At 41.0% G+C, this 72,089-nt stretch overlaps 3 protein-coding genes and 1 pseudogene across 4 annotated transcripts; 1 reads left to right on the forward strand and 3 right to left on the reverse strand.

The window, feature by feature from the left end:
- Positions 1-4,650: 4,650 nt before the first annotated feature.
- On the reverse strand, positions 4,651-5,401 carry LOC148103413 (butyrophilin subfamily 1 member A1-like; the record flags this gene model as incomplete). Its single annotated transcript, XM_087838882.1, has 2 exons — positions 4,651-4,805; positions 5,044-5,401. Coding segments are annotated over 2 exons (513 nt in total), but the record flags the coding sequence as incomplete, so codon positions are not given.
- A 15,811-nt stretch (positions 5,402-21,212) lies between these two features.
- On the reverse strand, positions 21,213-23,620 carry LOC148103414 (uncharacterized). Its single transcript, XM_087838713.1, has one exon. It carries the CDS (start codon positions 23,021-23,023, stop codon positions 21,620-21,622), a length of 1,404 nt encoding a protein of 467 aa, XP_087694839.1. The 5' UTR covers positions 23,024-23,620; the 3' UTR covers positions 21,213-21,619.
- Positions 23,621-42,595: 18,975 nt separating this feature from the next.
- LOC148103415 (nuclear factor 7, ovary-like) lies at positions 42,596-44,002 on the forward strand. 2 transcript variants are annotated; one of them, XM_087838749.1, is made up of 3 exons: positions 42,608-42,844; positions 43,031-43,297; positions 43,331-44,002. In XM_087838749.1, exons 1-3 carry the CDS (start codon positions 42,608-42,610, stop codon positions 44,000-44,002), a joined length of 1,176 nt encoding a protein of 391 aa, XP_087694875.1. The 2 variants fall into 2 exon arrangements, with proteins under 2 accessions (XP_087694876.1, XP_087694875.1); XM_087838750.1 differs by having other exon boundaries at positions 42,596-44,002.
- A 10,310-nt stretch (positions 44,003-54,312) lies between these two features.
- On the reverse strand, positions 54,313-58,144 carry LOC148103416 (uncharacterized; annotated as a pseudogene).
- Positions 58,145-72,089: the final 13,945 nt, after the last annotated feature.

The raw sequence follows: 72,089 nt of genomic DNA on the forward strand, positions 1-72,089 counted from the left end.
AAGTTTTATTGTCATGTACAGATAAAGAGTGTAGTCACATTTACCCATTATGAAGTTATTTGGCTCGTGCTCCTAATAAATGTGTTTATTTATTAGATCTACTAATACAGCCAAAACATATAGTCACGTCTGATGAGGCAGACGGCGTGAGGAGATTCTGGACCCAAATGCAGGCACAGCGGCAAGAGCAGATTAATAACAAATGGAGAGCCTTTATTTTGGAGGCTTAACAAAACATAAATAGAAGGCAAGGAACAGGAAGGAACTAACAAAACATAAACTGGGAAAAGAAACATGAGGAATATGTAAAACGAATTCAAAATCAAATTCAGATTTTATTTGTCACATACACAGTCATACACAGTACGATATGCAGTGAAATGCTTACACGACTGCTCGTGACCTAAAGAAAAAAAAGGCTATGAATAAGATAGGAAATAAATATGAAAATTAAAAGGGGTCAATTTAATTTAATAAATAAATAAATTTAACTAGGAAGGAATAAAATAAAATATATAAATTAAAGTTGGAAAAAAAACCTGTACAACAAAATACACAATACACAAATACACAGTATAGAAATATATAAGAATGTATGAAGAAATATAAATATATATGTACAATAACAGCAGCTGTACAGTATTAAGTGGAAATGAAGAAATATAATGTCCAGTGTTGTGGGGTCATTACACACAGGCTAGAAGTGCAGCTCACTCTTTACTGACACATTGTAAATACGTTTAATGCTGGATTGTTGACGTTTTTGTACAATGGTTTAGCCACAAGCATAATTTCCACTTCTGGATAAAGATCACTCTATCTTCATGCTTCTTAACAAATTAAGAGTGTAATGTCTTTATTAAGTTGTTATTTATTAATGCATACATAATAATGTGCTCAGTGACATAAAGGTCCCCTTTCAAGAGTTTGTGCTACGTAGTTTTTTTCCTTTGTTTTAGTTGTTTTGTTTTTCCATCTTCACAACCCAGTGTTTAAAATGTTAATAATCTTAGGACCAACCCTCCAGCTTGTTATGAATCGCCCAGACTTTTTCTAAAGTTTGTGATTCAAAGTGGCCTTAATACTTTATACAGGCTAAATATTTCCAGAATAATGTTTCTCAATGTAAAACTGTAAAGAATCTTTACAGGATACATCATTTTGTAAACAGCCACCTCAGAACCTGTTGAGCCTCTCCTGTACTGTTAGATGGATGTAAGTCCAGATCTTCATAAAACGTCCTCATTACTCCATTAAGTAACCAAACAAATACATTTACTCTTGCAAATTATAAACAGTCCAATTGTTCCTTCCAAAAGTAACAAAAACAAAGAACAACAAATGACTCAGCAATGATAAGCAGAGCTAGACTGGAGTCCAGTTTGTTTCTATCCTTCATTAGTTGTTAGTGTCAGCAGCAGCATTTGATAAGTATGTCTAAAATATAAATATAAAATCTCTATAAAAGGATCGACTCCTTAAACCTATGCAGCAGTAATATTTAAGATGCTTATTTAATAATGTTCTACAAAGAGGTCAATGTGTTTGGGATCTTATTAGATCTCTCAGAAAAGCTGTCAGAGCAAAACTTTTTTCTTTCATAATAACACGTTTAATGTTAAACCACTGAGTCCATCTAAAACATGTTTGTGCACATCAGGACCGACCTGATAGAGTTCTGCTGGAGGATGTTGCTGATTGAGCTTTTTGGTTGTTCAGAACTCACTCAGCCTTTGGAGTTCGTTTTTAGGACATCCTGATAATAATGAATTACATTAGTCCAGCCTCGAAGCCTAGATGAAAATGATGCAAACTGCTGACCTGTCAAACCAGCTGGAGTGTGAGCTGGAGTCAGTCACACAAACAGGTTGAACAGGATGTGCTCTGTGCAGCACCTGCATGTAAAACAGAAGCAAAGCTGTTCCTGTGAAATGAAACTGAAAGCCTCTCTGAGCGTCTCCCTGTAGAAAATGGAGGCTGAGCTCAGTCAGATCACTCAGCCTGCAGACAAATGGAGGAGTGTTTGAGACGTGCAGATAAACAGTCACAGCTTTGTGTCGGCCTCTGAGGGCTCAGGGCCGTCCTGTTGTCATGGTATCAAGTGCATGACGGCTCTCTGCACACACTTTGAGTCCTTATTCACATTTTCTTTAAGTCCTCATCTCTGTGGACCTGAGGGATTACCCACAGTTCATAGTGCTGTCATGGTCAAAACATTAAGAACAAGGATGGAAATAAATAAATAACCAAACCAAAAGTTTAGAGGAATGTAGCTCATCAAAAATGCTTCATGATGAAGTTTTCACAATGATGAATAATTTGATTATTTTACAGTTTCTTCCTGTAAAGTTAGAGTCTGACAACAGACCAAATCAAACAGTAAATGTCAGATCACATGACGAGGTCTGAGGGACAGTTAACATCACAGCAGAGGTGACAAAGTGCTTTCTGTGGTCTGTTTATCTTCAATTCTTTGAATTTAATTAGACATTAATTTCATTAATGCGAATTAATTTCAGTACATTAAACATTAGCAGAAGGATGGAGAGCGTGCTATATGTATTTCTTGCACTTGCACAAACACAAACAGCAGCTCTTCTTTTTTTTGCCACTCAATCTAGAACAGAATTTAGATCAAGAAATTTCCATGATCATTATGATTTTATTGTATTTTATAGGAAATGCAGTTTGACATGTTTCCAATACTGAGGATGAGGATACACTATAAACATTTAAAGCTACTGTTAGTTTTCCTGTCTTGTAAAAAATAAAGTTTGTGTTCAGCACAGAAAATGAATATTTTTCAGATTTCAATGGACTTCCTGTCATTTTTGTTTTGTTTTGTTGGGGTTAAAACGATGCCAGCTTAAAAGGAAACTGAAAAATAAATAAATATATCGATCGTGAAAAAAGATTAATTGACACTGTAAATATTGACATTAAAAAAAGAAAGAAGTTTTCACACTTACATCTTTTTTTTTTTGCTTACAGTTTTTTTTTCAGTTTCAATTTGCTGTTTTGGCGTCTGGGGGCACGATTGTTAATAACAAACGCACAAATATTACATCTTTTGAATCTGTGATGACATGTGAAATGATGATGACGTTCACATGATGTAGCTTCTCTGCCAACAACACAAATGAAAGAATAAATAATTGAAACCAAAGTAACGAGCGACTGAGACTGAGTTTATTGTTCAAATACAGACACACTCTTCACACTGACCTTTGTTCTCTGTCCTTCATACAAACATTTGGAGCTCACAGACTCTGTGAACACTGAGTTTTCAGGCTTTTCTAATGCTGTGTGAGCAGCAGGAAAATACAATCAGAGCATAAACACACATACATACAAGGTCAAACACGAGTGGCTACACTTTTTAAACACAATAACTGATCACTGATGTGAAGTCAGCGAGTACCGAGGTAAACTTTTCTTATCTTTGAGATCTATTGAAACAACTATCAATGACATCAAATGACAACAATACCGTTATTTAAGGTTAGAGGGTTACCTAGGCAACCAGGGATGTGCATAACCATCTGTCAGCTACAAATTGATGCATGAACGATGGGATCAGTTCATACTTGGATGTAATTTTAGTGAAACAGCTGATCGAGGATTAGTGTTGTTGAGGTTTTGTGGTGCAAAGCTCACACTCACATAATGAGGTCATATTTGATCTTATAAACAAAAACACTGATCCCAGGTCTGTAACACTGTTCATGGATACTGAGGGTAAACAAACCACACAGCTCACAAAGATAAAGAGAAAACTGAAATCAGATCTTGATGATTGAAACATTCAGGTGTGAAAAACTTCATAAATATGTCATCTGAGCTCAAAATGATGTAACTACAGTCAGTGGAAACAAAACCATCAAAGTGAAAAATGTTCAAGTGTTGACTTCATTTGTTTGAAGAGTTAAAAGTAGGCGTGCACAACAAAACCACAGTAATGTCTCAGTGGGCTGTGTCACACTCAAAGTCAGAGCTTTCTGTGTCAGAAAGAGGCTAAATCACCATGGTAACTGATGATGAAAGAAGCCACTGAATGAAGCTAAACTGCACATCACACTGTTACAGGAATGTACCTGTATTCATGTAGTGGAGACATTAGTGAAGTTATCAATGAGTAACGTCTCTGATTGGACTGGGTGGCGCTCACAGGGATCATTTTGTGTAGAAGAAAAGTCACATGATACATGAAACGCTCCTTTTCATCTGAGCGTGCTCAGAGCCTGAAGCAGAGAGCCAGGGTAACAGAGAAAGGTGATAATCACCATGGTGATACCTGCTGCCTCTAACTGCAGTTTCAGGTTTAGTTGAGTCAGCTAACACAAAGAAAGCCTGACTGTGTTGAAGTTGATTTGTAGTCACAGCCCTCTGGATGTTCCAGTGAACTACAGAGCAGAAATGTAAAGACTGTTTTTAAAGATGAAACTCGTCCACTGAGATGAGCTGTGAGCAAAAACAGAAGCAGCCATTAAAGATAAAACTGAAATAAAGCTACAGTGCTGTGGGCCTGCTGTCTGTGCTCAGTTCATCTGTTTCTGCAGGATTTTAAACACTGACAACACCCAGAACTCTGAACAGCAGCAGCAGACTCAAAGCTGCAAAAACCTCTGAGACATTTTAAACCTGCTGCACTTAAACAGGAGGCTGGTTTGTTTCCTCACTCTGCTGTTGTCTACGTTTGTAGACCAAAACAACAACAACAGCAACAACAACAAGAAGCAGAAGAAGAACTGACAGACCAACTTTCAGTGCAACAGATCCATCCTCTGTGTGTCCTCCTGTCTGACCTGCAGGTGAGAAACAGGTGTGAGGTGTCAGCTGTCAGGTAGGTGATGAGTGAAGAACAGAACAGAATCCATTTCCTCTTCAAACTGCTGTCAGACATTATCTACTGCACTCTGATCACATCACTCAGACCAGCTGCTTTCTACAAAGTCTCATCAACAACATCTTTAGAAACAAACATCAACAACCAGGAAGCAGCTTCACCTCTGATCACACACACACTCAACTCTACTCACTCACCTGGAGGAACAACATGAAGGTAGATGATGCAGATGTGATCCAATGAGCTTGTTCCTCTCATGAAGACACCACACTCGTATGTTCCATTATCATTAATCGTCACATCCTTCAGAATCAAAGACATGTCTCCATCCTTCATCTGTCTGTCCTGCAGATCCACCCGGTTCTTAAAAGATGGATGCTGGTCGTCTGGTTCAAACATCCCATCCCGGTACAAAAGCACATATTCATCTCTCAGGTCAGCTCTGCTCCACTTTACAACTATGATGTTGTTGTTTGCAGCTCGACATGTCAGAGTGACGTCCTGTCCAGACTCAGCTGTGATGGTTTTCTGGTCTGAAAGAGGAAACAACACAGAGCAGAGAGGTTAAAGGTCAAAGTACAACTGTTCACTTCTACAGCAGCCAATCAGAAACACACAATAAAAGACAGTCTTCTGTTATTAGATGATGATCTTTGATTGTGTTTCTTCTTGTGTCCCTTCAGGCGTCACCACAGCGAGTCTTCTGCCTCCTCCTCACCTGATCCCGAGCGTCTTCATCAGGGCTGATTTGTGACAGAAGGACAGCAGCAAGAGTGAAAGGGAAGGTTTAAAGATGGCAGTGAGCTGCTGTCATGTTTGCTTTGGAGACTCTGACACAAAGACAGGAGGCCGAGCTGAACGTGTTCAGATTTTCATTGAGAGCAGAATGGACGAGATTATGAACGAGTTCATCAGAGGGAAGCTCGGGCTGAGACGTTTGGAGACAAAGTTCATGAGCAAAGACTGAGATGGATGAAAAACATCATCTGAAACCATTTTCTGAACAAATAAAAACAAATCTTTAGTTTTAGAATCTGTTAGTTTGATAAAATGTTGTTGATGGACGAGTTCATTGAGACTCTGGATGTCTGTCAGACTGAGTCACTGCTTTTTATTGTAACAGCTGTACTGATGCTCCTAAATCTGGCCTCTGACACAAACCTCCAAACAGTAAGAATGAAAAAAGAACAAAACGATTAAAAACTCTTCAAGCAATAAATAATCAAACCTGAAAAAGAAGAAAATCATCTGGAAACTAAACTGAACGAAACACAAAAAGTCCAAATGGAGTAAAAACTCAAACTACTGAGAAAAAACTACAATAACTCTGTTCCACAAACAACAACATGTGCTGATAATAAGTGAACATAATGTGTGAGAGAAAGCAGCCTCTCATTATAAGACACTGTGAGTCTCTGCTGCCTTTATGGAGCTACAGCTGTTTGTATACACTGAACTAAAAGCTTTGTAGCTGCATACTGACTCCTGACACTACAACACATCACACTGACACACACATTACACTTCTTTGTCTCTGTGCTGCAAACTGCACCAACACACAGACTCCACCCAGCTTTGTGTCGATCGCAACACTGAATGAATGTGGCTGAACTGACCTCTGTGCCAAACAGCTGAACCAACTGACTCTTGTTTCACTTTGCTGTCCTGTTTAACAGGTAAAACAAGGTGTCACAGTTACAGGAAATGAAAATGTTTCCAATGCAACAGGTAGACGTGTAGAGACAAGCTCCACTCTGTCTGTCAGTGAATTGAAACGAACTTGTCCTAATGAATAAAAAGTCAAAAGTCAGTTGTGTTGGAGCCACAGAGAGCAAATCTTTGTTCTTTATGGAGAACCAGTGAGTTCTACTTCCTGTGTCTAGTTTTACTTCGTCTGTCTCGTCCTCTGTGATTGGCCCAGCTGTGCTCCCACATGTTATACTGTGTGTACATGTTGTCTTTGTCTTCTCTTACTCGTTGTTATTCTCCCTCACAGCTGTGTCCCATGAAGGTTATAGTTTCAGATGGTGATGAGTAGATGACACATGGAGTGTGTGGCACATTCACTTTGCTGTGTTGACACTGTGTTGGTGTGACACTGAAGGGCGATTAATTAATAATTGCCGAGTGTGAGACTAAACTTGGGTCATTCATTCTGACAGCTCTGTACTGTACTGTGTTACATGAGCGCTGATGGCTCATGTAACGTCTGCTTGTAGATCAGCTGATCACAGCCTGGAAACAGCTGGAGCTCACAAAACAAATGATTCCGACTTATTTCTTTATCCCTGCTGCACTCAGTCGTAGAGTTCCTCTACCTGCCACATCCACTTTAACCCCAGACGACCTTTTACTGAGTACTACTGTAGGACCTGAGTACTTTCCAGAGCCTGTAGTTTTCACTTTTACTTCAGTAAAGAAGTTTAATGAGTACTTCAGCTATTACCGGAGTATTTGTACAGCTTGAGTATCTGTACTTCTTAACTACAGATTTTTTTTTACTTTTGTCCCTCTGAAAGTGCCTGATTATCAGTAATAATCTATAATTTACTGAATAATATGGAGAATATAAAGCAGAAGCTGTGGGATGACTTACTGTAGTCAGGAGTTCAGGAGAATCCTCAGAGTTTCTGCTCCTCATCATGATGGAAACATGAAAACATGTTGATGCTCTTTGAGCTGGAATCAGTCCAAAGCAGCCGTGAGTGTGAACCAACAGACATCATTATAATAACTCTGACATGAATCCTGATAGAAATCCTGCTCACTGACCTCTCTAACTGCAACTCTGTCACTGACACATCTGCCAACATCTGTTCCTGTAACAGCTCAGAGGAGTTCAGCACGTTCTGATTATTATCAGAAAAATCTGAACAGGAGGAGCGTTTTTGTAAATGTGGCTGAAAGCAGCAAGGCAAGTTTATTTATATAGCACAATTCAACAACAAGGTGATTCAGATAAAAGTAGATAAAATCAGTAGTTAAAATATAAGTTTTGAAATTTAAGCTTAAAAGTGTGGATTTGGTGCTTTATTCAAATGCAGCTGAGAACAGGTGAGTCTTCAACCTGGATTTAAATAAACTGAGTGTTTCAGCTGATCTGAGGCTTTCTGGGAGTTTGTTCCAGATATAAGGAGCATAAAAGCTGAATGCAGCTTCTCCATGTCTGGTTCTGACTCTGGGGACTGATAAAAGACCGGATCCAGATGACCTGAGGGATCTGGAAGGTTCACACTGGGTCAGGAGGTCACTGATGTATTTTGGTCCTAAACAGAGGTGGGTCGAGTATCCAAAAATTGTACTCAAGTAAGAGTAGCATTACTTTAAAATATTATTAATCAAGTAAAAGTGAAAAGTAGTCTTCAAAAAAGTTACTCGAGTAAGAGTAAAAAAGTACTTGGTGAAAAGACTACTCAAGTAGCGAGTAACTGTTTGAAATGTCCGATTTATTTTTAAAATAAATGCTGTCAAACAAACAAAAATAAATAAATATACAAATTTTAGTATTTTCAAATAGAATATATGTAAAAAGATCAACAAAATAAGGCACAACTATTATAATTTCCAGATTTCAAACAAGCTTTTTTCACCAATACCTGCAGTAAATAATATAAATATATAAACAGTGCAAACAATTTCCAGTAACAAGATATGCTGTAAACTTTATATTCATTTTTGCTCCAAATGGCACAGCAGCCTCAGAGAAAACAGAACGAGGCATCTTCAACATATGTTCATACAAGGCAGCTCAGTTTACCATAAGTTGTATGAGTGTGCATTTATTGTTGCATATTTAGCAAAAATGTGCCATTTCTTCACTCAGTGAGGTGATGGTTAAGCTTCAGCAGCAGTTTGCTCTCAAGGTTCTTTCTGTGAAGCTGTGACTGTTTAGCAGTGAACAGGAGTCCTGCATGACTTAGAAGTCCTTCACAAGCTCCAGATGAAGGAAGAGCTGTATTGACTTTGATCGACAGCTTCTTGATGTGAGGAACGCCATGCAATAGATCCACACCTCCAGTGAATGGACATGAAAGGTACCTCTCCAGCCCTGCTTCTGGCTTTCCTGACCCCATGGATCCATCATCTTCGTCGGTTAGGCTGCTGTTTGTGCTGACCTCATCCAGCTCTGTGTCTAGGTGAAGTCTGATGAAGTTGAGACCTGTGGAAAGATGTATGGTTTTCAAAAGAATTAGGTCTGGTCATTAAGCCTAATATGATTCACTATATGAAGTAGGCCACATCTTATGCAAATCTTTTATAAGTTTTTTCTAGGAATTTCATTGCTCCTCCAGAGTTTCTTCATCAGGTCTCTGCACTCTACATATTAGCATCTGATGCCTCTTGGGTGTTACTGGTCCATTCGTGTCCATTCCCTCCTCAACCTCTCTCCTCTCAAGATCAACATTAGAAGCATCAGTTCAGAGTAGGTTAATTAGATAGGTATAACTCAAGTGATTTGATTATGTGATCATAATTATTAGTAAAAACTTGTGTATTCCTATTGCATCACTCAAAGTGTTCTTACTCTATCCTTTAAATTATCCTTGGGGCCGATTTTTCCAGGGCACTAAATTTAACCTAGTTCAATTCAATTCAATTCAATTTTATTTATATAGCGCCAAATCACAACAAATGTCGCCTCAAGGCGCTTCATAGATACAGAGAAAAGCCCAACAATCATATGACCCCCTATGAGCAAGCACTTTGGCGACAGTGGGAAGGAAAAACTCCCTTTTAACAGGAAGAAACCTCCGGCAGAACCAGGCTCAGGGAGGGGCGGCCATCTGCTGCGACCGGTTGGGGTGAGAGAAGGAAGACAGGATAAAGACATGCTGTGGAAGAGAGACAGAGATTAATAACAGATACGATTCAATACAGAGAGGTCTGTTAATACATAGTGAGTGAGAAAGGTGACTGGAAAGGAAAAACTCAATGCATCATGGGAATCCCCCGGCAGCCTACATCTATTGCAGCATAACTAAGGGAGGATTCAGGGTCACCTGGTCCAGCCCTAACTATATGCTTTAGCAAAAAGGAAAGTTTTAAGCCTAATCTTAAAAGTAGAGATAGTGTCTGTCTCCCGAATCCAAACTGGAAGCTGGTTCCACAGAAGAGGGGCCTGAAAACTGAAGGCTCTCCCTCCCATTCTACTTTTAAATACTCTAGGAACAACAAGTAGGCCTGCAGAGCGAGAGCGAAGTGCTCTAATAGGGTGATATGGTACTACAAGGTCATTAAGATAAGATGGGGCCTGATTATTTAAGACCTTGTATGTGAGGAGCAGGATTTTGAATTCAATTCTGGATTTAACAGGAAGCCAATGAAGGGAAGCCAAAACAGGAGAAATATGCTCTCTCTTTCTAGTCCCTGTCAGTACTCTTGCTGCAGCATTTTGGATTAACTGAAGGCTTTTCAGTGAGTTTTTTGGACATCCTGATAATAATGAATTGCAGTAGTCCAGCCTGGAAGTAATAAATGCATGAACTAGTTTTTCAGCGTCACTCTGAGACAGGATATTTCTAATTTTAGAGATGTTGCGCAAATGGAAGAACGCAGTCTTACATATTTGTTTAATATGTGCGTTGAAGGACATATCCTGGTCAAAAATGACTCCAAGGTTCCTCACAGTGTTACTGGAGGCCAAGGTAATGCCATCCAGAATAAGAATCTGGTTAGATACCAAATTTCTAAGCTTTTCAGCGCCGAGTACAATGACCTCAGTTTTATCTGAGTTGAGAAGCAGAAAGTTAGTGGCCATCCAAGTCTTTATGTCTTTAAGACATTCCTGCAGTTTAACTAATTGGTGTGTGTTATCTGGCTTCATGGACAGATAGAGCTGGGTGTCATCTGCATAGCAGTGAAAATGTATGCTATGTCTTCTAATGATGCTGCCTAGGGGAAGCATGTATAATGTAAACAGAATTGGTCCTAGCACTGAACCCTGTGGAACTCCATAATTAACCTCAGTGTGTGAAGAGGACTCTCCATTTACATGCACAAATTGGAGTCTATTAGATAGATATGATACAAACCACTGCAGTGCAATACCTGTAATACCTACAGCATGTTCTAATCGCTCTAATAGAATATTATGGTCAACAGTATCGAATGCTGCACTAAGGTCAAGAAGGACAAGCACAGAGATGAGTCCACTGTCAGAGGCCATAAGAAGATCATTTGTAACCTTCACTAAAGCTGTTTCTGTGCTGTGATGAGCTCTGAAACCCGACTGAAACTCTTCAAATAAACCATTCCTCTGCAGATGATCTGTTAGCTGTTTGACAACTACTCTTTCAAGGATTTTTGATATGAAAGGAAGGTTGGAGATTGGCCTATAATTAGCTAAGACTGCTGGGTCTAGAGATGGCTTTTTGAGTAAAGGTTTAACTGCAGCCACCTTGAAGGCCTGTGGTACATAGCCGATTACTAGAGATAGGTTGATCATATATAAGATCGAAGAATTAATCAATGGCAGAACTTCTTTGAGCAGTTTTGTAGGAATGGGGTCTAAAAGACACGTTGATGGTTTGGAGGAAGTAATTATTGACGTTAACTCAGAAAGATCGATTGGAAAAAAAGAGTCTAACTTAACATCAATGGAACTACAAGTAGCTGTAGATAATATTACATCTGTGGGATGATTATTGGTAATTTTTTCTCTAATGATAAAAATTTTATTTGTGAAGAAGTTCATGAAGTCATCACTAGTTAACGTTAAAGGGATGGTTGGCTCAAAAGAGCTCTGGCTTTTTGTCAGCCTGGCTACAGTGCTGAAGAGAAACCTGGGGTTGTTCTTATTTTCTTCAATCAGTGACGAATAGTAAGCTGTTCTGGCTTTGCGGAGGGCTTTCTTATAAAGCAACAAACTATTTCTCCAGGCTAAATGATGATCCTCTAAATTTGTGACACGCCATTTCCTCTCCAGATTACGAGTCGTCTGCTTGAGGGTACGTGTTTGAGAATTATACCACGGGGTCATGTACTTCTGATTAGAGACCTTAGTTTTCACTGGAGCTACAGTATCCAGAGTCGTACGTAGTGAGGAGGTGAAATTATTAACAAGATAATCGACCTCTGTTGGGGTAGCGTTCAGATAGCTGCTCTGCTCTGTGTTGGTACAGGGCATTGACGATGATAACAGTGGCTGGATTATATTCTTAAACTTAGTTACAGCGCTTTCAGAAAGACATCTACTTTGATAAAGTCCACTCTCCACTGCTGCGTAATCAATTATTGTAAATGTAAATTTTATCAAGAAATGATCAGACAGGAGAGGGTTTTCAGGAAACACTGTTAAATGTTCAGTTTCTATGCCATATGTTAAAACCAGATCTAGAGTGTGATTAAAGTGGTGGGTGGGTTCTTTTACATTTTGAGAGAAACCAATTGAGTCTAACAACAGATTAAATGCCATGTTGAGGCTGTCATTTTTAGCATCTACATGGATGTTAAAATCACCCACAATAATTATTTTATCTGAGCTCAGAACTAAATCAGATATAAAGTCTGAGAAATCAGACAGAAACTCTGTGTAAGGCCCAGGTGGACGATAGATGATAACAAGTAAGACTGGTTTCTGAGTTTCACAGCTGGGGTGGACAATGTTAAGCATCAGGCTTTCAAATGAATTAAAAGTCTGTCTTGGTCTTTCATTAATTAATAGACTGGTGTGAAAAATTGCTGCCACACCGCCCCCTCGACCTGTGCTTCGAGATTTCTGGTAGTTAGAATGACTCGGGGGTGTTGATTCATTTAAGCTAACATAATCATCCTGCTGCAACCAGGTTTCTGTAAGGCAGAGTAAATCAATTTGTTGATCATTTATTAAGTCATGTACTAACAGAGACTTGGAAGAGAGAGACCTAATATTTAATAATCCACATTTCACTGTTTTACTCTTTGGTTCAGATGTGGATACTGTATTGTTCTTTCTTTGTAAATGTTTAAGTTGTTTGTTGCTGGTTTTTAGTTTGTTTTTTGTCTTTTTGGAAGCAGACACAGTCTCTATGGAGATGGGTTTTTGGGGGGGTAGCAGGAGGAGAGAAGCTGCAGAGAGGCGTGTAAGACTGCAACTCTGCTTCCTGGTCCCAACTCTGGATAGTCATGTTTTGAGGGGTTTAATAAATTTGTCCATATTTCTAGAAATGAGAGCTGCTCCATCCAAAGTGGGATGGATGCCATCTCTCCTAACAAGACCAGGTTTCCTCCAGAAGGTTTGCCAATTATCTATGAAGCCCACATCGTTTCTGGGACACCACTCAGACAGCCAGCAATTTAAGGAGAACATGCGGCTAAACATTTCACTCCTGGTCTGATTGGGGAGGGGACCAGAGAAAACTACAGAGTCCGACATTGTTTTGGCAAAGTTGCACACCGATTCAATATTGATTTTAGTGACCTCCGATTGGCGTAACCGGGTGTCATTACTGCCGACGTGAATTATGATTTTATTGAATTTACGTTTACCCTTAGCCAGCAGTTTTAAATTTCCTTCAATGTCGCCTGCTCTGGCCCCTGGAAGACAATTGACTATGGTTGCCGGTGTCTCTAGCTTCACATGTCTGAGAACAGAATCACCAATTACCAGAGTTTGACCCCCAGCGGGTGTGTCACCGAGTGGGGAAAAACGGTTAGACACATGAACGGGTTGGTGGTGTACCTGGGGCTTCTGTTTAGGACTACGCTTCCTCCTCACCGTTACCCAGCCTTTCCCCAGCTGCTTGGGGTCTGCCGGGGAACAGCTAGCGGGGCCTACGCTATCTTCGGCTGCACCAGCTACAGGGGCCTGGCTAGCTAAGGGTGAGTGCAAGGTGCGAAGCCGAGTCTCCAGATCAGTAATCCTGGCCTCCAGAGCTGCAAATATGCTACATTTGTTACAGATATCATTACCGCTAAAGGAGGCCGAGGAGTAACTAAACATCTGACACAATGAGCAAGAAAGTGCAGAAGGGACAGGTGAAGTAGCCATGGTGCTAACGGGTCGGCTACGAGCTAAGCTAGCGAAACAGTACAGAGACAGTGAGTGACAGTGAGTGAATACTTTGGCTATAAATTAGGTAGTGAGTACACAGAAAGTGTGCTTCGGATGAAGCACGTGAAGATTATACTGTGAAAAAAAAGAATGTATTTAGAAGTTGTTAATTAAACTGCTAAGCAAATAAGCTACTCAGAAACACCACTGTGTTTGAGCAGGAACAGGAAGTGATACTATACCACAGAGCGAGCGAACACCAAGTCTACCAGGAAGAAACCTGCTGCGAGAGCCAAGAAGGCAACAAAGAAGGTAACAAAGAAGGTAACAACGAAGGCAACAACGAAGGTAGTTAGTTGCTAGTTAGTTACAAATTGTACAGATTTGGAGGTGAACTGCTAATAACAGGTGTGACTGAGGGGAGGGCTTGACCAGAGGACCACCCTGGCAAGCACACCTTTAGGCTGAGCGGGATCAACATCTGGAGGACTAAGAAGCACTAAGAGCATGGGTCTCCAACTGCAGTCCTCAAGGGCCGGTGTCCTGAAACTTTTGAATGCGTCCCTGCTGCAGCACACCTGAATAAAATGATTAGGTCATTAGCAAAACTCTATAGAACGTGACTGCATGCTGAGGTGTCAAATCACCCTTTTGATTCATGTTACAGCAGCTCATGAGTGAATGAACTAAATAAAAGTATTTTTAGAAGTACATTTTTCCAAACACTTCCATTGACTTACATTTATTCAAATTTACTTGAGTAGGGTTAGGGGTTCCACCTCTGCATGCAGTCAAGTTCTACCCATATGGAAAAGATATATATAAATCTGATAAAGTTTGTATCTGTCTTGTGTGAAACTTGTATGAAAAGCATACAAGAGTGAAAACAGATATAAGATCTCTTGAAAAATTATATAATGAAACTTGAATGTTTTGGATACTTATTAAAACAATACATGAAAGTAATGAGAAAGTGGCCACTTTCATGAGTAAATCATGTAAGCCTTATATGATTTACTTATATGTAGTCTATGTTGTGGTTCTACTGGTGTTACTGGTTCTGCTGGTGAGATGATGTGTTCACAGGAAACTTGAAGGTTTGTACATATTCATTCTTATTCATTGTGGTATTTTGTTTCCATTCTGTCATCATAATTTGGTCCATTTAGATTCTTAAATCATAAAAGTGTTTACTTTAACTCATTTCAGCAGATGGAGAAGATGACATCACCAGTGACATCACATACAGTGTTGTGAAATCATCAAATCATCAACAACCTCCAGTCAAAGAAACCAGAGATGGAGGTTTGTGTGTTCACCCAGGTGTCATCCACATACCTGAACCAATGACTTGGTGGTGTTTCAGGGTAGGATAGCAAAGCCCTCTTTTCCACGTCTTCCATATACACGTTACCCACAATGGGTGAAACTGGGGAGCCCACGGCACACCCATGTTCCTGCCTGTAGAACTGACCCTTGTATGTGAAACAGGTGGAATTAAGACACAGTTTCAAAAGCAAACACACCTGGTCCAACAGCCTTGTCTTGTTCTAACTACTTCAGACAGTCTGTCACCCTCGTCCTGTGACCACTTCCTGGGTCTCTTTCAGTCTTCAAATATAAAGTTTTTACAGCTTATAGATTTTAAGTTCTGCTCCAATCATTTGGGTAAAGAAAAGAAACACTTTGATGGCCTATAAGTGAAAGTGAAAACTTGATAAAAGAATAATATAATTAATAAATAATAAATAATTATATTTTTTTGATAAGTGAAGTTCACTGAACTGAAAGGAAAATTTGGTTTGATGATGGTTGACATGTTTTCCAAATAGAAGTTTTTCCTCTAGTAAGGAGATACAGGTGCAGCAGAGCATTGCTGGAAGAAATGATCCCAAGGGTGGAATCTCCTGAGAAATCTTCAGAGACCCAGCGAGAAGTAGGGACCATAGCTGACAGCCCAGGCAGGGGTTGAGGTCAAAGGTCATGCTGTTTGGGGACCTACTGGTCATCATGAGAAGATTCTGGAACCACAGCAATGACCATAAAGCTGCATTGGATGGAGAGCTGTGCCACGGGGCTTTCCAGAGGTAATCACGAGGAGATTGTGGACAACAGATGGAGATCTGAAGGATGAGGGGAGCGTTCCAAGCTCCAATCGACCGTGCAGAGAGGAAGTTCAAGGATGGCATCATTATTCTGTGAACAGAAACCAGAAGCTATGGTGGTGACGGGGAATGACTGACAGCAATTTCCTATGAACATCACCTAATGCTGTGTCACTGTGCTATGCATACTTTGACACTCTGAAGAGGGTCTTCCTTTGTGTCATTGTTGTTGTCATTTGCATCATGAACAAGACTGCTGAAGTGACTCAACAGGTGGGGTTATAACAGCAGTAAAAGAATTGAATCCAATACCCTTTCCAAAAAAGGTTTTCTGCAGAGACGAAAGGACAATAGAGGAGTCATAAGTATCCCCCCACAGGAAGAATGCATGAAATGAGGTGATGAGGGTTGATAGAGGCCATAAAACAGGAGTGCTGACAAAGGCCTGCAGCCTTGAAGATAACTGAAAGCCACATTGACAAACAGCAAAACTAACTGGTATGTTTGTTATACCCATGTCTGCATACATTTGGACTCTGGTCATATGGACAGTGATAGAAACAACTGGAAGAGACATTTATGAAGCTCTGAGGAACTCAAACCACTCTGCATGTGTGATTTACACACCTGGAGGAGATGCACCACAAAGCTGGAATGATTTTGCAAATGTTAATTTCTATGTTTGACTATTAACATTCATTTGCTTACTTGGAGGGAACGATGCTCGTCACAGTTCTCTCCCTCATGCACGAGCAACACAAAGAGCTCTGGTGACTTGCGTCTTGTTTTTGTCATTGTAGTAGAATTGTCTTGGCGTTCCAGCAATAGGTCTGTGCTAGATGAACGTATCAGCAACCTTCAAACACGTGTGGAGAATTCATTATTTCTTTGAAAGGTTTTTGACTAAATAACAGAAAAAAGAAAGTAAGAGAAAGAGATGTCAGAGATGAGTGTCAGTAACACAAAAGTAACACTCAGTGTCATGCAGTGACTTTTACACAAGCAGATCAGATGAACCAACTCACACTAAAACATGCATTTTGCTGCACTCTTTACACTTATTTCTTTTCTTTCTGCTCTTTTATATATTTTGTAAAACCGCAAAAAATATTTTATATCAGCAGCAATTTCTCTCAAACTGCTGCATCACAGCTTTCATGCTCTGACCTGCATGTGAAATGAGAGAAAAGCTCTTTATTAGTAACTTTTACAACTTCTGGCAGGTTAATGTCTGAACTTTGGAGTGAAACACACCCTTAGTTACAAGAAATAACGCCACTGTCTGTAACTAAGTGAATCCACCTTAACACCACCTGTGTGTGTGTGACTGCATTACACTCCCACTGCTGGGAACCTGAACAAGAAGCAGAACAAAGTCTGAAATAGAAGCTGACAAACAGCTGCACCACCGAGTGACACTTTATTTTATAAACTTCACAACAGGTTTCATGTTGTGACCTGTGGAGGTGAAAAGACACAAAACCTGTTTGACAGTTTTTGAGCTGCAGGCAGGATTGAAACACACCTTAGTTAAAAATCAAACAGCAACATTTGTCTCCTCCCCTCACGTCACTCAAATGTGACAAACCAGGAAACAGGAAGTTCTTCGTCCTCAGTAAAGAGAGACGCACAGACGATCAGACTGAGCTCAGACCAAACTAGCAGCTTCCTCTGAGTGAGTCCAGCTACAGGAGAGAAAAGTGGAAAACTCCAACACTGCTGCTTCAAGCTGCTGACGCTCCACACACTGAATGTGAGTTTGAGCAAAAACACGACTCAAAGGAAGTTTCAGTGAAGGTGGTAGAGGAGGGAGGGGAGCCAGGACTGACTGTACTTCCTGTCTGCTGTTTTCAGCTTCACTCACAGACTCAATGGATCTCTGCAGTCTGCACTCTGAGAAACTCAAACTCTTCTGTCTGGACCATCAGCAGCCAGTGTGTCTCGTCTGCTGTGCCTCAGAAAAACACACCAATCACAGAATCAGACCCATCGATGAAGCTGCACAACAACACAAGAAGGAACTTCAGGAAACTCTGGAGCCCTTAAAGAAGAAGTTAAAGGTTTGTGAAGAAGTTCAAGTGAAGTTTGATCAAACAGCAGAACACATTAAGGTCCAGGCCCGACACACAGAGAGGCAGATTAAGGAGCAGTTTAAGAAGCTTCACCAGTTTCTAGCAGAGGAAGAGGAGGCCAGGCTGGCTGCACTGAGGGAGGAAGAGGAGCAGAAGAGTGGGATGATGAAGGAGAAGATGGAGGCTCTGAGCAGAGAGATAGCAGCTCTTTCAGACACAGTCAGAGCCACAGAGGAGGAGCTGAGAGCTGAAGACGTCTCATTCCTGCACAACTACAAGGCTGCAGTGGAAAGAGTCCAGCGCTGCCCCCTGCTGGATGATCCACAGCTGCCCTCAGGAGCTCTGATAGACCAGGCCAAACACCTGGGCAACCTGACCTTCAACATCTGGAACAACATGAAGGACATGGTCTCCTACACTCCTCTCATTCTGGACCCAAACACTGCAAATCCACAACTCATCCAGTCTGAAGATCTGACCAGTGTGAGACGAGGAGGAGAGAAGCAGCAGCTTCCTGATAATCCAGAGAGGTTTGATGATTACTTCTCTGTCCTGGGCTCTGAGGGCTTTAACTCAGGGACTCACAGCTGGGATGTTGATGTTGGAGACAGTACACGGTGGGCACTGGGTGTGTTAGCAGAGTCTGTGCAGAGGAAGGGAGACAAACTGTCTGGATTATGGACAATACGGTTCTTTCACGGTAAATACTACACACTCTCACCATCAGCTGGTTTCACTGATCTCTCAGTCCAGAAGAATCTCCAGAGGATCAGAGTGAATCTGGACTGGAACAGAGGAAAGCTGTCGTTCTCTGATCCTGATACTAACACACACATACACACCTTCACACACACTTTCACTCACAGGATGTTTCCATACATTAACACTGGTGGTAAAGTGAAGGTGTGTCCGTTGAAGGTGTCAGTGTCAGTGCAGCAGATGAGTTGAGGATGATGATATTTCTAATGTTGTTTCCTGTCAGTGAATTGAAGCTGTTAAACTGCAGCTGTCCTCCTGCTGCCTCGTTGTTCCAAAGCTCTTTGTTTCTCTTTTAGTTCTCACTGTTTCTTTCTGTTTCTGCTGTCCACCTTTTCACATGGAAAATCATTTCACTGTTTCTCACTGAATGACTCCCCAAACTAGATTTGAAATTCTATCAAGTTTCTAATCATTACAAGTGATTCATGTTTCTATTTGATGTGTAAATGGAGATGATTTAGTTTGCTGGGATATGGACTGACATGTGTTGAATGGGAGGAGCAGTTTGTTGTTGTCTTCTTGTCTGTTTATGACAACAATAAATCTTTTGTTGAAACAATGATTCATGTTTAACTCCATATATGAAATGTTTCTGATCTTTGAATTCTGTTTGATTAAAGACTTTCTTCATGACACAAATGAGATTTCAGTGTATTAATAGAACTAAATAAGCTCAGAGTTGAAAGGCTGGAGTATTATGTACGTGCTTCACTGTCAGGATCTTCAGGGGGATTCAAAGGGAAACATCAAACTGCTGTAATGAGATCAACTAGTTGTGCTGAACACACTTATCTGTAGTTTGTCTCCATCCAGGATCATCAGAATATAATGAACATGTGTGAAGAGCCAAAAAATGCTGCTGCCCTCTCAGCATGATGAGCTCCAGCCTTTGTTAACAGGAAAACAGGAAACATGAGACAACTTTCAGAGACAGTAACCAACTGTGGCCACAAGATGGCAGCAGCTGATCTGAGATCCTTTATTGGACAGAACGACTCTGCTCTGTGACGTCATCAGAGAGACGGCCTTCACTTTGATAGATCTGACGTCACGTCTGCACTGCGATGATGAAAGCTGATAAACACATTGTTATTTATCCATGAAATCACCTCTGTCCTCTCAAGTGTAGCTGTTTACAGAGCTAAAGAAGTCCTTCATCATCAAAACAGACAAACATGTATTTTCTGTATGAAGTGACGTCATCCTCACTCTAACCTCTTACATACATTCTGTTCAGTTTTCCTGCTGTAAGAAATAAACTGTGTGAAAATATAAATGCAGGGAAACATCCATTAATCACAGGTGAGCCGTTTGTTTCTGACTCACATTAAATGAGGCTTCAGGTGTAAATACCTCAGAAGTGTTTGTGAGTTCAGTAGAAGCAGACCCAGTCAACCATCATGGCATCCACAGCACTACACAATGCAACAGAAAGGCCTTCATCATCTGCTGAACCACCTCTGAACCACGACGCTCTCCCTGCATCTAAAAGCTGTTAGTCAGGATGAGATGCTGCTGTGATCGCTCACAATTTACCTGTGAGATCTTTGTAAATATCGTCTTTGTTTCTGAAGGAAACACCTTTAGTCTGTTTGTATTTGGAGTGCAGATCTGGGCGTCCATCACTTTAACCTGCACACGTTTAGTTATTGAGTATAGTTGATGTTTGGCAGCATTTTATAAGTGACAGTTCATGAACGGTGAAGGAACAGAGGACGCCTGACCATCCTACCTGTGTCAGTGAGAAAACTTTAATCTTCTGCAAAATACAGTAAATAAAGACCAATGTTGAGCAATTAATTATATAGTTACCTCTTCAAAAAAGTAGCTGAGCTTGGCAAACAACAAAGTTTTTTGCAGCTATTTTTTTTAAATGCAGCCAAAGCGTTTTTTTAAACAAACATTTCAAACTATTTACAGAACAATCAGCTGTTCTGCATCAAATCTGATGCCACACAAATTATTTGTGCCACTCCAGAAAATAATTTCTGTCCATTATGAGATAAAGGAGAACAACAGCCTGATACCTGCAGGCCTGACAACAGGAGATGTATCACTGCTGTAACACCTGTAACAGTCAGCAGTCGCCTCATTGTTCTGACACACACAACAAAACTATTGACTACACAAGATTTGCACTAAACGTCTCAAATCTCTCACATCTCAAAACACCGCCGTCACTCCTAAAACTTCCCCCCGTTTCTTAACAGCTAGATGCCATGTTGCCATATCATTTTTTGATTGGTCGACATGGTACTTATTTCAACCAATAGGAAAGGGTGGGGTTTTTGGTTTTTTGGTTTTGTTTTTGCTCACAGGCTTTCGAGCGTTTTCCTTATAAAATGCAGTTTTTACCGTTTCTTCCCGCAGTAAATATAAACAATGATAGTATTCAGGAAGGAAACCAAACGTTGCAGAACTTCTCCTTGATGTAATCCAATATACGCTCAGAGGTCTTATTCTGAGTATTCACGGCAGCCGTAAGCTTCTCCAAGATCTTAACCATGCTGCACTCAGTGAGCCCATTCTGAGAAGTCGTGCCTCGTTCCATCGTTTCAATCCCAGCGGGCAGCCTTGGGGGAGTTTGAAAGTTCCACTTTCTTAATTCTCCGATAAGCCAGGGCCAAGCCAGCTCCAATCAGCAAGAACCCTGTTATCATGGTTCCGAATAGGTAGATATCTTCAGCGTCCTTGATCGACAGTCCCGCCAGGCACACGATCCTCCATGTCTGCCACCCGTCCATCATGTATCCGGCAGGGAAAGTCCCTCCAGGGCACTCGGGCTCTCCCGAGCCCGGACTTCTCGTTGAGAAAAGGGTGTCAATAGCATTCAGAGACCAGTTCAGTCATCAGCCAGGGTTTCAGGTTAACTCATTGTAAAACCTGGCCCCACCCTATCATGTGATTTCCTGAGGTCAGATGGCCCACGATGTGAGTGGGCGTTAAGGCGTCTGGGAAGGGATCTCAAAACTGGATTATAGATGGCAGACAGTTGGTGTCGTAAACCACCGCCTCTGTTCAAAGATGGTCGCTCACAGTGGATGTAAATGGATTCTTTCACTCCTCTTTCAAACCATCTGTCCTCTCTGTCCAAAATGTGAACATTGGCATCCTCAAAACAGTTTCCTTTGTTCTTTAGATGCAGATGGACAGCTGAGTCTTGTCCTGTGGAGGTGGCTCTTCTATGTTGTGCCATGCGCTTGTGAAGTGGCTGTTTGGTCTCTCCAATGTAGAGGTCTGGGCATTCCTCGCTGCGCTGTACAGCATACACCACATTGTTAAGTCTGTGTTTTGGAGTTTTGTCTTTTGGGTGAACCAGTTTCTGTCTGAGTGTGTTGCTGGGCCTGAAGTACACTGGGATGTCGTGCTTGGAGAAAACTTTGAGTTTCTCTGATACACCGGCTACATAGGGGATGACAATGTTGTTGCATCTGTCTTTCTCATCCTCCCTCGCTGGTGTCTGATCTTCTTTTCTGTGCATCTTTGCTGACTTTATAAACACCCATTTAGGATAGCCGCGTGTTTTGAGTGCTTCCTTTACATGTGTGTGTTCCTTCGTTTTCCCTTCAGACTTAGAGGGAACATGTTCTGCCCGGTGGTGTAGGGTCCTGATTACCCCAAGTTTGTGTTCCAGAGGGTGATGGGAGTCAAAGAGGAGGTACTGGTCCCTGTGTGGGGGCTTCTGGTAAACTTCAATGTTGAGGTTGCCATTCTCTTCAATGTGCACAGCACAGTCCAGGAAAGGCAAACAGTTGTCCTTTGTGTCTTCCCTAGTGAACTTGAGGTTTTTAACCATGGCGTTAATGTGCGCTTTGAAGGATTCCACTTCTTGTCTTTTGATTTTGTCCCAGGTGTCGTCTACATATCTGTACCAGTGGTTGGGTACTCTCTCTTTAAAAGAGAGAGCCTTTCTTTCCACTTCCTCCATGTAAAGGTTGGCTACAATAGGTGGCACGGGGGAGCCCATGGCACAACCATGTTTTTGTCTGTAGAGACCCTCGTTGTATTTGAAATATGTAGTGGTGAGGCAGAGGTCTAACAGTGTGCAAATCTCATCAGGTGTGAAGTTGGTCCGTTCTTCCAAGGAGCTGTCTTCTTGTAGTCGTTTTCTGACAGTCTCCACTGCCTCCATGGTGGGTATGCAAGTGAAGAGGGAGACTACATCAAAGGACACCATGGTTTCATCTGGGTCCAGGGTAAATTTCTGGACCTTGTTGGTGAAGTCGGTGGAGTTCTTGATGTGATGTGGGGTGTTCCCCACATGACACATTACTAAGTATTATTAAGTCTGTAATTAGGCACCATAATTATTACTTCACAGAGCTTTTGTTCAATCGCGGAACGCTCTCTGTTGAGGAGGAAAGCATGAATTTGTTTGTATACGGAGGTATCCATTGTTTAAATGTCCCGGTGTTCGAAAAGGAGGCAGAGTGGTTGAGAAATGCTAGGAGCTAACTGGGCGCTAACCGTATCATTCAAATATATTGAATGCCGCAATGTTGGCAAAGAGAGGAAGTGACGTGAGATTTGCGCATGCGGGGTACCAATCGGGATTCCGGTACGGATCGGGTAGCAACACTTGGTACAGCTAAATATCCCAGAATGCATTTCATCCAAAACCCAAACGATGGAAGAGTGCGGCTAAAAACTTTTAAATATTACTCTGAGTCACAAAATAGACTTTTAAGTTATTTTCAAGGAAGAATGTAGCTGTGTAAGCTTCAAATATCTGCTCGATTTATCAAGATATCATATATTTCCAAACGTGCTCTGAAGTTTTCTGAGACGTCTTTTACCCACCAGCTCCATTGCAGATTGGGAGGTCAATGATGATTAGACCTGGCGAGAACAGCGGACTCCCGACACATCAGTTAGACATGATAAATAATTCTCTTAGTTAATGTTTGGTTTATTTCAGTGTTTTATTTGTTCCAGAGTAAATCGGTTTGGCTGAGATATATTTCAGTCCAGGAGGAAACTGTCAGAGTAAATTGTTACATGTTGTCATTCTTGTACTCAAATTTGTAATATATTTTATTTTGCTTCTAAAATTAAACACAACATGCTTATACAGATTCAATTTTGAACAATTACTACAGTTGGCATTCGTGAACTTATAAGCATGAAGAAAAGAAAAAGAAGGAGAGAGAGAAAAAAAATTATAACAATATTAACTAAATAAAAAATAAAATAAGAACATTCACGCGGAGTGTGAGGCATGAGTTATGATCAATTAGTTTTTAAGAATTCTAGAAATGGCTGCCAAATCATACAAAAACTACAAAAACTTGTACAAAAACTCACCAGTTTCCCTTTTCTGTTCCTCTTTCTGTCTGTTCCACCCCGGCCACAGACACCATCTCATTAAGCCACCTTTTAAAACACGGGTCCGAAGAACCGTACGTTTCCTTGCATACCCACTGTAATTATCTGTTTTTGTGAAGAGGAAAAGGATTTGATTGATGCAAATGATCCAAGTATAGCCAATGTACCATAAAGTGCTGCTTTTTTCCTAAATTGGTTTGAAAACCACGGAAAAATCTGGCTCCAAAAAGGTTTCAAGACAGTGCAATGCCAAAATAGACGTGCGAGGGAACCTTCACTGACATTACATCTAAGGGGGATGCAGAATTATAAATCTGGTTAAGTTTAAGTTTAGAAAAATGTAATCTGTGAATGACTTACATATAGCAACAAACACTGTAAGTAAATGTGTCCTGGAGTTTATGCAGGTGCTGCTGCTGTAAGTAAGCCTAACAGCTTCCAGATCACTTATTTTGGAAAGATGGTAAGAAGGGCATTACTGCTCATTTCTCCCAGATCTTGGAATACAATGCCTTTGTCCCATGAAACCACTTCACAGTACAAGGAGTCCACTAAAACATATAAATGAAGAGTGATCCTGGAAGAAATGGGGCACACACTAGTGACCTCAACAATTGCAAGACAGCCTTTTTCCCCAATGCTCAGATGGGGGAATCAAAAGGAAGTTTCATGAAAACATTAGGACTTTATCACCGTTTTATGTGAAAAGTTACTGGTAATATGCAAAATGCACTGCTGTAACTGGAGCCTCGTCGTCTCGTCTCTATATACTGGACTGTATGTAGCGGAGACGACAATAAAGTTTACTTTGACTTCAGCAGCGAGCAGGCGCACCGAGGGCTCTCGCGCTCACTTTTCGTGTATAGAATTTCGGAAAAAAAACATCGGTGCAAATTATAAGTCTGTATCATGATGTCTGGTGTTTTCGTGTTTGTTGGTTTGTTTTTGTTTTGTTTTATTTTGCGTTATTAGATGCTGCTCCAGCCAGCCAGAGAATCCCCCGCCGCCCCGCCCTCTCCTTCCTGTACCGCAAGCAGCAGGCGCACCTCGCAAACAGAGGGCGCCCTTACTCCCAGCAAATGGGCGATAGAAAACTGAGTGCCTCTGCCATTCCCAATATGCGCTGGCTGTTGTCGGGGGACCATGAGTACGAGCAATTTTTTATTTTTTTTTTGCCGATGCCCGTGATGCTGCCCCCCACCACAATGCCGCCCCAGGCAACCGCCCATGTCGCCCGTATCTAAAACCGCTACTGCATCCAGAGGAAATATCTGGCTGTGCATCATGTTTGGTTGTTGAGATTTTTACAGTAACCTCAGTTTTCTGTGAATTCCTTCCTTTTCTTTTGGACGTTCCCTTTACTGGTCTCCATAGTGACTCGTCAGCCTCCATCCCTGCATCCTCCTCCTTCTAACCAACCCTCTGTTGTATTTCTCTTTTCCTCCTGCCTGCAGCTCCATCTTCACCACCCTTTGTCCAGGATATCCACTCTCCCTCCTCTGCACACGTCCAAACCATCATAACCTCTCCTCTCTAACTAAAGTCATCCAGGCTTTTACATCTTTAAGATGTGGCTGTAGTTTAGCTAGCTTGATGTTTTTCTATTAGTATGTTGACATGGGTGGACAGTTCCAACCTGCACTGAACTCTGTTGTAATTGTGATGGTTTTATAATTTAATTTTCTTAAATTTCACACATGGCATCACATCTGAGTAGTGTTTACCTGCCTCGTCCATCTTTGTCACAGCTGCAAAATGAAATTACCATGACAACATCTCAGTACAGCCAGATAAACACCTGATACAGGGGCTTCATTTAAGAGGTAACAAAGTACAGGTTAGGTGTCAAAGGTTACTTATTAAAAACTAAAATGCGTTTTCGACCCCACTGTTGTGCAGTTTTCTCTCAGTGGGAAAAGTAAAGAATGCAATGATCTGCACATCTCATAAATTTGCTTACAGTTAAACATGTAAAACAAATCTTTAAACTGAGATTCCTTTTGTGTTTCATATAATAATTCAGCTTATTCTGAATTGATGGTACCAACATGTCGGGAGCTGTGGTTCCAACATCCAGGCAGGAAGTGGTCTAAAAAGGGCAAGCAGCATAATAAGTAAATAAACAGGCCTTTTGTGAACCACTAAAACATGTATGAAGGGCCATGTGGGCGTATGTGCTGCCCTCTAGCTGCCGAGACTATTTCAGAGCCGCCACCTTTGGCGTTATTAATTTGCAGTTCTTTTCTACTTTGTAATTCGTGTTCTCTTTATCGGTAAACTGACACAGCACTTGACTCTGTAATTCTTACCTGGATGATAACTGGAACCTGTACGACTTAATAAGAAGAGGTGGACGTCCACTTAGTGTGACACTTTTTACTGTGGAAACAAAAACAAACAAGCAAAGAATAAAGAAATAAAAGTTAATAAACACTGAATCTGAACTCTTCATGTGATGTCAGGCTCTCTGAAAACACTGAACATAAAATGTTAAAAATATAACGATGTTTATTCCTTCTTATTTAAACTTGCAGACTTTTGTGTGACCTGCATGAAACCTCAGTTCACAAAATCACCAACAGGGGGCAACGATGAGCTGACCTCATGGGCCAAAAGGTCACATTGATTATGAAATCGCTCCAATGCAACATTTTTCCATCTGTTCAGATGCAAAATAACTTGTCAGTGTTGTGTAACGATTCTTCCTCCCCAGAAGACGAGAGAAACGCTGTAACAAGAAGGTTTTACCGTCTGTGTCAGTTTCACTTCCTCCTTCCTGTGACGGTGTGAGGCCTGCATCAGCACCACACTGCAGCAGCAATGACTGATAACACAAACACTCAGACAAACATCCTCAGGAGCCTGATAACACAATGTGAAACTACCCACAACTGTGAAACAATCAGTTTTTCTTCCTTATTGTTTCATAAAACCACAGAAAGATTATGAAACAACCTCCGTCTGAGGAGTGACACACCGAGACCCGAAACATCAGAGCTGTGAAATGTAGAGAAAGGGAATTCCCGACATTCACTGAAGGGGTTAAATCTGTAGATGGTGCAGGAGGAGAAGCTGGAGATGACTGATATGTAGCCGACACAGCGATGAAACAGACCTCCTGTGATACTGTGGAGAAAGACTACGAGCAGCAGCTGTGAGGAGCGTCACCTGCAGGTGTAGATGAGCTGATCTCAGTGCTGACACACTGTATGTTACTGTGTGGGAACGATTGTAGTCAGTTCTCTGTGTGTGCTGACCTCTTCATGGTCTGATAGAGGCCAGGGTACGTAACTGGTTCCTGACCAGCTTCAGCTGTGTCCACCAACAAAATATGTTAGTACAATATTTGAGCGTTGATGGCCCAGTGCTCCTCTGCAGACTCAGACACACATTTTCTACACTTATAAAACATTTGAAACAGAAAGAATAAAAAGCAAACAGCACTCAAAGGTCAAATATATTTAAACCAAGAGTTTAATACACAAAATCTGATGACCGTGACAACAAAATATGAAAGATTTTGTTGTCATTGTACCAATGTAAATATCTTGGGGTCATTCTAGACCCAACCTTATCCTTCAAGAGTCACATAAATAAAGTGTCCCAGGTACTTAAATTTAATAATCGAAATTTTAATCATATACGTTATGCTGCCCTCACGACACGTGACCATGTGAAGCTAGACAGCTAGCGAACAAAATAGACGAGATCTTCCACACAAGGCTTGCTTTTCTTGCTTTTAATGAAGATCCTTTAAAGCCTTATCCTCTCTCAAGGCTTCTCCTTGCTATTTCTTATTTGTAACTGAAACATACAGAAAGTGAAAATAAACTGCTAGCTAATACACATCTTAATGACAAACTTAAAGATTAGCCTAGCTTAACACGTGCGTTACATTACCATCACAGTTAACTCCAGGTAAACACATATAAAAGTTGTTTCTGAACATATTAATACTCACAAAGACGAACGTTTCCCAAGGTACAAGCGTGTAGGGCACTTTTAGCGTGTACATGAACTCGTTCACTCTTTTAATACTGCCGAAGCACTTTTACAGCATCAACGGAGAAAATACGTCAAAGATAGGTTAATGATCAGAGCGCTCCCTCGCTCCCATTCCCCCACATACAATACAAAGATCGCTTGTGATTACGATGTCTCACTCCGAGCAAATTTCGAACCCACACATTTTAACTTTTTTTTTAGCATGAATTACTTATAATATTTCTTAACTCTGAACTTATTTATCACTTTGCTTATGTAACTTAATCAGACTATGCACTAACTACTGACTTCTGACCAAAAGGCATAACATACGTAATAATTTAAATATAAATGTTGCAAAAAATTATTTTTACTCAATGATCATCTCTCATATCGACTATTGTTTGACGTCCGGGTCACTTGCTTGTCCAACAACACTTAAAACTATTGAAAACATTTATAAAAGAAGTTTAAAACTACTTGACAAAAAAACCCGACTTCCCACCACCACTGTCATGTGTTAAAAAACACAAATTACTGAACTTCAATAACTTAGTGAAACTTAAGAGTGTGTTTAATATATAAAGTCTTACACTCCCTTGCTCCACCACCACTAAAGCAATTTGTTTAAGGCACAGGTTAAAAACTGGTTATGGACAAATCAAGTGTGTGATCATGTATCAGTTGTATAGTTTTAATGTTTTATTTGGGAATAGAATAGTGTGTATGTGTGAGTTTGGTGATGGAGTTTTTATTATGAATTATTATGAATTATTATGTCTATTTTTTATGTTTTATGGACAAAAGATGGAAATTAGCCCTTGGCTATAATCTGGTATGTTTATATTCATGTATTTTATTTACATTTATGTTCATTAACATGCACTGTCCTAAATAAATTAAAATAAAATAACAATGTCCAACATCTCCCTCTAGTGGTCATATATAAACCATGTGTGAGGATGGTGTTCATTATATTCCAGCTACCACAGGTTAACAGGCTGGATAAACTCAGCACGTCTCCTATCAGTCTTGTGTCTAACACAGACACACAAACATTCACATCTACGACCAACTTAGACTCACAGGTTAATCTAACTGCCTGACTGTGGGCTGTGGGAGAAGCAGAGTGCCCAGAAACAACCATGCAGACCCCACACAGAAAGATGGAGGCTGGATTCAAACCCAGCACCTTCTTCCAGTCAGACAACAGCATCACCATGCTGCCCCAGGGGGCCGTCCACTAAATGGTTATACTGGTTATAGTTTGTTTCATTAACTAAGCTGCAACACTGACAGCAGACTGAAGTAGAGTCGACGTTTTAAATGATATTTTTAATTGATTTGTTGTGAATGAAGTCATAAATGTCAGGATGTGCTTTATCGATTATCACAGAGAAACTCAAATATCATGTAATCATCTCAGTTAACCTCAAATTATGTCAAAACAACGTTGCTGGTTTCTTAACTTTTGAAAGCACAAAAGGTTTTATGTGTTTCTGTGTGTTACACTTAAAAAAACAACTTAATTTTAAATGTTTTGCAACAAAAGAGGAACTACAGAGTGTCTAAGTTCATATTCTGGAATAAATTTATCACATAAATCATTAAGAGGTTAGAAATCCACCAATAACTCTGTACAAATAGAGGAAGAAACAGACTCAGAGGAAGAGGGCGGGCTTTACTTGGTGTCAGTGACAGAAATGAAAAAAAGCTCAAATGAGTGAGAAGGACGATGAAGGAAACATCTGTGCTGTGTCTGCTCTGTAAGTAGAATCTCTGTGTTTGTTTGAATTCTTGTACTTTGACTGTCTGCTCTCCTGATAACTGATGATGGAGGAGAAGACATGAAAAACAAATCAGGCTGAATTCAAGTTCAAAACACCACGAGGACCAACTGCAGGTCTGAAGTTTCACAGAGTTACTGATGAATTTATGAGTGAAAAGTTGAAATAAAATGTTGATGTTTGTGTGAACAGAGCAGAGGACAGACCTTAGTTTAGTGCTAGTCTTTTGTATTTACCAATGTTGGGTAAGTTAGTTTAAAATAGTAACTTAGTTACATTACTAGTTACTTCTATCAAAAGTAACTCAGTTACTTCAAGTTACTCGTTACTTTCAAAGTAACTAGTTACTAGGGAAAGTAACTTTGGTTTTACTCAGAATTCTCTTGTTAATGTGTTGCTTCCATAACTTTGCCAGTCTTCTAGCTTGCTTACTTGCCACAAGTGCACTGTGCCACCTACCAATAGAAAGGAAAAGATAATGTGCATATTTCCACGAGAGAAATCCCACGCCTGGACCGTCATTGACTGCTGCCATGATTCTAGCCTACGTCACAGCGTCATGTGCACCTTTTACATCCAACACAAAAACTGCAGTCGTGGTGCTTTGATTGTACTCAGAACTCGGAAATTCTGCCTTCTGAATAGGAAGATGTAGGTAACACCAGACTGCAGATGAGCTGCATACAGGGCTGGACTGGGACAAAAAATCGTCCCAGGCGTTTTGATTAGAGACTGGCCCACCATTATAGGAAAAATCATAAAGCCTTTGAATGAAAACAAACGCTGTTGTGACAGTGATGTACACTGTTTTGATGGTATATATGCATCAATCTATCAATCGTTTGTTGTAAGATTCAGATAATTATTTTTTAAAAGCTAGACATTTTAAATGAGAATAAGAAAGAAAAGTATTTCTTTGTGCCCCCCTCTCCCTGTTAATGCCCTACCTGCCCCCCTGGCAAAACTTTGCTAGATCCGCACCTGCACAGTTACCAGCTGTCAGCTACCTAAAAAAGGATCCTGGGGTTATCTGTCTCTCAGAAACAGTTCATAACTTCCCTTCAACTCATTCATGTCACCTAAAAGGTAAACCTGTTTCTCCATCACCTGTTCAGCTCTGATGATTCAGTAAGGACGTCTCCTGGTTTCATCTTCATGTTTCCCTCTCACCACATATCCAAACCATCATGACCAGCAGCTTTTTTGCAGCTGTGGCTCCAGCAAACATCAGCTGATACTAGAAATTAATATTAAATAAATTCTAACAACAGCTGATCAAGCTTAAACATGCTACTGTTGTTTAAGGCGACATCGGCAGGTTTCCTGTTTCTGGCGCAAAGTGGGCGATAAACAAACAAGAGAGCCGATCAGCTGATCAGTGATCAGTTTTCATGATTGAAGTAGAAACGGGAGAGGGAGGGGGGAGAATGAGAGAAGAAGAGGCAGCTGTGCAGCAAAGACACAGAATAACTCCAGCTTTGTGTCTTTTTCATTGTAGCTGAATTACGGGACAAACTGTTCCTTTTCGCCTCAATAAGAAACGCGTAATATTTTCTCTGAATACCAGACGGGACGGTTGGCAACTCTAATAACTTATGAACAAAATAAAGTTCAACATGATTAACTTCATAGCACCCACCCAGCTGTATAGAAACTCCGTCATGCTAGCTAGTACGCAGTACAGAAAAAGTCAGAATAACGAAAATAAACTGGACACGTGGCCGCCTCGGGTCTCTTTTCCTGCCTCCCCTTTCCCTCCTCCACCTGCTGCCTCCACCACTTCCCAATGTTACAGAATCTGTGGAAGCTCCGCGATAGCCACCACACGAAGTAACGAGTAACGACCCTATCTAAATCCCAGTAACGACTAACGCGTTCCTGATTTTGGCATAATAACTAGTTACCGTGCTCGTTACCACAATAATAACGTAGCTACTGTAACGCGTTACTTAATAACGCGTTAGTCCCAACACTGGTATTTACTAATACATACAGTTACGTGTTATTATAACATAACTGTATGTGATTCCTTGTGTAACAGTAACTACATTAGAGCATGAAATGTGAAATGATGTGATCAGTTTTATTTTAGATATTTTATATTAGTTTTATTTCATTATTATCAAATATTACGAAGTTGTTCTTTGTGTTCACCTCAAATCAACCTGAGTGTCATTTCTCTTTAGTTCTGATCTCACTGCTGAGCTGCACAACAAACCAAGGTCAGTAACCTTCTTCTGTCACAGTTTAAACCTGAGAAATGTTCACTGATATGACCTGATTGGGTTCATGGTTCATGTTTTTAAATGATATAAATGACTTTCTTGGCCTTTTCTGGGGGAAATGTACTAACGGAGTAGAGAAGGTCGTACAAAAAGGTCTCTGAGTTGGTAAAAATAAGGTGAATTGCTGTGAATATCTTATATCAGAACATCAACCAACATCTGAATTAGACAACAATGTTATTCATATGGAAGCTCTGTGTCACGGTCCTGGGTCGGTTCACCCAGCATTTTGAGTTTCTTATGTTTTGGTTTCTTTTTGCATTATGGATTAGTTCTTATTCTCTGGTGATACTGTTTTGATTATAATTATATTCTGATTCTTTAGTTATCCGATGATGATGATGATGACGATGATGATTATTTCTGGTTTAGGTTTTGTTATCTTGCCCTCATGTTTGGTTTAGGTTGCCTGTGCTTATTCTTCTCTGCCCGTATGTCCCTCTGTCTGTCCGTGACGTCATTGTGTCTGTTTACGAGTCTGTGTCTCTGTCTGTCGTGTGCTTCCTGTTTTATTTTGTAGGTCTGTGTCAGTGCGTTCAGCTTTGTGCTCTCCCTGTCTCGTCAGTGTAATCAGCGTCAGCCGTGTCTCCCAGCTGTTTCCTCTTCGCTCCGTTCACCTCTTGTATTTAGTGTCTGTTGCTGTGTCCCAATTCGGGGTCTGCACGCTTGAAGTACGCGCACTACGCATACTACATACGGTGCGTACTATAAGTACGAGAAGTGCGGAAGTGAGAGGCGTTTGGAATGGGACGGTATATGCTTCGTCACGCTGTTCAGGTTGCCTAGCAACCATGATACTAACCGCGTTACATACAGCTTTGTTTGACAGAAATGAAGGAGAAAAATGTTTTGTTGGTCAATCATTTTTGTCATGACATCACTTTGATTAGTTGAGTATCTGAGGTTGAGACCACAGGACTGTAAAACATGATTGTTGGGTTTCATTTCTGTACTGAACAGTCATTTAAGATTAGCTAGTAAATAATAATTAGTTAATGTTGTTCATGAGACTAAAGTCATCTCACTATGGTAATGTAAATATCATATGGCCAATATTATATTATATATATATATTATATATATTATATTATTAAATGAATAAACATACGGTCGTTGTTTGAGCCACCGTGTAATACCTTCTGCAAAGAAACAGCTTTATTTTTCAGCATGACAATGAACCTAAACATACTAACAATGCAATGCCTGCTGTAGATTGAGTGCAGGTCAGGGAGCTCTGAGCGGATGGTGCTCAGCTGATCGCACAACCCTCTGTAGAGCTCGTCTGTCCTGCATGGTGCTGTTCCCGAACCAGGTTGAGATGTTTCCCGTCAGGATGCTCTCTATGGTGCAGGAGTAAAAGTTCCTGAGCACCTTGGAGGGCAGCTACAGGTTGTTTTACGATCTGTGACAAAATTATAAAAAATTCTTTTCAATCTGGGAATTAACAAACTATAACTTAAGTGTGGCCTACAAAATGACTCAGAGCAATAAAATGTGTCCATCCTTCCAACCCGGTCAGGAAGATAAACATCCCAAAACAATGAACAGTCCCGGAGCTGAAGGACAAAAGCAATACACAGAATTATAAATGTGTCAAATGTTAAAAATAGTCACAATTTACATGCTTACTTAAGACCCTTCCTTAATAGAAACCACACCTAAACTAAGGCTACGTCCACACGAGCCCGGAGAGATCTGAAAACAGCGTTTTCGTCTGAAAATGCTCAGCGTCCCCATCATTGAGTTATGCATCCACATTGAGCACAAGTGTGAAATGCAAGGCCTGCCTCAACAGGCGGGAAAATGTTGAGGAAAAGCACCGAGTTTTTTAAATGGACTAACAATGGAGTTGTTGCTGCGAGTAAGATGGAGAGCTGCCCATCCAGTCAAGGTAAACCTTACTCGTCACGATGAGACGTCTTCCCCGTCTCTGTCAGTCCCTGCATCCTTAAATGTCTCCAGTTGTCCCGAGTTCTCTCTGACTGTCTCCTTGGTGCATTTAAACCCCTGTTCCTCTCTGTCCTCATCGTCTGTTGTCTTCATCTCCGTTATCAGTCATCATAATTTTACCATCTCTGTGCAAGTCTGTAAATTTCTTTATTAAATCATAAGATTTAATAATCCTGATAATAATGACTTGCAGTAGTCAAAAGTGTTGATATTAAAACCTAAGAATTTCAGGAAGTTTGTTTTACAAATAAAGCTCTGTGGTCTCTGTAGTTCCATCTTCTATAGACAGATGAACATCTATAGTCTCCAACCGTTAACCTCTCTGCTCTGTGTTGTTTTGTCTTTTAGATCAAAAAAACACCACGGAGGACACACAGAGAATGGATCTCTAGTCCTACTTGTTGGTCTGTCAAAAAACTTCAGCCTGTGAACACAAAATATTCCTTTATATAACTCATATTAAAACAAATTCAAGCCTCACAGAGATGAAAAAACTTAGAGAAACCTGCTGTATACTGTGGATGTAGTTCAACACACAGTCAATCATTAGCTGGCTTGACAAACCTACATTAAATCTCCAGCTGCAGATGGTTTCAGAAAGGTTATCGATGTCTGTTCAGCTGGGCTTTCTGCTCAGACTCCTGTCTGCATTCACATTAAACTTGTTTTGCAAGTCATGTGACCCTTCTTCCACACAATAACAGTTGTTATCTGTCACGGTTCTGGGTCAGGTTGACCCAGTATTTTGAGTTGTTATGTTTTGGTGTGTTTTTGCATTTTGGATTCTTTTCTTATGATGATGATGATGAATCTATGTTTCAGTTATTCTTGTTTAGGGATTAGTTTGTAGATTTTGTGTTCTCATGTTTTTTGCAGGTTTAGTTCAAGTTCCATGTGTCATTTTCTGTCTGTCTCTCAGTGTCGAGTCTGCGTCTTTGTGTGATGGTTTCTTGTTCCTGTTTTATTGTGAAGGTCTGCGTCTCATGTGAGTGTGTTCAGTTTTACCTCTTGTCTCGTCTCGTTGATTACTCCCAGCTGTGTTCCCCACCTGTGTGTAATCTCCCTGTTTCTCTGTGTGCATTTAAGTCGCGTCTTCTGTCTTGTAGTTGCTGGTCCGTCTGTGTGTCCACTATGTCTCACCTGTGTGTTCTCCCTGCTGGCCGTTGTCCTCATTCAGGTTCGTGCTCTGTAGTTTAGTTGTTTCCAGTCTAGTTTAGTTCATGCTCCATTTGCTGTTTGTCTATATTTATTTTGTATTTAATAAACCACCTTCACACCTTTACAAGTGCCTGCGTTTGGATCCTCCTTTATTATTTCCACACGGCTCACTCTACTCGCCGTGACATTATCAGATGGTGATGAGAAATATTTTAACCACTTAGCACACTCTCTGTGCTGCTGCTTATTTCTAAGGTGACGGCTGCACATTAGAGCTGTGGATCTTTACACTGGACCCCTTTAAACATTAAACTTTATGTCCCACAGCCTGATAACAGAGATGTGTAAATCACTTCAGTTTGTCTCAGGTGAAATTAGTTTTATTGATCGAACAGCTTTACCTGGTGTTTGTTCTGTGTTCTAGTAACTGCAATTTTTTTGTGTATGAGACTTGACAGCAGATTAGAATCAAGTACAGCAACATTTATACATTCTCCAAATAACATATGCACATGTCCATAACATTAAAACCAGAGATGGGCAGTAACGCGTTACTGTAATCCGATTACTTTTTTCAAGTAACAAGTAAAGTAAGGGATTACTATTGCAAAAAAAAAAACGTGATTTTTTTTTTTTGCGAGAATGTCTCATGACAGTGACGTAAGCGAGTGCGACGTTCGTGACAACAGCTGTGTGCAGATCAACAATGGATCATATATCGAGTGCAGAGAGAGTATGAGCGTGCAGCGTTTAAAGCGTGGAAGTACTGACCTTACTTTGAGTTTGATTCCATAAAAAGTGACAAAAACATTAGTGTCCGTTGTGCGTGGGAAGAAAACTTCCTTTTACAGCGAAAAACCCCTAAACTTCCGACCAAGCACCGAGTAGCTACGACGTAATGGGAAACTCACAGAGAAACTCGCGGATTCTTCCACTGACCGCTGCACACCTGCACCAGGGTAAACCTCCGCCGACGCCACTCCTGCTTTACAGGTGAAAATAGAGCAAAAGGACCGCTAGTCTTTGACTTTATTTATTTTCTGCTGTGTTTTCCTTGCATCTATTTGAAAAACTGAGTGTAAACACACAAAAAAAATTATTTTATTTTATGTGCTGGAATGTGCAGAAAATAGGTTTAAATATTAAACTAATTTCTTCCAGTCAGAGAATGTTGCAGATAATTAAATTTTTGCTTGATGCACAAAGTTAAAAGATTAAAACTAATAAAACAAGTTTTAAAAAGAGACTTTTCCATTTGATTACATTTTGTATGATGATTATGCAGAAAAAGTAGAATTGGGCTGAAAGATCTATCACTTTATCACCTATTCAGGCTGTAAATCGTGTTTTTAAAAAGTAACTAAGTAACTAAGTAATTAATTACTTTTGAAAATAAGTAATCAGTAAAGTAACGGGATTACTTTTTGGGGGAAGTAATCAGTAATTAGTTACTGATTACTTCTTTCAAGTAACTTGACCGACACTGATTAAAGCCCACAGTCGGAGCTTTGTTTAGTGTTTAGTGTTGTCTAGTGTACGGCTTAACAACTCGCTCGTAGCAGAGAATCTCTGTCATGCTTAAAACCTGCTGCACATCAAAGAATCAGTGACGTAGATGAACTTATGATTGTTGCTCTTTATCTGTACATGTTGGTGGTTGGTTAACTTGGACGTGTGAGTCCAGAACAGTTCTGTTTGGTAACAATAAAGTCCATCGAATAAATAAATGTTCAGATGGTGGTGATTTTTTTTTTTATGTGATTTTGTTCATTACTAACACCGGTGAGTGTAATCACATTACTGTTACTGTAATCACATTACTGTCATTTTATTATTGACAAAATATTAAAGAAATGTTGATGATCTGTTTATATCCATGTTAGTCTTTAAAGTCCAACATCTCCCTCTAGTGGCCATAAATAAACCATGTGTGAGGAAATACATTTATTCATTAACCAAACTACAAGATGTTGACACAAGGGGACAATCGATGTCTCCATTAAACAGATGGATAATTGTTGGCATTCCTGGAGTGGCTTCATCTCAGGAGGTAGAGCAGATCATCCACTAATTATAAAGCTTGTGAACTGATCCCTTGATGCTCCAGTCTGCATGCCAAATATCCTTGGACAACATACAAAACCTAAGTTTTTGTCTGATGCATCCATCAGTTTGAATGTTAGACAGAAAGCACTTAAGAGAGTAAAATTGTGGCATGTAAGTACATATAAATATTTACCACAAAAACTCAGATTATGTTGAAAAACTACTCAATGATACATTTTTTTAGCTTTTCTAGATAAAAGCTTCATGTTTGAATGTTTTTTTTAAGTTGTCTTTTCACAAAGAAAAAACGTAGCCCTCCACCTCTGTGTTTGAACCAATAGAAAAGCTGGTGCTCAGAGGAAGACGGCTTTACTTGGCACTGGACTGGATGATGCCGTCATTCACCTCCTACATCGTTCCCTCTCTCACCTGGAGACCGCTGGGAGCACTGTGAGAATCATGGTCTTTGATTTCTCCAGTGCCTTTAACACCAATCTTCCCACAGTCCTGAAGGACAAGCAGGAGTGGACCATCAACGCACTACCTGGATTCTGGACCATCTCACCGACCGACCACAGTATGTGAGAACTTAGGGATGTATGGCGGACAGGGTCGTCTGCAGTACGGGGGCCCCACAGGGAACGGCTCTGGCTCCGTTCCTCTTCACCATCTACACTGCAAACTCCACCCAGTGCTTCCTGCAGTAGTCCTCTGATGACTCTGCAATAGTCGGCCTCGTCACTGATGGGGACGACAAGGAGTACAGAGACTTTGTGGACTGGTGCCAGTGGAACTACCTCCAGATCAACACTAATAAAACCAAGGAGCTGGTGGTAGACGTCATCCCTGAGCAGCTCCTTCAGTGGCTGCAGCACCCTACTGGTGTTGGCCAGAGGGGCCGATGGCGCGATATGGCAGCCTCGCTTCTGTCAGTCTGCCCCAGCTGTGACTACCACTGTAACTTGCCTTCACCAGTGTGTGAATGTTAGAGTGAACCAATTGTAAAGCGCTTTGGGTGCCTAGAAAGCGCTATATACATGCAATCTGTTATTATCATTAAGAGCATTTCTTTAACCTCTGACAGATCAAAGACTGCTATCATATTTACTAAATATGAAAATATACTTAATAACTCACTTCTTTAATGTTCTGTGCAATTAACTAACATTCGGTTCCTCACAGCTTCATTCAGCTGCTCTGAGAAACTGAATGTTAAACATTCAGTTCCTCCTTTATCAGGTCTTTTTATCTCACATTTGACTTCATGTTAAACTATTTTAACATGAAGTTAAAATAACCTGAGCAGTAACTGAAAACACTCTGAGTGTTTCATATAAAGATTTGTGAGTGGCAGCAGTTTCATGTCTGTTCTCAGCTGTTCTGTCTGCAGTGACGTCCTCTGTGTGTGTTTTACTGTGCAGACACTGATCCAGCTGCACTTTACTCAGCAGTGAGTAAACACAGCAGGAACTATGTAGGTCCTCCAGAGTTGGGAGAAGCCATCCAGTAACCCTGTGGAGCTCCTTTTTCTGTGCAACAGCAAAACCACACACAGAAGCAACATGCTAACATGTGGAGCCATGGTATGGGGATCTTCTTGAGGACCCTCAGGAAAGTCTCTGCTGTGTCATCTTAACCAGCTCTGTGGTGTTTAGACCCTGGGTCATTTCTGCCTGAGGTAAACTTACAGAAACAGGAAGTCCTGACCCTCTCTTTGTGGTTCCAGCTGTCTGTTACTTTTCTTCTTGAAGTCAGTGATCAGGTGGTTTGTCCTGGACACTGTGGTGTCATCAGGGTTCATCAGATGATAGAGCAGGGGCTCAGCACACAGCTCTGTGGGGATCCAGTGTTGAGCTGCAGAGCTGCAGAGCTGTGTCGGTCCAGTGTGGGGACTAAGTAACGTGTTACAGTAACTACGTTATTATTGTGGTAACGAGCACGGTAACTAGTTATTATGACAAAATCAGGAACGCGTTAACCGTTACTGGGATTTAGATAAGGTCGTTATTTGTTACTTTGTGTGGTGGCTATCACGGAGCTTCCACAGATTCATTAACATTAGCAAGTGGTGGATGCAGCAGGTGGAGGAGGGAAAGGGGAGGAGGAGAGACCCGAGGGGGCCGCCCGTCCGAGCGTCAGGTGAACTGAACTTCAGGTAAGAAGTTATGACCTGCAGTCTATCAGGGTCAGATATAAACCAAGACGTCGTCTACTCTTCACTGAAGTAGTCCACCAGTCCAACCACTGACGTCCAGCTGCTGGTCTCTAACTGGTCCCCCAGCACCTCAGAGCAGAGGACATCCACATGTTACAGAGATTTTTATGTGTTTCATCACTCTCTCCTCCTCTTCTCTCTGTGCTGTTGGCTGTTGGATCAGTCTATGTTGTGGTTCTACTGGTGTTACTGGTTCTGCTGGTGAGACGATGTGTTCACAGGAAACTTGAAGGTTTGTACATATTCATTCTTATTCATTGTGGTATTTTGTTTCCATTCTGTCATCATAACTGGTCCATTTAGATTCTTAAATCATAAAAGTGTTTACTTTAACTCATTTCAGCAGATGGAGAAGATGACATCACCAGTGACATCACATACAGTGTTGTGAAATCATCAAATCATCAACAACCTCCAGTCAAAGAAACCAGAGATGGAGGTTTGTGTGTTCACCCAGGTGTCATCCACATACCTGAACCAATGACTTGGTGGTGTTTCAGGGTAGGATAGCAAAGCCCTCTTTTCCACGTCTTCCATATACAAGTTACCCACAATGGGTGAAACTGGGGAGCCCACGGCACACCCATGTTCCTGCCTGTAGAACTGACCCTTGTATGTGAAACAGGTGGAGTTAAGACACAGATTCAAAAGCAAGCACACCTGGTCCAACAGCCTTGTCTTGTTCTAACTACTTCAGACAGTCTGTCACCCTCGTCCTGTGACCACTTCCTGGGTCTCTTTCAGTCTTCAAATATAAAGTTTTTACAGCTTATAGATTTTAAGTTCTGCTCCAATCATTTGGGTAAAGATAAGAAACACTTTGATGGCCTATAAGTGAAAGTGAAAACGTGATAAACGAATAATATAATTAATAAATAATTATATTTTTTTGATAAGTGAAGTTCACTGAACTGAAAGGAAAATTTGGTTTGATGATGGTTGACATGTTTTCCAAATAGAAGTTTTTCCTCTAGTAAGGAGATACAGGTGCAGCAGAGCATTGCTGGAAGAAATGATCCCAAGGGTGGAATCTCCTGAGAAATCTTCAGAGACCCAGCGAGAAGTAGGGACCATAGCTGACAGCCCAGGCAGGGGTTGAGGTCAAAGGTCATGCTGTTTGGGGACCTACTGGTCATCATGAGAAGATTCTGGAACCACAGCAATGACCATAAAGCTGCATTGGATGGAGAGCTGTGCCACGGGGCTTTCCAGAGGTAATCACGAGGAGATTGTGGACAACAGATGGAGATCTGAAGGATGAGGGGAGCGTTCCAAGCTCCAATCGACCGTGCAGAGAGGAAGTTCAAGGATGGCATCATTATTCTGTGAACAGAAACCAGAAGCTATGGTGGTGACGGGGAATGACTGACAGTAATTTCCTATGAACATCACCTAATGCTGTGTCACTGTGCTATGCATACTTTGACACTCTGAAGAGGGTCTTCCTTTGTGTCATTGTTGTTGTCATTTGCATCATGAACAAGACTGCTGAAGTGACTCAACAGGTGGGGTTATAACAGCAGTAAAAGAATTGAATCCAATACCCTTTCCAAAAAAGGTTTTCTGCAGAGACGAAAGGACAATAGAGGAGTCATAAGTATCCCCCCACAGGAAGAATGCATGAAATGAGGTGATGAGGGTTGATAGAGGCCATAAAACAGGAGTGCTGACAAAGGCCTGCAGCCTTGAAGATAACTGAAAGCCACATTGACAAACAGCAAAACTAACTGGTATGTTTGTTATACCCATGTCTGCATACATTTGGACTCTGGTCATATGGACAGTGATAGAAACAACTGGAAGAGACATTTATGAAGCTCTGAGGAACTCAAACCACTCTGCATGTGTGATTTACACACCTGGAGGAGATGCACCACAAAGCTGGAATGATTTTGCAAATGTTAATTTCTATGTTTGACTATTAACATTCATTTGCTTACTTGGAGGGAACGATGCTCGTCACAGTTCTCTCCCTCATGCACGAGCAACACAAAGAGCTCTGGTGACTTGCGTCTTGTTTTTGCCATTGTAGTAGAATTGTCTTGGCGTTCCAGCAACGGGGTCTGTGCTAGATGAACGTATCAGCAACCTTCAAACACGTGTGGAGAATTCATTATTTCTTTGAAAGATTTTTGACTAAATAACAGAAAAAAGAAAGTAAGAGAAAGAGATGTCAGAGATGAGTGTCAGTAACACAAAAGTAACACTCAGTGTCATGCAGTGACTTTTACACAACCAGATCAGATGAACCAACTCACACTAAAACATGCATTTTGCTGCACTCTTTACACGTATTTCTTTTCTTTCTGCTCTTTTATATATTTTGTAAAACCACAAAAAATATTTTATATCAGCAGCAATTTCTCTCAAACTGCTGCATCACAGCTTTCATGCTCTGACCTGCATGTGAAATGAGATAAAAGCTCTTTATTAGTAACTTTTACAACTTCTGGCAGGTTAATGTCTGAACTTTGGAGTGAAACACACCCTTAGTTACAAGAAATAACACAACTGTCTGTAACTAAGTGAATCCACCTGAACACCACCTGTGTGTGTGTGACTGCATTACACTCCCACTGCTGGGAACCTGAACAAGAACCAGAACAAAGTCTAAAATAGAAGCTGACAAACAGCTGCACCACCGAGTGACACTTTATTTTATAAACTTCACAACAGGTTTCATGTTGTGACCTGTGGAGGTGAAAAGACACAAAACCTGTTTCACAGTTTTTGAGCTGCAGGCAGGATTGAAACACACCTTAGTTTAAAGTCAAACAGCAACATTTGTCTCCTCCCCTCACGTCACTCAAATGTGACAAACCAGGAAACAGGAAGTTCTTCGTCCTCAGTAAAGAGAGACGCACAGACGATCAGACTGAGCTCAGACCAAACTAGCAGCTTCCTCTGAGTGAGTCCAGCTACAGGAGAGAAAAGTGGAAAACTCCAACACTGCTGCTTCAAGCTGCTGACGCTCCACACACTGAATGTGAGTTTGAGCAAAAACACGACTCAAAGGAAGTTTCAGTGAAGGTGGTAGAGGAGGGAGGGGAGCCAGGACTGACTGTACTTCCTGTCTGCTGTTTTCAGCTTCACTCACAGACTCAATGGCTTCCAGATCAGAGGAGGATCTCTGCTGTCCGGTCTGTCAGCAGGTCTTCAGAGATCCTGTTCTTCTGTCATGTAGCCACAGCTTCTGTAAAGACTGTCTGAAGAGATGGTGGAGAGAGAGACCAACACACGAGTGTCCAGTTTGTAAGAGAAGATCTTCAAAGGATGAACCACCTTTAAATCTGGCTTTAAAGAACCTGTGTGACTCGTTCTTACAGGAGAGAGATCAGAGAGCTTCAGAGGCTCTCTGCAGTCTGCACTCTGAGAAACTCAAACTCTTCTGTCTGGACCATCAGCAGCCAGTGTGTCTCGTCTGCAGAGACTCAGAAAAACACACCAATCACAGATTCAGACCCATCGATGAAGCTGCACAACAACACAAGAAGGAACTTCAGGAAACTCTGGAGCTCTTAAAGAAGAAGTTAAAGGTTTGTGAAGAAGTTCAAGTGAAGTTTGATCAAACAGCAGAACACATTAAGGTCCAGGCCCGACACACAGAGAGGCAGATTAAGGAGCAGTTTAAGAAGCTTCACCAGTTTCTAGCAGAAGAAGAGGAGGCCAGGCTGGCTGCACTGAGGGAGGAAGAGGAGCAGAAGAGTGGGATGATGAAGGAGAAGATGGAGGCTCTGAGCAGAGAGATAGCAGCTCTTTCAGACACAGTCAGAGCCACAGAGGAGGAGCTGAGAGCTGAAGACGTCTCATTCCTGCACAACTACAAGGCTGCAGTGGAAAGAGTCCAGCGCTGCCCCCTGCTGGATGATCCACAGCTGCCCTCAGGAGCTCTGATAGACCAGGCCAAACACCTGGGCAACCTGACCTTCAACATCTGGAACAACATGAAGGACATGGTCTCCTACACTCCTCTCATTCTGGACCCAAACACTGCTCATCCAAACCTCATCCTGTCTGAAGATCTGACCAGTGTGAGACGAGGAGGAGAGAGGCAGCAGCTTCCTGATAATCCAGAGAGGTTTGATGGATCGATCTTCTCTGTCCTGGGCTCTGAGGGCTTTAACTCAGGGACTCACAGCTGGGATGTTGATGTTGGAGACAGTACAGGGTGGGGACTGTGTGTGTTAGCAGAGTCTGTGCAGAGGAAGGGAAGCATAGAGTCTGGATTATGGGGAATATGTTTCTATGAAGGTAAATACTCAGAATGTTCACCATCAGCTGGTTTCACTGTTCTCTCAGTCCAGAAGAAGCTCCAGAGGATCAGAGTGAATCTGGACTGGAACAGAGGAAAGCTGTCGTTCTCTGATCCTGATACTAACACACACATACACACCTTCACACACACTTTCACTCACAGGATGTTTCCATACATTTACACTGGTGTTAAAGTGAAGGTGTGTCCGTTGAAGGTGTCAGTGTCAGTGCAGCAGATGAGTTGAGGATGATGATATTTCTAATGTTGTTTCCTGTCAGTGAATTGAAGCTGTTAAACTGCAGCTGTCCTCCTGCTGCCTCGTTGTTCCAAAGCTCTTTGTTTCTCTTTTAGTTCTCACTGTTTCTTTCTGTTTCTGCTGTCCACCTTTTCACATGGAAAATCATTTCACTGTTTCTCACTGAATGACTCCCCAAACTAGATTTGAAATTCTATCAAGTTTCTAATCATTACAAGTGATTCATGTTTCTATTTGATGTGTAAATGGAGATGATTTAGTTTGCTGGGATATGGACTGACATGTGTTGAATGGGAGGAGCAGAAACATCAAACATCAAAGATTTAAAAAATAATAAAGATAATAAACACACAGGTCAAAGGTCAGAGTCACAGGAATTAGGAAACAGTTCAGTTTCTTCCGTTTGAAATGTTTCAGTTTCTTTGCTTGATCAGTTCACACTTCTCTCTGTGAACGACTTCAGTGCTTCGTCCATGACTCCTGAAGGTAAAGGGCCCAAAGAGCCAATCAGCAGCTCTGAAACAGGAAATATGACTCATGGAGAAGTTCACAACAGTTTCAGCTGCCAATTGTACTCATCACCATGGAGACTGATGCATCAAATCTAAATAAAGGCTGGATGGAGGCAGAGTGAGTGTTGTAGATGCTGCATTTTGAAGCCTCAGTGTTTAAATTGTGTCCACAGCCATGTAGACAGAGTGGGTGGATTTGCTTCTAGAAGGACTTTGTTGCAGCTCTACAGCAGGTATTTGTTGTTGGATGACATCACATTCAGCAGTGCTGTGACTGAGCCATAAATGTCAGGGCTCAGACGAGGCCCACACATGCGTGTTTGTCGGTACACACAGTTAAGATATGGAACATGTGAACATGAGACATATGAAGAGACTGAACAGATAAAACGTCCTTTATATCCATCAGTGACTTGATGGAGATTCTTGCTGCAGTGTGTTTGGGTTTGGCTGATAACACTGGTCCTGCATGTTTCCTTCATGCTCTGTGGTAAAAGTGCATCAGTCTGCAGCTCTGTGGTCGTCCTTCTTCTTTTTCTCAGAAACTTCCTGATTTCTTTGTTCTCACTGTTTTGCAGAGGTGTTAAGATTAAAAATAAAAACTGTGAAAAGTTGCTGCTATTTATAAAAAGACACCATTTAATGTTTTTAATAAGCTTAAAAGAACAGAATGAAATGTCTCCATCGCTGTAGTGTAATAATATCACAGCACTGTTGCAGTAATTTTAATGTGTTTATTGCACAGAGACTGATTCAGCTGTGGTCTACTCAGCAGTGAGAACTGAAGACGTCCGTTATGGACAAACAACCATCAGAACAAGGAGGCCCAGGTACAGCTGCTCTTTATCTTTGACTGTGGACAGAGACAAGCTAGCTGCTCCCCCTGTTTACAGCCATCATGCTAAGCTAAGCTAACCAAACCACATTGTGACTCAAGCCCAGAGCTCAGACTTCAAAGACATCAAACGTCTCATCTTTCTGTCAAAACACAAAACAAAAAGATTCCTTGTAAAGTTGACCTCTTCCTTAAACTGTCCATTATAGCGTGGTCTTCCTACTTATCTTGACACAATACTCAGTCACGTTGCCTGCTGCAAACTTAAAAGAAGTCTGACGAATGAAGTGAAATTGTGCTCTAAGCAGAAGTGATTGTGAGCGTGTCTGAGGTCACGGTGTGTGTGAAAAGGTATCCAGCTGGGGCAGACATGATTCTGCAGGTCAGCTGCCCAGTGGACAAAAAGAAATAAAATAGTTGTGTGGATGACATATGAATGATAATACGAAGAGTGTTTGGTGTTTCTCAGCCTGAAACAGCTGTAATGCTACTTTCTGTTTTGGAGAAAGGACAGTTAAAAAAAACATAGAGAGAGATGTGTGTTGTTTTAAGCAGTGATGAGAATAATGAAAATGTGATGAGAGAGCAACACAAAAGTATAAGTACAGGGATGAAGCTCTTTACAGGAAGGGTCAGAGCAGACTCTACCTGCTGAGGCAGCTGAGGTCATTTGGAGTCCAGGGAGCGCTTTTAAAGACCTTCTATGACTCTGTGGTGGCATCTGTCATTTTTTACAGTGTTGTATGTTGGAGCAGCAGTTTATCTGCAGCTGAGAGGAAGAGGTTGGATAAACTCATCAGGAAGGCCAGCTCTGTTCTGGGATGCACCCTGGACCCAGTGCAGGTGGTGGGAGACAGAAGGACTCTGGCCAAAATAACATCTCTGATGGACAGAGTCTCCCACCCCATGCATGTAGATGTTGCTGAACTGCAGAGCTCCTTCAGTGACAGACTGCTGCATCCTCGATGCATGAAGGAGCGTTTCCGCAGGTCCTTCCTCCCTGCAGCTGTCAGACTGTACAATCAGAACTGCTCCCAACAAACACAGATGTTTACATCAGCGCTGTTTCTTGCACTATTTTATCAACCGATTCACACTATAACCAGGGTTGCCTCTTATCTGTATTTAATTTAATTTAATTTAACAACAGTATGGTACTCAGTTTTTGGTAACCATTGTCCTTCATGTAAATATGTAAGAATTGTGTATGTTTCTGTTCTGTGTCTTTTGTACTGTTTGTTTGTATATGTGTTTTCTTGCTGCTGTTACACCCAAATTTCCCCTTGTGGGACAATTAAAGGATTATTCTATCCTTGTGATATTTAATCCATCATCTCCCTGTCAAACAAAATAGATTTTGAATTGTGTTTCTGTCAGGAAGCCCCACTTCGACTCTTGGAAATCGTCTCTTCTAAATCAGACCATCCAAAGTGGACTATATAGATGATAGAGTCATCCCTCCAAATTGATAAAACAACACTCGTGGTAAAGTAGTGGACTGGAAGAATACCTGACCAAGATTATCTTGCAATGTTTTGCAGCCGCCAGTCAAGCCGGTAGATAAATTTGGTCTGTGATTGTCGCAGTTGGCTGTGTGGCTGGCAGGAGGACGGACCCAAATGCAGGACTCTCATATGGGAATTTAACTGAAAAGGCAGCTTTATTGTAGGACCACAACGGGAGAAGGGAGACTCTCTCTTCAAACGCTAGCTCCACAGCTGCCATCTAGCAAAGATACCGGTCTGGCACAACTTCCTCCCACATTTCCGGTTCACGCGCGTCAAAATATGCAATTTTGAGACGCGATGGATTTTTCTTGGACACGCGTTGAGGTGCGAATGTGCACGCGTCAAATTAGGGGCGTTTGGGGCGTTTTCGTTCGGGTCTATCGCGTTCGGTGTGAACACACCGTAAGAAGCACTAAGAGCATGGGTCTCCAACTGCAGTCCTCAAGGGCCGGTGTCCTGAAACTTTTGAATGCGTCCCTGCTGCAACACACCTGAATAAAATGATTAGATCATTAGCAAAACTCTATAGAACGTGACTGCATGCTGAGGTGTCAAATCACCCTTTTGATTCATGTTACAGCAGCTCATGAGTGAATGAACTAAATAAAAGTATTTTTAGAATGTATCCGGGGTAGTGGGTGTCAGTCTGGAACAGAGATGGGCAGTAACGCGTTACTTGTAACGCGTTACTGTAATCCGATTACTTTTTTCAAGTAACGAGTAAAGTAAGGGATTACTATTGCAAAAACGGTAATTAGATTACCGTTACTTTCCCGTAGGAACGCTGCGTTACTGCGTTACTAAAACCGTGATTTTCTTGCGAGAATGTCTCATGACAGTGACGTAAGCGAGTGCGACGTTAGTGACAACAGCTGTGTGCAGATCAACAATGGATCATATATCGAGTGCGGAGAGAGTATGAGCGTGCAGCGTTTAAAGTGTGGAAGTACTGACCTTATTTTGAGTTTGATTCCGTAAAAAGTGACAAAAACATTAGTGTCCGCTGTGCGTGGGAAGAAAACTTCTTTTTACAGCAAAAAACCCCCTAAACTTCCAAGCAAGCACCGAGTAGCTACAACGTAATGGGAAACTCACAGAGAAACTGCGGTATCCTTCCACTGACCGCTGCGGCACACCTGCACCAGGATAAACCTCCGCCTACTCTACTCCTGCTTTACAGGTGAAAATAGAGCAAAAGGACCGCTAGTCTTTGACTTTATTTATTTTCTGCTGTGTTTTACTTGCATCTGAAAGAGTGAGTGTAAACACAAAAAAAAAAAAAAAAAAAAAAAAAAAAAAATATATATATATATATATATATATATATATATATATATATATTTTATATTTATATTATGTGCTGGAATGTGCAGAAAATAGGTTTAAATGTTAAACTAATTTCTTCCAGTCAGATAATGTTGCATATAATTAAAATTTTGCTTCATGCATAAAGTTAAAAGATTAAAACTAACAAAACAAGTTTTAAAAAGAGACTTTTCCATTTGATTACATTTTGTATGATGATTATGTAGAAAAAGTAGAATTGGGCTGAAAGATCTATCGCTTTATCACCTATTCAGGTTGTAAATCATGTTTTTAAAAAGTAACTAAGTAACTAAGTAACTAAGTAATTAATTACTTTTGAAAATAAGTAATCAGTAAAGTAACGGGATTACTTTTTTGGGGAAGTAATCAGTATTTAGTTACTGATTACTTTTTTCAAGTAACTTGACCAACACTGGTCTGGAACCATTTTCTGGTTCAATAGACTATAGTCTATGCAAAGGAGTGAACCGTCTTTCTTTCACATGCAGTTGATGGGAGCAGCATAAGAGGACTTGGATCTTACTATCAGAGCGAATTTTCTCTGTGAAACTCTGTGAAAGTTTGTATCCTCTGCTGCTTCTCTCCAATGTGGGGTCCCACAGGGTTCAGTTTTAGGCCTGCTTCTTTTCTTCCTATATCTCTTACCCCTTGGGTCTATTTTCAGGGATCATGGGATTTCTTTCCACTGTTATGCTGATGACTCCCAGATTTATTTCCCACTTAAAAAGATAAATGGCTTCTCAGTAGACCCTCTGCTCAGATGCCTTGATGAAAGAAGGGCCTGGATGGCTTTGAACTTTTTACATTTTAATACGCAGAAAACACAGGTGATGGTTTTTGGTGGCGATTCTGAGGCTACTACTTATTTGTTTTAAGGAGATTTAAAAACAAATAAGAGACCTCTCGGAGCTACTACAACCATATACACCTGCCCGTTCCTTTAGGTCCGCCAATCAGCAGCTTCTTAAGGTACCGAAAACTAAGTGTAAATTTAAAGGTGATCGTGCTTTTGCTGTAGCTGCTCCAAAGTTGTGGAATGATCTGCCCTTGCACATTAGACAGGTCTTTTCTCTTTCTGAGTTTAAAAGTCTTCTTAAAACATATTTATTTGCTGAAGCCTTTGGCACTGATTAAAGGGCTTGACTCAATTTGTTTTAAAATGTTTTCATTTATTTTAGTTATTTATTTTATTTTATCTTATTTTTAATTTAATTTACTTTACTTGTGCTATTTGCATGTACAACACTTTGTAAACTCTGGTTTTATGTTAAAGTGCTTTATAAATAAAGGTGGTATGGTATGGTATGGTATGGTATGGTATTCATCCCTTCATCAGGAGGTCTTGCACGTACTCTTTAACCTCACATAGCAGCAGCTTAGGTATGGAAGTATATGCTCTCTGCACTGATATGTCATCCTTTAGGTTTATCACCATTTTCAGATCAGGATTACAACCAATACCGTTCCCATCCCACGCAAAGACCCTGTACTCATCAAACAACATTCTCTGGACAATCTCTTTTTGTTCCTCCTCCAAATGATCATGATTCACTGGTGGATACCACGACATTGGGAGAGGTCCAGCTGACTCCACCGTTATCTCGCGAACTGTTATTGCAGGTGGGCACTCGTTTGAGGCCTTGACCTCCACAATATGTTCAACCGGCTGTAAGGTGCCCAGGGACGTCTTCCTTGTCAAGGTGATATCATGTTCGGTGTCATTACTCAGAGCAATGGTGATGTACAGCTTAGGATTCTGTATTTCAACTAACCCCGTCAAGACATCGAACTGCTCTAGGGCCTGGTTACCCTCATCAGCCTCAAACAGCACTAAACAATCAAGCGGATTCATGGTTGATGAAACCCGGCACTTTAACCAGGTGACCTGTTCAGCAGGGATAATCACATCCCTTTCTACTGTCCTCAAGCACCCTTGTGTAATGTTTGGCTATACTGTCTGGATTAAGCTTACGACCACCTCATCAAGACAGATGGCATTACACAGCAAGGTAACAAGAGTAGGTATCACCTGCTCTTGTTGCCCCTCAATTATCTGTTCCAAGACATTGAAACTGATCAATGGTTTGTCCATAGGCAAGGTACTGACGAGGACTGGAGTACTAATGCAGAGGGTGTGGTCTTCACCCCCCGGTAAGTTGATCATGATGGGTACCCAGCCATCAAATGATGTGGTTTCCCCATTGACTGCGCAAACTTTCAACTCATCAATTTCCTCGATGATTTCAGACAGAGGTCGCATGAATAAGTAAGGAAAGTATTAGTCTTTCAAATGTTTACTTATGATGCAAACTTGAGCACATGTGTCAAGTAGTGCTTTCACTGCTAAGCCATTCAAATTGCAATGTATGACAGCTTTCTTACCGATTAGCTTAGCAACTGCCCCACGTTTAGTGTGGGGTGCCATAACACCAGACGTAGCAAGTGCCTCACCCTGCTGCTGGTTAACTACTTCTGATGTGACTGGCGAGGGGAGACTTGGTTTGCTACTTGTAACGTCAGGTTGCGTTTAGTGGTTGAGAGGAGGCGGCAAAACACTTAGCAGGGTAGCCAAAAGAATACACACTCACACTGGCATTGGGAATTCCACAGCGTGTTGTTTAATATACCTTCTCTTCATCAACCATATAAGCCCAGTTGAATGGCTGCAGCTTAACAAACATAGCGCGCAGTGTTCGTACAACCCATAACGTTGCAAACAAAGGTGTCTGGAGAGGTAAAACATAAAATCCGTCCCTCCTCATGCACTAGCGTGCAAGCACATGTCCACACAATCACAGAGAGGGTCAGTGGCGCATATGGATGACAACATTAACCCTCGACTTGGGTTGTCTTAAAGAGACACCACACCATTGTGACTGTTACATATCCCCCCCGGGTTAAACAAAGGCTGTCCTCAGCCGGACCCAGGTGACCCTCCTCCCGCTACCCCCTTTCACTACACATAGATACTTTAGGTAGTAAGCAGGTTGTGGAGGAATTGTTATACACCCTTACAGCATTGGTACAGTCCAGACTTAACCAGCCTCCATACATGGTCAGCGGGATAAGAAGTTGAAACCAAAACAGGGAAATGTACAGTGCAATGTCGACAAACTGGCATACATGACAGTGTCCCACATGGTGAATGTCCATTTAAATAAATGCCAAAGAAAGAAAATATACTTAGGATTGCCAGGACCATTACAGAATGAAATTCCCTTTTTCTTTCATTGTGTTTCTTCTTTTTCCTCAAAATCAGCAACAGTAAGCATAATATGTGAAAACAGTACCAGAAAGTACTGTAGAAAACTTAAACAACAGTCATGTTAAACAGTAACCAACACAAAATACATAAGAAAAAATGCAAATTCAGGAACTATGGCAAAGCTGCATCGAACCCACGCCCAGGAAACGCAGGTCCACGCACATCCAATGGAGCCACGACGAAGAGGCCAAACAGAGAACGGCACCACAATCCACAAACCACGGTGGAGCGTCTCCAGTCGTTGCCATGGAAATGCACCGCCTCGACCCTTTGATCCTCCCGACGTCCGCCTCCAGGCCAGCCTGGTCTGTTCCCGCGAAACACAGCGGACAGCCACTTCGCCGTGTCGTACCTTGTTATGTACCAATCATCAACTGCTCGAAGATACTGCACACTGAGGTCCAAGAGAAGATGTTCGGGTGCCATTTTGTAACGTCGGGTTGCGTTTAGTGGTTGAGTGGAGGCGGCAAAACACTTAGCAGGGTAGCCAAAAGAATACACACTCACACTGGCATTGGGAATTCCACAGCGTGTTCTTTAATATACCTTCTCTTCATCAACCATATAAGCCCGGTTGAACGGCTGCAGCTTAACAAACATAGCGCGCAGTGTTCGTACAACCCATAACGTTGCAAACAAAGGTGTCTGGAGAGGTAAAACATAAAATCCGTCCCTCCTCATGCACTAGCGTGCAAGCACATGTCCACACAATCACAGAGAGGGTCAGTGGCGCATACGAATGACAACAATAACCCTCAACTTGGGTTGTCTTAAAGAGACACCACACCATTGTGACTGTTACATACTGTTAAGGTTAGGTTGGGTCCCATGTGAAGTTGTCAAGAAGAGGAAATTTTAGGAGTGACGGCAGTGTTTTGAGATGTGAGAGATTTGCGACGTTTAACGCAAATCTTGTGTAGTTAGTGTGTAGTGTAGTCAATAATTTTGTTGTGTGTGTCAGAACAATGACGTGACTGCTAAATGTTACAGGAGTGATACATCTCCTGTTGTCAGGCCTGCAGGTATCGGGCTTTTGATGTTCTCCTTTATCTCATAGTGGACAGAAATTATTTTTTGGAGAGGCAAAAATAATTTGTGTGGCATCAGATTTGATGCAGAACACCTGATTGTTTTGTAAATTGTTTGAAATGTTTGTTTAAAAAAATGCCGTAGCAGCATTTTTAGGTAAACAGCTGCAAAAATCTTTGTTGTTTGCAATACTCAGTAACTTTTTTGAAGAAGTAACTATATAATTAATTGCCCAGCATTGGTTTTTATATATTGTATTTTGCAGAGAGAGAGTTACAAAGTTTCAAAGTGGTGCTCCATGAGAGTTCTGTAGACGAGCAGGGGGGAGAACGCAACTGCAAACCCCTGTTGCAATGCAGGAACATCTGCTTTATTGAAATGTGTGAGATGTTAACCACAATGACTCTTAAACACACTGTCTGAAAACTTCATGCCAACAGCACGTTTTTAAGAAAAATCAAACATATTATCCTTAAAGATCATTTTAGAGTTTTTAAGGAGCTGCAGGATCCTTGTTCAGTGTGGGTGGAGAACAGCCAAGTCTCTTCCTCTGATAAACCTCCACAAGTACCACTGAAAACAGTTAAATTACTTTGAATCTTAAATCATGGCTCACTCTACTTGTTCTGAGACCATTTCTTTATTTTTCACACCAAACTGTTTAATAAGATAAACTCTACACAGACTTCATCAAATATAACTAACACTTTAACATTATCAGGATTTCATAATACAAACTTCAAATCAACAAGAAAACAGCTGCAAACATGTGGATCAAAATTCATTAAAAAACAACATGTGGACTTCAAGGACTAAATACACTAAAGTGAAAGGAAGAGCCAAAAATAGAGGTTTAACAGAATTTGAATTAAGTAAAAGTAGTCACCTGTGATCTTTAAAATGGTTCTGATGTGTGCTGCTGTTTTTAACTTTCAACATTTCTTTGCTGCCAATGTGAAGAAGATTGTGTTCTTTGCCTAATTGAATAAAGGTTACACTGACTTACTGCTCCATCTTCTGGTACAAACCGGTATTACATGGAAGTACAGCTCAAAACCAGTTTTGCTTGAGTTTCTTTTTTTCTGGACATAAAGTCACAGCAGGTGTTTTTTCAAAGCTGGTGGACAGATTTAGTTAATTTTGGAAGTTTTAAGAGAAACTGCTGTGAAATCATTTGCAATTTTGGGAGAAAAGGTTCAAGAGAAGATTTTACAACAGCAAAAGATTAAATATGAATAAAGAATTGAAATTTAACTGAGGTAACACATTAAATGAATACATTAAAAAACGAAGTTAATTTTGGAAACACTAAGAAAGTTCAAATGAAAGAAATTGAAATATATATCCATATCTGCAATTCTGATACATTATTAGTTTGGTAAAAAAGACATTCCTATAACTTTACTAATACAGTAACACATAAAATGAATACAACTACTAAACACTACTGTGTCCTAAGGAAACAAAGAATAAAATGTAACAGAGATAAAATTTTAGAGAATCAAAATCCCTCAAAGGAAAAAACAAATTTGATATACAGACCTATACATGCAGCTTCCTAAATGTAACATTCAGGATTATTCACTGTGTACGTTCATGTTTGTTATGATGACCTGATTGTGAGAAGCTTTTGTCACAGTGTCTGCAGTTGTATGATGTCTCTTCTATGTGGATTCCCTTATGCTTTTTCTTTAAGCTCACGTGCAGTGGTGAAGGATGACCCATACTGGTCACAGATGTGCTTTTTGACCCCACTGTGGAAGAGTTCATGTATTTTTAATGTACTTGGTGTGTGGAAGCCTCTCCCACATTCTTTGCAGTAGTTCATTTTGTCTCCAGTGTGGCTACGTTGATGTGGTTTTAGGTCCCGTTGATGATTGGAAGTTTTTCCACAAAGATCACAGAGAAACTCTTTCCCACCACCACAGTGACAACAGGGTTGAGAAATGGATCCATGTGCGTCGCTCCACTTCTAAACAAAGACATTGTAAGTCAGGGAATTCCTTCAACGTTTTTATCCTGAACGTCGCCTGAAATAAAAAAGCATCTCTACCAACGTCCAATTACATTTTACTGTTTACATTACAACACTCAGCTTACTGGGTGAAAACGAGTCTTCATTTTTCCAAACAGTTCATTCAGTATAACTCCATAAGTTTACTGATCAGACTTGTTCCAAACAATCACGTTAAAATTACAAGATAAAAATAAATACATCCTCACAGTAACTGCACTTGTAGAGTTACTTTCTGGTGTGGATCTGTTGGTGTTTTTTCAGCTGATGTGGAGCTTTAAAAGTCTTCTCACACAGGTCACATTTATAAGGTCTCTCCTCAGTGTGGCTAAACATGTGTTGTTGTAACTGTGCATCTGTTGTAAACAGTTTCCCACACTGATCACAGCAGTAAACATCAATTCCAGTGTGAATCCGTAGGTGAATATTTCGGTACTGTTTGTCACTGAACCTTTTTCCACAAAAGTTGCAGCTGTACGCCTTAATTCCAGAGTGGGTAACTAGATGCTTCTGTAAGTCGCTATTTTGAGCAAACGTCTTAGCACACAACTCAGAGCTGTGTGCTTTAACTCCACTGTGGATGAGTTGGTGTGTTTTTAAGGATCCAGCCTGGGTAAAAGACTTTCCACACAAGTCACAGTTATATGATTTAACTCCACTGTGGATGAGTTGGTGTTTTTTTAAGCCTGTACGATGGGTATAAGACTTTCCACACAAGTGACAGCTGTACGCTTTAAATCCACTGTGGAAGAGTTGGTGTCTTTTTAAGACTCCAGCCTGGGTAAAAGACTTTCCACACTCTTCACAGCTGTAAGGTTTAAATCCACTGTGGATGAGTTGGTGTTTTTTTAAGCCTTTACGATGGGTATAAGACTTTCCACACAAGTGACAGCTGTACGCTTTAAATCCACTGTGGAAGAGTTGGTGTCTTTTTAAGACTCCAGCCTGGGTAAAAGACTTTCCACACTCTTCACAGCTGTAAGGTTTAACTCCACTGTGGATGAGTTGGTGTTTTTTTAAGGTTCCAGCCTCGGTAAAAGACTTTCCACACTCTTCACAGCTGTAAGGTTTAAATCCACTGTGGATGAGTTGGTGTGTTTTTAAGTTTCCAGCCTGGGTAAAAGACTTTCCACACAATTTACAGCTGTAAGGTTTAAATCCACTGTGGATGAGTGTGTGTTTTTTTAAGCCTCCAGCCTCGGTGAAAGACTTTCCACACAATTTACAGCTGTAAGGTTTAAATCCACTGTGGATGAGTTGGTGTGTTTTTAAGTTTCCAGCCCGGGTAAAAGATTTTCCACACAAGTCACAGCTGTAAGGTTTAAATCCACTGTGGATGAGTTGGTGTGTTTTTAAGTTTCCAGTCTCGGTAAAAGACTTTCCACACAAGTCACAGCTGTAAGGTTTAACTCCACTGTGGATGAGTTGGTGTGTTTTTAAGCTTCCAGCAAGGGTAAAAGACTTTCCACACAATTTACAGCCGTAAGGTTTTACTCCACTGTGGATGAGTTTGTGTTTTTTTAAGTGTCCAGCCTCGGTAAAAGACTTTCCACACAATTTACAGCTGTAAGGTTTAACTCCACTGTGGATGAGTTGGTGTTTTTTTAAGTTTCCAGCCAGGGTAAAATACTTTCCACACAACTCACAGGTGTAAGGTTTAAATCCACTGTGGATGAGTTGGTGATTTTTTAAGTTTCCAGACTGGGTAAAATACTTTCCACACAAGTCACAGCTGTAAGGTTTAACTCCACTGTGGATGAGTTGGTGTGTTTTTAGGCTTTGAGCCTGGGTAAAATCCTTCCCACACAAGTCACAGCTGTACGCTTTAACTCCACTGTGGACGAGTTGGTGAGTTTTTAAGTGTCCAGTCCGGGTAAAAGCCTTCCCACACAAATCACAGCTGTAGGTTTTCTCTCCCTTTCTTCTGTGAGGTTTGTCGGCCTCCTGAGAGCGCTGACTTCTCGCTCCATGTTGGTCCTGCAGTGACAGAGATACAAACAGAGGCAGTGAGTGAATTGCAGTCGTGGAACAAACTGAAACTCCCTCTATTGGTGGAATCAAACATGTCAAAAAAAAACAAACAAACACATTGTAGGTGTGTTACCACCACCTTCTGGTGATAGTATCACATAACAATGATGTGCTACAATAAGAGTTGTAATGAAATTGCATTATTGAAGAAATATTGATCAGTGCAGAAAATCTTTTACGCATAAGAAATTGCAAGTTCAACTGATGATATTGTTGTTTCAATGTGCATACCGGCTTCCTGCATACCGGCAGGAAGTTGAGCGGCTGGTACTCTGGTGCAGTCAGCACAATCTGGAGCTGAACACTCTTAAAACTGTAGAGATGACAGTGGACTTCAGGAGACATCCCTCAACTCTGCTCCCCCTCACCATATCAGACAGCCCTGTGTCGACTGTAAAGACCTTCAAGTTCCTGGGTACCACCATCTCCCAGGACCTGAAGTGGGAGACCAACACCAACTCCATCCTCAAAAAGACCCAGCAGAGGATGTACTTCCTGAGACAACTGGGGAAGTACAGTCTTCCACAGGAGCTGCTGATCCAGTTCTACACTGCGGTCATTGAGTCTATCCTGTGCTCCTCCATCACAGTCTGGTATGGAGCAGCCACTACAGGACAGGAGCAGACTGCAGCGGACTGTACAGGCAGCAGAAAGGATCATCGGCGCCCCCCTGCCCTCCATCCAGGATCTGTACCTCTCAAGAACCAGGAAACGGGCAGGGAAAATCATCACAGACCCCTCACACCCTGGACACAGACTTTTTGATCTGCTGCCCTCTGGCAGACGGTACAGAAGCCTGCAGACCAGGACCACCGACACAGGAACAGTTTCTTTCCCCTCGCCATCTCCCTTCTAAACAGTTGACCTGTCACACTGCTCCCACTGCCAGACTGCAACTGCACCTCATGTACATTCTGTAGTATTCATTCCACCTCATTTCATTTCTGTATTTTATGTATATAAGTTTAAATTAGTTATTTATAGTTGGTTTACACAGCTTTGTGTATGTATGTGTATGTATGTGTAATGTGTGTATATAGTGTGTGTGTGTGTGTGTATATAGTGTGTGTGTGTGTGTGTATATAGTGTGTGTGTGTGTGTATATAGTGTGTGTGTGTGTGTATATAGTGTGTGTGTGTGTGTGTGTGTGTGTGTGTGTGTGTGTGTGTGTGTGTGTGTGTGTGTGTGTGTGTGTGTGTGTGTGTGTGTGTGTGTGTGTGTGAGATTTACATTGCTGTGCTTGAGAGCCACCATCTACCGGAACCAAATTCCCTGTATGTGTCTGCACATATACTTGGCCAATAAACACGATTCTGATTCTGATGTGTGCTGATAAAATATAATCTTTGTATTTTCTTGTAACTTCTGTGGTTTCTGATTTTGAATGTAGATTCTGTATATATGGTTGAGCCCAGGATGCAAAAGATAAAGCTGCTGTTAACAGGTTTTTAAAAACCAACGAGCTGCACACACAGTTTTAATAACAGTGTAACTGTGATGTTTTTCTCACCTTTTGTGTTGAAGTCATTTTTTCCTCTATAGTGGCTGAGCTGAGTCCAAATGGCTGAAATTGTTCCTCTGTTGTACCACCACTCTTCTCCTCCTGTTACTCAGCTGGGATACACACACAAAAAATATACAAAAAATATACAAAAACATATATATTTGTGTATATATATATATATATATATTTGTGTATATATTTGTGTATATATATATATATATATATATATATATATATATATATATATATATATATATATATAGCGTATCAATATTGAACCGTTGGATACAGTGCTTTCGGTTCGGTACGCATATGTATCAACAATACAACATTTTTAATTTATTTTATCAACTTTCCTTCTGACGATGCTGTCTGTGTTGAGCGCTCAGTGGATCTGCGCTCGATAGTGATGTGCGGATCGATTCTGAAATATCGATTCCTCCGATACCAATCATTTATGTTCTAGAATCGATTCTCACATTAAAATATCGATATTTTAGTAATTTAGAGTAAATTTGTAGTTTATCATTAACAGGAACACAGTGGAAAGAAACTATAACATTCGGATTGTCTACATTCAAAGGAACTACTTCCTCTTCCGCCTTTCATAGTCATGTGCGAAATACGGCTGTATAAATGTGTCGCAGCCCCTTGGCGTGCGCACTCACAACAATGGCTGAGCGTAATTGGAGTCATGTGCGGACGTATTTTACCTCCACAAACAGCTGAGACGTGGTTTGCGATACATGTGGCAGAAAAGTGCTCCAAGAGTGTGGTGTTGTGGCCATACTAGGGAGACATTCAAAAGGGCTGTTGGGGAGGGGATAAATAAATTTTACAAGGTGTATTTATCAGATAAAATACGTTAATTCAGAGGCTGCTTCCACCTGGACCCGGCCTTCGCGGTCTAAAGAAAGCCGGGTAGTAGGTCACGAGCTCCCTCGGTGGAGTGAAACTCTGCCGTCTGCTCCTTGCTATCTAAAATATAACCGGGCGCTGACGTAAACTCTCGACCGTCTCACACTTCTGTGTAATCAGTTTTCTATTTGACGTTTATTCAGCTGTGTGAAAACCCCGGAGGAACCCTCCCGAGGGATTAATAAAGTTAAATTTAATTTAATCTAATCTAATAACTTTAATCTCAGCCAAACCAATTTACTCACGAACAAATAAAACACTGAAAAAGCCAAACAATAACATTTTTAAGTTATCAATGTGACTTATATATCATGTATAACCCGAGTTGCGAAAGACCGCGGGGGTTTGAAGACGATGTGTCGGCTCAGATATTTGAAGTTTACACAGCTACGTTCTCACCTGAAAATATGTTAAAAAAAAAATTTCGACCCAGAAAGAGAAATAAGACTAATATTAAAACTAAGTAGCTGCCGCCATTGTTGGAAACTGGAATTGGCTGGGCCGCGCTATGAATTCTACAATATGGTTTTTCAATTTTGTTGTCCGGGCGGAAAATCGGGAGAAATTCGGGAGAATGGTGATTTTCGGGAGGGGCACTAAAATTTATTCTCCCGGAAAAATCGGGAGAATCTTGGCATGTATGGTTGTGGCAACATCACTAACCTTGTCAAACACCTCAGAGTAAATCATATCACAGAATATGACGAGCGAATGTTGAGGCAAACTGAAGAGGAGGAGAGGGACAGGTGCTACTAGAGCGAGACAGAGTCTCTCATGGAGTCCTTTAGTGCTGCAGGCAGGCAACGTGTTTAAATAACCACAACAGTTTTTTTATTTCTATATGATGAACTCTGCATTATTAAGTGATAAGAACAAGAAATCTGATGTCCTGTAATCATTATGATGCTATAATTTGAGATACAATAAATGAAATAAGTTTTTGTACAAAGTATCAGTATCGGATCAGTATTGTCGATACCACCCTGAATATTACTTGGTATCGGATCGGAAAGGAAATCAGTGGTATCGCACATCACTAGCGCTCGACAGTGCAGCCTAGGCGGAGTAGTCGAACGCAGATTCACTGAGCGCAGCGCAAGCTAGCGAGACAGAAGTTAAGCTCTCCTTGCAACATGGTAAATTGAACCCCCCCCCACCCTCATTCAGATCTGGCATTTGGAACTATTTTGGTTTTCATGTGACGTATGACCCTGAAGGTAAGCACGTCATGGACTAAAGGAAAACAGTATGTTGGATGTGCCAGCAATGCTCAATTACATGGGTGGGAACTAGTGTGTTAGGCAGTTAGCTCATTAACGTGTTTGATCCGAGGTAGCTCGTTAACGGAGATTTGCCGTGTTGTGGCGTTAACGTCATTTCAACGAGATTAACGCTGACAGCACTAGTGGGAACACAACGAATATGACTGCAGATTTACTCCGACATCATCCTCGTGCAAAGACAAGTGGAAGCAGACAAAAACAACAAGCACGCATGCTACAAACTTTACCCGAGTCATTTAGACAGCCGTTAGCACATGATTCTCCTTATGGGGACCTGATATGTTTAATATGCTGCTGAGAGTATACCCCAGAAGAAGCGTATAGTATAGCTTTTATTTTGGAAAGAGCCATTTTTCTGTAATAAACTCTCTTTTCCAAAGATGAGTGATTCCTCAATCAGATACAGGGCTCGCAAAATCGCTAGCCCAACGTCCCGGGGCTTTTTTCCAGTCGGGCTGCCAAATACTATCCCTGCCCTGCCCGTCGGCCTATCGTAGGAAGGAAAAATCTATGTCAATGCTTTTGCATTCTTTCGGAAATGTAGCTGGGTAATTATGTCATTGGCATCGGTGAGCCACTGTCAATATGTGACATATTGAAATCGCGTTTCTTTCTAAGCTTCTTAGACTCAGAACAAAAGCTGTCCAGCTTTGTGTTCATCAAAGCTCTTTTTACAAATCTTGCTGGAATACGTCAGGTTACAGCTGCAGTCAAAGCAAGATGGAAATAATTGAACAAGCAAGCAAACGCTCAGCTTCTCCCAGCATGCTGAGCTAATGATTAGTTGGTGTTTTTCTGCAAACAGTCTCTCACTCTTTCAACGTGTTCACAATAAACTGTGAACACACCTCGCCGATTTCACGGATTTTTGATGGTAGCGACCTTTTGGAGACTTTTACTTCCAGGTGAAGAATCAGACGTCTTTATTTGCGCTGGAAGAAAATAAAATACAGATGAATCTGCAGACGGTCCTATTAAGTCCTATTCTAAAGGCTGAGTTCCCTCCCCCACGCTTGTACCCGTGGCTTCATGTCCTGGGGGTTGGTTGTTCTCCTTCCCTGCACCCTTTGTTCATATTCCAAGACTATTTATCTGTATGTATTCTTACCCCATAGCAACCGCCAGATTATAATGTTGCAAACAATCACAAACTCTACAGTCTGTCTAACTCCAATGTCTACCAATCAATCTATTATTCTCAACAGAGCTAAACTCAGCATAAACTGAACCCACATTAAAGTTAGCTCGATGCTTACCTTTAGATGAGCCCACAAACCGAGAGAAACTCCGTGATGAAGCTGGAAGTCTTAAGAAAAAGATCACGGAGCAGAGACCCACGTGGTTCACGCTGATCGCAGCTACGATCCAGGAGACAAGGGTGGGCAGATCGATGCAGACATCGATCCAAACGTTGGTAGTGGTATATGTTCCTGTAAGTTTACTACTTTACTCCCGTTTCATGAAAAAGCAGCTCTCTGCTCGACTCCTCTCCTGCACACACACTTTCTCCGCCCCCTTTTCCTGGCCCTGTGGCGATTTGTTACGGTGCGGTCACGTGACTCAGCTGCACGACGTAACCACGTGGGGTGTAATTTCGAAGTTAGCGCCTATCTCCTTTTCCTAAACTAAAGTAGTAAACATACAGGAACATATACCACTACCAACGTTTGGATCGATGTCTGCATCGATCTGCACACCCTTGTCTCCTGGATTGTAGCTGAGATCAGCGTGAACCACGTGGGTCTCTGCTCCGTGATCTGTTTCCTGTGTTTGGAAAGACTTCCAGCTTCATCACGGAGTTGCTCTCGGTTGGTGGGCTCATCTAAAGGTAAGCATCGAGCTAACTTTAATGCGGGTTCAGTTTATGTTGAGTTTATCTCTGTTGATGAAGAGTAGATACAGAAAAATAGTCTTTGAATATGAACAAAAGGATGGGGTGCAGGGCAGGAGAACAACCAGCCCCCACCCCCGGGACAGAAAGCCACAGGTACACGCGTGGGGGAGGGCAAGCAGCCTTTAGAATAGGACTTAATAGGACCGTCTCCAGATGCATCCAGGGCTGGACTGGGACAAAAAATCGGCCCGTGTACCAGATTAACTGGCTTTGGTCGAACAGATGTGTGGTAGACTTGCGTTTCAGGAGCTGCTACCGACAAACCAGCAAAAAAACACCAAATGTGTAACCCGTGACACTTGTGAGGTTAACTCAAACACACTCCGTCATTCTTGATGCTGTTGAACAACAAAATGTTTAAAAATGTCGCGAGTTGGTGATATTTTCATGCGCGACGCGATCGCGAAAACAGCAAACAAGTAACACCACGCCGGTGTTGTTCACAGGAAGGCGAGAGTAAACGATCGGGAGACTCTAGTCGTCGTTATCGTTCACCTCCTACGTTTTATTACTCCGATTTCAGCTTTTTCGTTGCACAACTAGTGGAGTAATGCCGGGCTCACACAGAAATTCTGTCGCTCGCTCTCCCTCTCTGTCTTTCACTCACACCGATACGCACACCACCGCCATCAACTTTGCTAAATTGCTAATGAAAAACATTGATCAGGCAGCTGTGATTGAGCAGCAATGTCTATCCAACTATTTTCACGGTCGTTGTGGTCATGATAATTTTGTGAGGCCACATCGAAAAGGGAGTTAGAGTTGGTTGTTATATACAGTCTGTATAAGTGTGGTTGATGTGCCTTTCTTGGTGTTTAACTTGAAGGCCCTGAGTACTTTCTCCCACAGTCAACTGTTGACTGTTTTCAGTGACTTTCAGCTTGTTGTGTTTGTGGATATATGGCTGGCTTTAATTATCCATAAAATCATCACATTCTCTGTAAGATTTACATACTGAATATTTTACAGTGAAGGCTTTAAAGCTATGTTAATGCTGAAAGTACAAACATCACTAATGTCACATAACTTTGCCGACATATCTCCAACAGTCACGTTTTAATGTTCTTCGTTATTTAACATTTGCACTCAAATAAGTGGCATAGCATTCAGTACTTTTAAATAGAGCAGGGCTATATGATTAAAACATATTTATTACGATATAATTACAAAATTTGCGATAACGATATAACTGACGATATAATTGACGCTAGACAAAATACTTTACAACTCCACAATTTTATTACTGCAAAAAAAAACCAACCATCAATGTATTTTCACTATTTTCACTGTCGATTTTCAGAAAAATCAAAGGGTTGATTTTAGGCTACGTCCACATGTACACGGGTATTTTTGAAAATGGAGATTTTCCGTTTTCGTTTTAAACAATAATCCTGTCCACACGTAAACACAGAAATGAAGGAAAACGCTGCTAGGAACATGCCAAAGCAACAGGTGGCGATATATTCCTAATCGTGTAGAAATGTTGGCCAATCAGAAGTCTAGAATCCTCGGTGGGAAACAGTAAACAAAGATGGGGCATAGAAGCAGAACCGAGTCGTATGTGTGGAGGGACAGTAACTGTGTGAGTATATTATATTCTGAATTCTGTTCTCATCCAGCAGGTTGGTCAGACCTTTTTGCAGAGTTGCCGTGAGATGTTCACCAAGCAGCTGCTTCTCCACAGCAGCGATGAGCGGTTTTTGTATGCATTTGTAAGCATTTAAACACTGCAGAGAGTACAATTAGCAGTAACAGTATTGTAGAAATTAATTTCACCGAAACAATAACGTGGCGCACAGTGTGACGTCAAAAAAGGCGCACACCTTTGACGCTGCATTTTTTTTCTGTTTTCCTTGTCCACACGTAAACGCAAAAACGGAGTTTTCGAAAATATCCACCCTGGCAGGCGTTTTTAGAAATCTCAGTAATACCATACCACAGTAATACTGACAGCCCACTAGCACGCTCTACCAAAAATAGTGCTTTGTTGTGTATCTAATGGACGAAAGATAAACCAGTTCCACGCCACTGAAGTTGCAGCCGTTTCACTCAACAATCTGCTTTCCCCCTTCTCATTCTCCGTCACCGCTGTGCTTTTTCCAGCCATGTGCGTATGAAAACAAAGGCATTGCGCATGCGTGTTTTATCCATATTTTATCCATATATCTGTATTTCATTTTCTTATCGTTGCCCAACATTATACCGGTATTAATGTGAGTGGTATGATATAGCCCAGCCCTACTTTTAAAAGTTTACTATTCGGCTGCCCCACATCAACCATCCGCTGTTTTTTTTTTCCTCTAAAAAATTATCCACACCCACCAATGCGCTATGAATTTTGTAATAGGTTGAATTTGACTCATCCTTCAAACGCAGGGAAATAAAGGATGGATTTTCGGCCACATTTGGAGAAGCCTTTGAATTAGGGCAGCCTTTGTCGCTGTGACGTAATAGGCTGAGGCAGCTCTTACTCCTCATTTTATGACAGGTAGACCCCCACTGTCATTCTTGTGAGATTTAAGGTGACACGAAATGCTTGGAGAACAAAAGAAAATTTCTGTCCTTTAAACAGGGGTTAAAAAGTCATCTTAACAAAACACTAAGAATCATAGTGGTGTTTCCACTTCCAGTGCAAATTCTTTGCAGTCTCTCTCCTAGTTCGTTAAAATGTTCTACATGTGTGAGTTGCTGAAGCATATGTCACGGTACCCCTTTTTTGCAAACAAAAGAATGATGGGACTGAGGCAATTTTCCCCTCAGGATGGCCAGTCACCACGTGATTCATCAAAAGTCACCTGAGAAATCCTGCTCAACAAGACCAAACTGTTATGGAAAATTTAGAAAATTAGCTGAAACGCACCATGTGAGCTGGGCAGTGTTGGGTAAGTTACTTTAAAAAAGTAATTAATTACTAATTACTTAGTCAATATTGTATTTAAAATATTTATCTAATTACTGTGCCAGAAAAGTAGCTTAATTACTAAATAAGTAATTTAACTAAATACTTCTTAAAATCCCTATAAACTTTGAGTGGGCAAACAATAGAAATTAAACTCTTTAAATAATAAATACATTTTTTTAAAGACAGAGACTATACAGTATGCAGCGGTAGAATCTCTTCCACAATGTAGCCTGCAATCATTTTTTAAGCTCACCTTCAGACACAAGTACATTGTAAGTAACTGTAATTAAAATACCTAAAAATGAACAGTATTTAATTACTCTACTTTTTCAGTGGAAAAGTAATTTAATTACAGTAACGCGTTACTTAGTAACACATTACACCCAACACTGGAGCTGGGAACATCCCAGTCAACACAAGGATCATCAAGACGCCAAGACGAAAGAGCCGGAAATCCCATCACTAACTGCCAGCAACATGACATCATTTCAAAAAAGAAAAAAGACAAATTCAGAATGGATTACCTTGCTGAATCCTTTTAGACAAGGGACTCAGGACTTACTATCTAATCGTGTCCCACATAGGTGACTTTCTCCAGAGTCCATTGTAATGTGGAGAAGCTCACTTTACCATCGTTTTTAAAGCAACAGTGTTGTGTAGCACTTTTAGTTGCATGCAGGCCTGCTTGAAGGAGAGCAGATTCTCAGACAAAACATTCAGTGCACTTTTTTTAAACATTAAGAAATAAAATAAAATTCTACAAAATGTAAAAATATGAAAGCCTAGTTTTAGGACTTTTCACTTCCAATTGGTAACAAAAATGCAAGTTTCATTCCATGTAACAAGGTGTATGTCATGGTAAAATCTCCCCCACACATCAGGAACAAGAAACTAAGAATCTACTAGTCTCACTCATTTAATCCCTCTGCTGCATTCTGTTCACCCCTGCTATAATTCAATCATCTTTCCTAATATAATATTAGTCCACTAGTTCATATATTGCTTCTCATCCCACTAAGTGAACCGAACAACATGATAAAATCAGAAACACAGGCTTAAAATACTATCTGGTCTTCTTGAGCTTCATTGCATGCGTGTATGTGTTAGTAGGATTAATACATTTTGTGCTCCTTAAAGGTTAAAATATCAATACTACACTCTCAATATCAGGAGAGCAAATCAATATGTCCTTCTTGTTTCAGAAACATCTAAAGTCAGGTTCAGCTAAATCCTAAGCGTTTGCGAGTTCACCAAGTGAATGTAAAGGTGTTGTTAACACCGTCAACAGGTACCCCCTCGTGATGTGTGCCACTTCCAATGTGATTTTTGACACCCCCATATGGAGGACAACAAGAGCCACGCACATCGAAATAAAGAATTCTGTGCTTAAATAATGAATTGTACAATAAATTCTTCATTTGAGAAATTTTTCAATCCCTCATTAACAAAGTGATTTTTGAAATGTTTTTTAAACTCCTAGGATGGTAATGAGGTGCAGTATAAACTTAGTTGGCTGAGTTTATACTGCTACCGATGAGTCTGAGCGGGACTCCTTTGTGGATCTATGGAAGTCCATATTTACTTATTAAATGTTTTGTTTCACACGTGGTACAGCAGTAATTCATTTCCTATACACAACCTTCCTGTTAATTAAAGTAACACAGTTTCCATGCATGAACAGAAGCAGGAAGAAGAATAAATTCTCATTGACACCTGCCCGCTATCTGTGATGATACAAGTAGGCAACCAAAATTACACTCTGACAATATTCTACACAAAACAAAACAAGACAAAACAAACAGAACAATATACTCAACAGTGAGCAATACCACTAAATATCAAACTGAAGGGATCATTTTTTCTACAGTTAAATTCTGTTATTTTCAACTTCTTCATATTGGTTTATCTTTTTTTATTGTTATAGTATCGAAGTAGCATCGAAGTAGCAAAGTATCGAACCAAACCGTGAATTTTGTGTATCGTTGCACCCCTATTGGACACATTTGTCTTTGTGTGGTTCGAGCAATCCAATGCTTAAAATAAAACTTCCTTCTTCCGTCCCCATGTTCTGAACACAATACAAATACACTTTGTAACTTAAGAGGTAGTGTTTTAATTTTTTGCCCTAAATATAATAATTAATGTCTGTAATTTCACTATATCTTCTAGTTGTAATAATTTCAATAAATATAATGGTTTGGTTATTGGTCACATATATATTCCCCATACTTCAACACAATAACTCAGATAGGGTAGAAACAAAGAGAAATATAATATTCTATATCTAGCAAGCAATTAATGAAAATATGATCAATTAAAGTTGCTGACTTTTCAGTTATTCTACTAGGTTTAGTAATCAGAGGGTAAAACCCTCTTCCAAATATTAACTCAAAAAATCTGATGATGACTTATGATTGGACAACAAATATTATAATCCCGGCAAATACAAAATGTCTTATTTCCCTTTACCTTGCTCAATAAATCTTCTACTACTGTGAATGTTTCTATCAGTGTCCCAGGCCTCCTATACATACAAGTAACAATTATATTACTCTTTCTTTCCATTTCTATTTCTACTGTCACACACTCCATTAAATCATCAATAGCCACAAACATATACTGTGGGGCAAAAAAGTATTTAGTCAGCCACCGATTGTGCAAGTTCCCCCACTTAAAATGATGACAGAGGTCAGTAATTTGCACCAGAGGTACACTTCAACTGTGAGAGACAGAATGTGAAAAAAAAATCCATGAATTTACATGGTAGGATTTGTAAAGAATTTATTCGTAAATCAGGGTGGAAAATAAGTATTTGGTCAATAACAAAAATACAACTCAATACTTTGTAACATAACCTTTGTTGGCAATAACAGAGGTCAAACGTTTACTATAGGTCTTTACCAGGTTTGCACACACAGTAGCTGGTATTTTGGCCCATTCCTCCATGCAGATCTTCTCAAGAGCAGTGATGTTTTGGGGCTGTCGCCGAGCAACACGGACTTTCAACTCCCGCCACAGATTTTCTATGGGGTTGAGGTCTGGAGACTGGCTAGGCCACTCCAGGACTTTCAAATGCTTCTTACGGAGCCACTCCTTTGTTGCCCGGGCGGTGTGTTTTGGATCATTGTCATGTTGGAATGACATCATATGATTGTTGGGCTTTTCTCTGTATCTATGAAGCGCCTTGAGGCGACATTTGTTGTGATTTGGCGCTATATAAATAAAATTGAATTGAATTGAATTGAATTGGAAGACCCAGCCTCGTTTCATCTTCAAAGTTCTCACTGATGGAAGGAGGTTTTGGCTCAAAATCTCACGATACTTGGCCCCAATCATTCTGTCCTTAACACGGATCAGTCGTCCTGTCCCCTTGGCAGAAAAACAGCCCCATAGCATGATGTTTCCACCCCCATGCTTCACAGTAGGTATGGTGTTCTTGGGATGCAACTCAGTATTCTTCTTCCTCCAAACACGACGAGTTGAGTTTATACCAAAAAGTTCTACTTTGGTTTCATCTGACCACATGACATTCTCCCAATCCTCTGCTGTATCATCCATGTGCTCTCTGGCAAACTTCAGACGGGCCTGGACATGCACTGGCTTCAGCAGCGGAACATGTCTGGCACTGCGGGATTTGATTCCCTGCCGTTGTAGTGTGTTACTGATGGTGACCTTTGTTACTTTGGTCCCAGCTCTCTGCAGGTCATTCACCAGGTCCCCCCGTGTGGTTCTGGGATCTTTGCTCACCGTTCTCATGATCATTTTGACCCCACGGGATGAGATCTAGCGTGGAGCCCCAGATCGAGGGAGATTATCAGTGGTCTTGTATGTCTTCCATTTTCTGATGATTGCTCCCACAGTTGATTTTTTCACACCAAGCTGCTTGCCTATTGTAGATTCACTCTTCCCAGTCTGGTGCAGGTCTACAATTCTTTTCCTGGTGTCCTTCGAAAGCTCTTTGGTCTTGGCCATGGCGGAGTTTGGAGTCTGACTGGTTGAGGCTGTGGACAGGTGTCTTTTATACAGATGATGAGGTCAAACAGGTGCCATTCATACAGGTAACGAGTGGGGGACAGAAAAGCTTCTTACAGAAGACGTTACAGGTCTGTGAGAGCCAGGGATTTTCCTTGTTTGAGGTGACCAAATACTTATTTTCCACCCTGATTTACGAATAAATTCTTTACAAATCCTACCATGTGAATTCATGGATTTTTTTTTCACATTCTGTCTCTCACAGTTGAAGTGTACCTCTGGTGCAAATTACTGACCTCTGTCATCATTTTAAGTGGGGGAACTTGCACAATCGGTGGCTGACTAAATACTTTTTTGCCCCACTGTATATAAATCTGATAAAGTTTGTATCTGTCTTGTGTGAAACTTGTATGAAAAGCATACAAGAGTGAAAACAGATATAAGAGCTCTTGAAAAATTATATAATGAAACTTGAATGTTTTGGATACTTACTAAAACAATATATGAAAGTAATGAGCATGTTTGCCTACTGGTGGCGCCAGTGTCCGGCAGCCTCGCTTCTGTCAGTGCGCCCCAGGACAGCTGTGGCTACAACGTAGCTTGCCATTGCCAGTGTGTGAATGTGTGTGTGAATGACTGAATGTAGTGTAAAGCGCTTTTGGGTCCTTAGGGACTGAGTAAAGCGCTATTTACCATTCAAGCAATACACTAACATGTGGAGCCATGGTATGGGGATCTTCTTGAGGACCCTCAGGAAAGTCTTTGCTGTGTCATCTTAACCAGCTCTGTGGTGTTTAGACCCTGGGTCATTTCTGCCTGAGGTAAACTTACAGAAACAGGAAGTCCTGACCCTCTCTTTGTGGTTCCAGCTGTCTGTTACTTTTCTTCTTGAAGTCAGTGATCAGGTGGTTTGTCCTGGACACTGTGGTGTCATCAGGGTTCATCAGATTATAGAGCAGGGGCTCAGCACACAGCTCTGTGAGGATCCAGTGTTGAGGCTGAGAGCTGCAGAGCTGTGTCGGTCCAGTGTGGGGACTAAGTAACGCGTTACAGTAACTACGTTATTATTGTGGTAACGAGCACGGTAACTAGTTATTATGACAAAATCAGGAACGCGTTAACCGTTACTGGGATTTAGATAAGGTTGTTATTTGTTACTTTGTGTGGTGGCTATCACTGAGCTTCCACAGATTCATTAACATTAGCAAGTGGTGGAGGCAGCAGGTGGAGGAGGGAAAGGGGGAGGAGCAGAGACCCGAGGCAGCCGCCGGTCCGAGCGTCAGGTGAACTGAACTTCAGGTAAGAAGTTATGACCTGCAGTCTATCAGGGTCAGATATAAATCAAGACGTCGTCTACTGTTCACTGAAGTAGTCCACCAGTCCAACCACTGACGTCCAGCTGCTGGTCTCTAACTGGTCCCCCAGCACCTCAGAGCAGAGGACGTCCACATGTTAAAGAGATTTTCATGTGTTTCACTTTCATTTCTCTCTCAATTCGACTCACACAAGTCAAGAATCAATGACAACAAAATATGAAAGATTTTGTTGTCATTGTACCAATGTAAATATCTTGGGGTCATTCTAGACCCAACCTTATCCTTCAAGAGTCACATAAATAAAGTGTCCCAGGTACTTAAATTTAATAATCGAAATTTTAATCATATACGTTATGCTGCCCTCACGACACGTGACCATGTGAAGCTAGACAGCTAGCGAACAAAATAGACGAGATCTTCCATACAAGGCTTGCTTTTCTTGCTTTTAATGAAGATCCTTTAAAGCCTTATCATCTCTCAAGGCTTCTCCTTGCTATTTCTTATTTGTAACTGAAACATACAGAAAGTGAAAATAAACTGCTAGCTAATACACATCTTTTTTTTTTTTCCATATTTTTATTGAGAGACAAGTGTACATTAGTTTACAGTGACAATACAATCTGTTCCCCTCACATATTTTTTAGTTTTTCTTACATGAACAGATACGATAATACACACACACACACACACACACAGGCACACCCACACACACGCTTAAATAAAATTAAAACAAACAAACAAACAAAACAAAACCTAAGAAGAAACCCAAAACAAACACAAACAACAAACCCCAAAACACACACAAAAAAAACAAACAAACAAAAAAAACCAAAACAAAACAAACAAAAAAAAAAAAGGGGGGGGGGGATATGATATTAATCAGCTGGTAGAGCGTTTAATGACTTGCAATAATTTACGAAGGGGCCCCAGATACGATAAAATTCTCTGTATTTGCCCTTCGCCACAAGGCCTATCTTTTGCAATTTAAGAAATGACATCACATCTCTAAACCAAAAAGAAACTGAAGGTTGCTTTGAAGATTTCCAAAGGAGTAAGATGCAACGTCTAGCCAAAAGTGATGTAAAGGCTAATATTTTGAAGTGTGTAGGGTCGGTTAGACCAGTGTTGACTGGAAGCCCAAAAACAGCTAGAAAAGGGTCCATGCAGATTTGGGTCCCAAGAGCCTTGGAAAGAATAACTGAATACTGACTCCAGAAGCCATGGAGTCTTGGGCACAGAAAGAACATATGGCCTAGGTCACATGGGGTGGCATGACATCTCTCACACTGATCCATTACTTGTGGGTAAATCTCAGACAGACGAGACTTTGAATAGTAAACCCTGTACAACACCTTGAACTGGATAAGTTGTAACCTGGCACAGGACGTACTATAACGGACATTGGATACTGTTTTCTCCCATTGCTGATCTGAAAATATTATGCCTAACTCCCGCTCCCAAGCCCCCCTAATTTTAGCAACTGAATGGACATTTAAATCCATAAGTCGTTTATATATTAAAGATATAATTGACTTCTTATTGGGTTTAAAGGATAAGAATTCCTCCCACGGTTGGACATTTGGAAGAAGAGGGTAGGAGGGGAAGAGAGCAGAAGTACAATGCCGTGCCTGAAAATAACGGAATAGATTGGCAGCCGGAAGATTTGTTTCTGAACACAGGTCTAAAAAAGTTAAGTGCCATCTTTATAGAGATCCTTAAACGTGTTAATACCATGACGCTTCCACTGTACATAGGTACCATCAATG

The sequence above is a fragment of the Neolamprologus brichardi genome, chromosome 3, assembly GCF_056152115.1.
Source record: "Neolamprologus brichardi isolate AB-2024 chromosome 3, ASM5615211v1, whole genome shotgun sequence".
Taxonomy (NCBI): Eukaryota; Metazoa; Chordata; class Actinopteri; order Cichliformes; family Cichlidae; genus Neolamprologus; species Neolamprologus brichardi.

Bases quoted from the DNA above. Each gene is read 5' to 3' on its own strand.
- LOC148103414 (XM_087838713.1), bottom strand. From the start codon at position 23,023: ATGTGTCATGTGGGGAACACCCCACATCACATCAAGAACTCCACCGAC.
- LOC148103415 (XM_087838750.1), top strand. From the start codon at position 42,608: ATGGCTTCCAGATCAGAGGAGGATCTCTGCTGTCCGGTCTGTCAGCAG.